The sequence below is a fragment of the Thunnus albacares genome, chromosome 3 (genome assembly GCF_914725855.1).
Source record: "Thunnus albacares chromosome 3, fThuAlb1.1, whole genome shotgun sequence".
Classification (NCBI taxonomy): domain Eukaryota; kingdom Metazoa; phylum Chordata; class Actinopteri; order Scombriformes; family Scombridae; genus Thunnus; species Thunnus albacares.
Window position 1 is genome coordinate 6,927,315 of NC_058108.1, and position 61,341 is coordinate 6,988,655.

Consider the following 61,341-nt stretch of genomic DNA (forward strand, 5'->3'; position numbering starts at 1 on the left):
GCAGGATTTGCCAAAAACAGATATATCTCTCAGGTATTTTATCCATGAATTTCATATATTACAACTCTTTCATCTCTATTGATTGCAACAAAACATATTTTGTCAGAAAATTGGACTTGAGACATTTTTTTTTATTAACATGTCTTTTTTGAAGAACACATATGAACACAAGTGGTACATAGGAGCAAAAAGTGCCAACTAGACCCCTCCATCCACTATATATATATCAACCCATATTAATTCTTTAAATGTAATTCTCTCCACAGTATATAATGTAAATTGTAAACTAGGTCAATCCATTCATTCTGGTTTGGATTTATGGATCTTATGTCCTTAAGCCATTTTCTGGTCAAAGCATTTTTGCATGCCACTAACAGCACTCTCAACAAGTGTTTATCTCACTTTGCACGGGAAAACTCTTCTAGATCACCATGATACATTATTTTAAAATCAAAATTAACTTTCATCTTAAAAACTGCCTCCAGAACGTTGTGAACAGTTCCAGAAAATGTGAAGGTGACTTGCCACAGCGCCTCTGCAGGACCTCCAGCACACAGTCTAATTAGTGTAGTTAGTATTTTAAGCTGGAGTACAGAAGACTCAAATCAAATTTTCATTAATATGGCTTATCTTAAAGGATTTGTTTGATATTTGGGAAATACGAGATTCGACTTTCTTGCAGAGAGTAAGATGAGAAGATCAATAACGGTGTTATGCCTGTACCCTAAATATTGCAGCCACAAGACAGTTAGCTTAGCTTAGCATAAAGACTGGGTAACCTAGCTCTGTCTGCCAACATTACAGTGATGTCAAGACTCCAGGAAGTGACTGTGCACGGCCAAGAAACATATACACATTCAACCCCCCATAAAACCATGTGGGGTTTTTGCATTTTGGTTTTTGTTGGGATCAAACAAACCAGATGTAACATTTATCAGTGAGCTTCAGAGGTTCTAATAGACAGATCTGGTTACCTCTGGACAGAACCAGCTGTTTTCCCATTTCCTGTCTTTATGTTAAGCTAAGTGAAGTGGTATTGATCTTTTCATCTGAATCTCAACAAGAAAGAGCTCACAGTATTGTTGTAAACATTACTATACATTTGTCATTGTTTTTTAATTCAGTATTTAACTTTTACTCCAGTTCATTGTTCCTCAAAAAATCATATAGAGTGCCTATTTTGTGGACTATCCATAAGAAAATGAAAGTGGCAAAGTTCAGGACAGTCGTCTGGCTTATGCATTTTGTTTTGCACTTTAGAGGGGTTAAATGGACTGTATTCGATCTCTGATATCTTACACATTTGCTTTAAACTATTACATCTAACAGTACATTAATACTCTTTCTATCACTGACATGAAGAATCTACTAAAAAAAGAGACTCCTCTGTTTAACTCACAGATAAAAATGGACATTAAGTCTCTGCTCTTTACTCTTTGTTGTGACTTTCTTTTTCACTTCTGATAAGACTTGAGTCAGCATAGAGCGGTCATAGTATGTCTTTGTCTGATAAGTAATAATAAAAGTAGGCCAGGCCAGAAAGCAGACTGTCCTCAGCTGACACACAGCACAAGGCCTTTTCTCTCTAATTATTAAACCTAAGCCACTGTGATCTCAGAGTGACTGATATTTGTGTTTGACAAGGCAAACAGTAGCAATCCACATACTCTCTGTAGTGAGCTCTGTGGCTTAGTGTTAATACAAAAGTCACAAAAATATATAGAACATATATATAATAGAAAATAAAATATTTGAATCTGAACTAATAGATGCAGTGCAGTTTTGTGTGTGTGTGTGTGTGTGTGTGTGTGTGTGTGAGAGAGAGAGAGAGTTAGACCAAACCAAATTATGATGAAAGAAAAAGAACAATACAGAGATTAACTAACAAAATGGAAACATATGTAGCTCTAAACAGACAGTACACTGTGGCAATTTACCTGACCACAGTGTCTGATACAAAACTGAGGAGAACACTGACTAAGTACAGACTGAGTGAGCACAACTCGGCAGTGGACGTAGGCTGGCACAGACAGACCTGGCTGCCCAGAGAGGAGAGGTTCTGTGTTCTGAAAAGGATTCTTTCATGAAGACACGAATAACTTCTCTGCCCCATTGTTCTTCAGCTAAGTCGACTCCACTGTTTTCTCCACCATGCTGCCAAGGATCAGCTTACTGTGAGACCTGCCGACAGAGCGTGAGGACAGCATCTGAGCCGAGGAACCGAGCCGGTCCCAAAGACGGACTGAAACACACCCTCATCTACTTGCTTCCTTAAGCAACACAAGTAATAGGCTTAAGTCTGGGCAGAGACAGGTTATGAAAGTGTATTCATTTCAGCTTCAGTTATTGTTGTTTGTTGTGAATTGATGGACCACAGAGTTTGTTTGTCTGCTATACTTCGAGGACTATTTGAAGTTTGCTGTCTGTTTAGTTGTGCTCACCACGCTAGAGTGTCCCACTTGGAACTGCTGTGTTTGTGCCACCGTGAGTAAGAAAGTAAGTTGTTTGACGATCGAAAATCAGACAACGTGCAGTACAGACTGTCGTCCATATGCACACTCTCTGTGGATAATCAACCGCCCTCCCCCCACACCACCACCACCACCACCACACACACACACACACACATCTGGCGATCAGATAACATGGGACACAGCGCCACTCTGCCCTTCGTTATTTACCATCAGATACGTGTGTTTGATAAATTGAATTGGGTGAGTGCAGAGATGCCAGTTGGCGCCATCTTGCTATTGTTTAACCGAAATGCTGTGGTCACATCCGCCATTTGGTTCTCATGTGACGTGACTTCCTCACAAGATCACGTCTGCCATCTTGAATCTCGCAGGGACTTGAGATGATGTCACCTAATAGTGTGAGATTCTATTTTTACCAACAATAAAAATTGTTTCCACTGTTAAGAAATACAACACCACAGGAGCACTTTAAATGATCTAATAAAAGACTAATAAAATACCAAGGTAAAATACTAGATAAAAAGATATAGAAGTAAAAACACAGTTAATATCTGTCCTTTAAAATGGAATGCAAGAGTCCAATACCACTACTGGGAATATAGTTCAGAAAGGGGAAATGTCAACTTAAGTTCCTAGGGTCAGCACAGGAGAAGGGGGTTCCTACAGCAGTTGTCATGATGGCTGCTCTGTTTCTGGTCCTGCTGCCCTTTCTCCTCGTCGAAATTGCTGCGGCCACTGCGGAGAGGAAACAGGCACCTTCATTTGTGGGTTCACACCAACAACAGCTCACACACACATACAGGCTTAGCTTGCTTGTCTCCCCAAGTCTCCCCACCTCTACGTTCCATCTGGCTTGTCCACGGCGGTCTGTGCAGTACCTCGTCACAGGGTGCTTTTCTTTACTCTAATACTATGCTTTCTCATGTCCTCTCTCCTCCGTGACCTGGAAACTGATCGCCCCCCGCCATCATGGAAGATTTTCCAATCCCTTAAATGCACCTGGAGGAGACGAGGAATGAGGAGGCTCCTGGAGGAGCTTAGAGCGAGGAAACACAAGTGTATCCTATGCGGACGATTTTTAACGGACGGCAGTACCCCTTTGATCCAAAGTGTGTATTGATTGGTCAGCTGATCTGATGGGACAGTAAACAGTCGGGCTGTTATTGTAATACAGCTGATCAGGAAAACTACCTGTGGAGAAGGAATGAAAGCACAACAAAAGCTTCTCATAGCCTATTTGTTTATAAAATAAAGATTAATGAATCATGAATCAATCATAAAAACACTCTACTATTTTTCTTTATGAGTCAAAAGGCTTCTCCTTTCTTCTTCTCCGTTTCAGTGCGTCTCAGCTCTTTCAGGAAAATATGCCTATAAAATCATCCTGAGCCTGAAAAGCATGTCAGACTTTTGCAAACTAAATAAGCGACATTTTATTTAAACATATTCTGCAGGCTACAGCTTGTTGTAGATATTTTGAGCAATGATCAGCACCTCAGTGGAAAAAAGCACACACGAGCCTTTGATGTCTTAAAGCTGAAAACGTTTATTGAAGTACTTGGCCAAAGAGAACTGAAATAGCGAACATAGAAGTCATCTGCAACTCGGATGCTGTCTCTTTCCATTCTGCCCCCTGAAGGTCTGAGTCTTAGTCTTTAACCCAAGCAGATCAGCCTACAATATGAAAAATTAGTCTAATTGGTTCACTAGTTTCTAAACAGGGAACTGCATTTTACCCGTGTCAGTTCAGGTCACGTTGGATGGAACTTCAGGTCACTGTCAGCACATTCTGGTTTCACACTCCAGATTTACAATCTGTGTTGTCTAGGAAAGCCTCCCCGACCTTGGTGACCATGGCAATGCTGATTTACCCTCTATCAGAGAGGTTTCTGCTTTCCCCAAAACATCACAGACAGCAGGAGCCTCAAGGAGAGGAGAAAATGTCCCCTTCCTGCTTATGTAGAGGATGGAGAAAATAGCCTCTATGAGAAGTAGTTAAAAAACTGACACCCCCCTTATTTTTTTTAAATATAACGTAAGTAGCAAGTGACTTCATACATTAATCCCCCAGATAATACATTTGGGTTAAATGTTGTTGTTACATCTTGTGACAGTAGGTGTCACTATAATACCAGGTCCGGTAAAAAACATCCCACTCAAGCCCGTGTTGGTTATGTCAGGGACAGAATAAAATGGCGCTTGAGTTGGTCACACATCGATAAACTTGTGTCTGTTCCTTACTGCTCCGCAGGTATGTAAAATGTGGTGTAAAACAACTTAAAATGGGTCGACATACTCCCTAAACATTAGATAAGCATTCGACTAGATTTGTGAGTTAAATAAGTGCTCAAAGACTGAGTTTGGACGTAGTTTTGTGTCAAGTGTATTTATCAAGCTAGCATCTATTGTTTACACTGCCTACCTCAAAGTGACTGAGATGCAAGTGTGGAAAGAATAATTTCATTATTAATTTTAATATTTTGGTTTCACCCACATTCTGAAAATAAGTAGGCACAGTTGATTTTCAGTTTCTTTAATGAGGGGAAAGTATTTAGTTTTGATCCCATGAGCTAGAAGTGAAATCACTGAGAATTTGTGGTACTTTAATTTTGATAATGGCGGCCACCAGGTGATGTAGTTCATGTAAACAGACTAACTTGGTGTTAGAGAGAGGAGAAATATGTACATAGGGATGTTTTATTGTGAGTTGTTTCATCATCTGTGCATTTGACATTGCAGTTATGAAATTTAATTGTTTGTTTCATCGTTTTCATGCATTTGACCGTGCATCTATGCAATAGTATTCCATTTATATAAAAGTATTATTAGGGCTAAAAATGCTGGTAGTTGAAACAACTTATTTTAAGTCAGTATAACATTAAACCACACTGTCAGGAGGAGTGGAAACCAGTTGAATGTGAAGTGATGTGTACATGATGTGACTGAAACATGATTGAAATGATAGTAATAACTTAAGATACAAAGGGCAGTATCAGTTAAGCGTGGATATATGTTTATTTTGGATACAGAAATACTTTATTGGTTCATGAGGATGATATTGAAGTTGAACATCCTTGAAGGATTGTGGTTTTTAAGAGACAGAATAAAATGGCGCTGGAGTTGGTCACACACCAATAAACTTGTGTCTGTTCCTTACTGCTCCGCAGCCATCCAGGACTGTGTAGCAACATTGCTACTGGCAAAGAATTACAGTGTGACCTCAAGGCCCAGGCTTGACCGAGTGTAACCCAATTTGTAACTCCTAAAGATGGAAAATTCCATAACACAGCTGTTTCTATTGTCCCTTTATGTTGGCTCTGTTCTTGTCTGTTTGTGTCTTATTCTGTGACAGCCAGACGCTGCTGTAGATCTATAATCAAATGTTAAAACATCAGAGCAGTTATCAAGTGTTTTCCTTCCAGCTATCAATATGTAGAAATTATTAAGTAACAGTATAAAGTGTTCATTAATTGTAAACTTTAGAGTTTAAACTGTTACTTAGTAATTTCTATTGCTGACTTATTCATATTTGACATTTAGGGTGAAGTGCATCATGACTACTTGTCGTCTCCTCAAAATGACGCTGGAGTGACAGAGGATGTCCCGTTGGATGAATTAAATTCCTCCGTCCTCATGTCTCTCTCTCTCATCCTCACTGGGAGGAGCTGAGGCGTGAGGAAGAGATGCGAGTGAGGGGAACGAGGAGACACGTTAGCGTAATGAAAAGCACCCAATGGGCTCTTCTCATTTCTCTATTTTGTGCCTCCTCGTCTCCTCTCTCCTCCTGCCCCTGACCTAGAAATCGATCTCAGCACGTCATGTTTAAGGATGTCTCAATTCCTAAAATGCATCTGGAGGAGAGAGGAGGCACAGGTGTATCCTTTGTGGAAGTCTTTTTGGCACCCGTGACGTATAAAAGAGGCATGACACACAGCTGTTTAAATATATAATATTCAATTAAATATATAAAGGATATATATATATATATATATATATATTTGTGTGTGTGTTTGTGCACACATGCATGTTAAATAAAATATAACAATGTATGACATCCGTACATTCTTGTTATATCATATATATTATCACGTTGTGATTTGAATTAAAAGTAAATATATAAGTTTCCCTGAAAACTGTTATGCTCATCTGTCAGATCATAAAATACAGCAGTAGACTGTAACAAAACAATGGACAGATGATGCAGTTCTGCCGCATGTTATATTTAATTGACATGACGGCTCTGAAGCAAGGATGTCTTATTTTGTTAAATACCTGTTGCCTCGACTCCTCTCTCCTCCTGTCTCTTCCTTGCCTCGTCCGCTCGCATCTCAGGTGGGAGGGACTAAGACACGAGGAGAGGAGGTGAGGAAAGGAATCGAGGATGTATAAACTGAGAAATGAGAAGAGGGGAATGCTTCCTTTCTAATCTCCTTTAGCATAGGGTACACTTGACCATCCTTTACGAAAGGAAAGGAGATAATTCTGTCTCACAATTCCTTGTGGCAGCAAGCGATCGCTGCAGGTATTTAATAATCCTTCCACTGTAACTCAACTAGGAAATACTGTCAATAAACATTAGTTAATATTAGATCCTAACCGATCCTGTCGGCATGTCTGGAGATTTTAATAATCAATGAAGTTACACTGCTTTCCACTTTTTCTTTCCCTGTACAGTGTTTCCCTGTTGAGCTGCAGTGGAAAGATCATAACAAAATCAGGGAATTTGGCATTAAAACAACTGTAATGTTGAAAGACATCTGCTTGAGTTTATTAAATACTTGCAGGTATCACCCACATTAAGAAAGACGCTGTGTGCATTTACACACCAGGCACAGCAATGTAACTTCATAATTAAAATCACTAGACATGCCGTTTCTTCACACGAAAAACGGCAACAAAGTAATGCTTTGAATTTGTTTATCCTGTTATCAAACAAGTTGAATACAGCTTTGGACGGAGGGAACACCAACTCACAGCCTGTGTCAAACATAACAATTTTAAAATGCAAACAAGTCATAGTGTTTACCGAGTTGTGTGGTGGTTCTTAAGCTGTTGTATGCACAGAATAATAACAGATCATAATCAGCATATTAATCATAACACAGAAGTCTGTCTTTCAAGAAAAAGTCAGATGATGTTTTTAATTCATCATGTTCGAAATTTAAGAATGATGATATGTACAGTAGTAACATGTTATGTCTATCTTTCATACATTTAAGTTTTATTTTTATACAATAATTGGGATTCAGGAGGGTGAGCGTGAGGGTCCATGCATGAGGTATAATTCATTTGCAGTTGTTCACGTTGTATAATGAAAAATCTAATTTTTCAGGGTATCTCCTACAAAGACGTACCATGCAATTCAGCGTGCTTAAGTGTCTGCTTGTTCTATTATCCAACTTGTACAAAGAAAAATGAAACAGGAAAACGACAGCCAGAAACAGAGACAACTCGCCTTCGAAGTAAAAGTTGCGCGTTTTGAAGCATGTTGGCTGCATCTCAATTTAAGGTGAGCTACACTAAATAAATAAACAGTCTAAATAATGAACATAATTCTGTGCATAAGAAAATAATATTCTTCAGGGTCACCTGTATGCAGTAAATGTATTGTTTAAATCTATCCTAAAAATAGGCAAATCTGTCACCTTAAGCCTCTTTAAAGGGGACATATTATACACATTTCCAAGTCTGTATTTTCAATCTGGGACTGGTACTGCAATATCTTTGCATGATTTACAGTTCAAAAAACTCCTTATTTATCTTAAACTGACCCTTTATGCAGCCCCTCAGTTCAGCTTCTGGGTGTTTTTCATTATGCTAGCTCTATACCTCCTCACGTCCTCTCTCCTCTGTGACCCAGAAACCGATCTCCCTCCCCCATCATGGAGGACCTTCCAATCCATTAAATGCACCTTGAGAAGATGAGGAGTGAGGAGCGAAGAGGCACCTGGAGGAGCTTTGAGTGAGGAACCACAGGTGTATCCTACGTGGAGGTTTTTTACAGGACGGCAACGCTCATATTTATTCTTATATTAAAGAATACTGAATCATGAATCAATCACAAAAAAACACTCTTGTAACTTTATTACTTTTCTTCATAAGCCAAAAAGCTTCTCCTTTCTTTTTTTCCATTTCAGGTACATCTCAGTTCCTTCAGGAAATATGATGTCACACAGCTGCGTGTGATGTCAGGATGATTTTGTAGGAGACAAATATTTCATTTAAATATATTCTGCAGGCTACAGCTGTTTTTATTGCTCATTTATGTCGGTTTTGTTCTTTCAGTAATTAACAGGTTTAAATTGTCTATTTGTGTCTTATTCTTTGACAGCCAGACGCTGCTATAGATCTATAATCAAATGACAAAACATTGGAGCCAGCTATCACAATTTGTAGAAATTATTATGTAACAGTGTAAAGTGTTAATTAATTGTATTAATGAATTTTAAGTTTAAACTTTAAAGTTTGAACTTACTTAATAACTACTACATATTGATAGTTGACCTCGGCATATTTGACAGTTGAGGTGCTGTGGGTCAGGAGTAGCTAGTTGTCGTCTCCTCATGTGGGAGGACGTCCTTTTTGATGAATTAAATTTCTCTGTCCTCACGTCTCTCTCTCACATCCTCGCAAGGAGGAGCTCAGATGCAAGAAAGAGACGCAAATGAGGGAAGTGAGGAGACACGTTAGCATAATGAAAAGTTCCCTCTGTCTGAAACAAGTCGTTGTAGCTCCTGTCTCTTTAAGGCTCCCCTCCCGATGAGCCTACTCTGTTCTGATTGGATAGCATCTGGAAGTCTGCCGAAGAGACTACGTAAACAAACAATAGTTTTACCTTCTATACTCAAAGTGTAAACATCTCAAATACATCTATACATATTCAAGCCCGAATCCGATCCAAAATATGCAAGCGGACAATGTGAACAGCCTGTGGAACAACAACAACCTCAACACAGAACAGACGGCCATTTGTGACCATGTGTGAACAATGTGATATCAGTTTGATGGGTAAGTAGCGGTCACTTTGCAAACAGGCTGAAATCTGTTTTTGACTTTCAGGGATCATTCTTATATATGTTCACCTCCTGTTTTGGAACTTTGATCATGTTTAACTTAGACATCCGACATCATAACAGTATAAAAATAACAGAAAATCACAAAAAGCATGAATTGTCCCCTTTAACGCATGTGATGCATTTAGAGTTTTTGTTTTGCCAGTGGTCTTACAATAGCTTAAAACGCCCTCTTTATTACTACTACAGCTATCATTAATTGATCTATACGAGCTGTCAAATATTCTGAATCAGAACAGATTTGAAATTTGCTTCATTCTACATTGTTTAACATCCTACACATCACTCCACTGAGCTCATCATGATCAAATATAGGTATCTTTTACATTGTTTTCTGTGTAAAACATGTTTTTTCCCAAACTACATACACAAAAAAGGGCAGGGAGCTGTGAAATGCAAAAAAGTAAGAATTTAGTATGCTCAATATGTGCACTGATTTTAAGAACACAGAAAAGGCTCAGATCAGCAAACACTCTGGATCGCTCTTCTACTGGGCTCATCCTAAAAGTCTCAAAGACAATCTACCAGTGGGACAATTCTTAAGCCTGAGGTGATCATGTTCCAGCCAAACTGAGTTTATCTCCAAAGACATGATTAAGAGGTTTAAGAAACATGGGTATAGCAACTTCAAGGTTTTTGGGATGTTCCATCCCCTACATATATTGTCTTCTCTGTATCAATAATGTAAACATCCCATTATTGTTTTGTATGATATACAGTATTTTCCTGCTTTTTCTCTATTTCTAGAGACATATAAGCATAAACCCCTCGATGCTGCCTGAGGAAGAACACCAAGCTTGAAACGCGTTGCAATCCAGAATATCTGCTGATTCATGCCTTTTCTGTTCTTTATGCCATTTAGTGCCTGTATTCATGCACATACCGAGCATATCCAGTTCTCTCACTTTTTTTCTCCTGTACTGTTTTCTGAGTATTTTCACTGACCTGTTTGGGAAGCTTTTTCCACTCTTTTCTGTGGTTTGTCAGACTATATACAGTATGTTGTTTGCAGCGATGATTTGTTTTTCTTTGGAACATGAATGTCAAATGCAGAAAGTTATTTATATGTTGTATTATTGTGTGTCATGTGATCCTATGTGGGATGGACCATTTTTTACGTTATTACATGGAAAAAAAGTCAGAATTAATTAAACTTCCAGTTGAACTTACCAAAGGTTATTATACAGTAACCTGACAGTAATCATTACTGTAATTTTCTACATCTATATAAAACACAGACGATGGGAATAAGACAATTACATTTTAATCAACACAGTGTAACAGTTTAACTTTTACATCACATATCTTGTAGCAGTTTAAGTTTTACGCAAATAACAGCTAATTTTAAAAGAACATTTTATTTCCTTGAGTTTCACTTCTGCTGACATCCATAGTCTTCGAAAATACCAATCATCTCCTCAATGCCCAAACAGGTCTGTCTGTATCCCGCAGTTTGACACTCTGCGCTCGTAGGCCAGTACTCGATCCAGGTTCTCTCACCAAGTACATACTGATAACTGAGGAGAGCAAAGTAAAAATCATTGTATGTTCATGTGGTCAGCTACCTGTAGTGCTCTAGATTTAACTTTTTGGATTGAAATATAAACAGATGAAAAAGCACGACTCCCTCCCTTCCATAAAAGGTAATATAGCAACAAACTAAGCTGCACATGACAGGCAAACCTGATTTTGTGTATGTTTTGGTAATAGAAAGCGGTGAAACAGTTTATTGGAGATGATGTTATGAGGGGGGTGCACACACACAAAGAACACACTTACGATTTCTCCTGGTCATCATAGAAAATATCTTTGGATGTGCCCATGATAAGGAAGGTTTTGTTAGGCTCCAGATCTAAAGCCTCTCTGCAATGTGGATAACTCAGGAACGCGCGCAGCTTACCCTCAGGACCCACATCAGAACTTCCTGTAATTACAATGCAGGAGAAGAGCAAGAAAATGCTTATGGATTAAATGCATAACTAAAGGTGCAGTATGAAACATAACTATTGTATTCTCACATCTTCCAAGTGGAATTATGCTTAAAGCAACAGTTTGACATTTTTGAGAAATGTGCTCATTCGCTTCCTGGTGACTCAGATAAGAAGAATGATAACACAATTATATACAGTATGTACGGTGAATATGAAGCTACAGCAGCAGCCAGCCAAGTAAGCTTGGTTAGCCTGGCTGTGTCCAAAGGTAACAAAATCTGCCTACTAGCACCTCTAAATTTCTAATTAACATGCATCTCATTTGTTTAATCTGTTCCAAAATTGAAGTGTTAAAGCAATGATTCATCATTTTATGGGGGGGTTGTGTACCAGACTATTTCTTGACCAGGACCAGTAACTTCCTGCAGTCTCCGCTAGTTACCTGCCAATGCAAGCTAAACTATCCAGCTGCTGGCTGTAGCTTCCTGAGAGTGGTATCAATCATCTAATCTCACTCTTGGCAAGAAAGTAATTTCCCAAATATTCCCCAAAATGTCAAACTAAAATATCTAAGGTAGTGGAATTTTTTTCCACTACCTTAGATATTTTAGTAATGTCACCTATTTTCAGGCACTTTTGTTTGGTTTTGAAGGTTCAAAGCAGATAAATACCCACCTTCCTTGATGACTTCCAGTATCCGCATTGTATAAATGTCGGTGGACCCAACGTATTCAGAGTTTTCCACTCTCACTTTGTACCCTGAGGACAGACAAGATGCAGATGTTAGCTCATGTGGTCCCTTACTTATTTCCTCGATCTTTCACTAATACAAATGCAGTCCATCTACATTCTCTTACCAAAATCAATTGTGCTGGTCGGTGTAGTCTCACATAACTTAGCTGTGCGCTGATGGTTGGTGATTCCTTCTTTCTTCTGCATACTGCAGTTCTCTGGAAACAGACAATGGGCACAAAATAAATACACAACTGATGACCTGATGACCTAAATAAGCACATGTGCATATGTGTGGACAATAGTTGGGAACTTCTTTATCAGAAACATCAGTTTCTTCTACACAGTCATACACTGCTTTCCTGGACCCACAGTCCATGACATCCTGGATAGGCTCCCGGAGCTGCTGCACTCAGTCCCGTCCTTGACCAAACAAGTAATAGTTCATGTGGGGACAAATGATACTGCTCATCAGCAGTCTGATTTTAATGACCTCTTCAAGTTAGTTTCAAATTCCTAAGTAGCTGTGGAATGACTTTCTTTATCTCTAGTCCAATCACCACACTTGCCTGTGGATCAGGGCGTTTCAACAGACTCCTCAGTCACAATATTGGCTTTATTGACAATTTTAATCTGTTCTGGAATCCACACTCTATATTTAAAGGCGATGTGTGCACTGGGAACCTCCACTGGCAGCCCTGCGCCTCTCCTTGCCATGATGGTCCTGATCAATGCACGGTCTATTGGAAATAAGTCATTTATCCTGAATGACTTATTTTGTAGTGAAAGTGTAGACTTTATATTCTTGACTGAAACATGGCAGCAGAATATGGTAGGGCTGCTTGATTATGGCAAAAATCATAATCATGATTATTTTGGTCAATATTGAGGTCATGATTATTTAACACAATTACTCATTGGAAAGAGTTAGACCTCCTTCTGATCAATAACACATTATTTAACCATGGAGCTCCGGGCTGATCTGTTTGTTTCACTGTGCCAATCAGTGGTGGCTGGTGACTCAAAAAATTGGGGAGCGCAGGAGGAAAACCAACATGGAATCTTACAACAAACTGCATCATAATATATCATTGTCCCTCACCTGACAAGATCGGAGGGGTGGGGGGCAATTTTATATGCCGATAAAACAATTTGCTTTCAAAAACAAAAATCCCTGAGTGGTGACATTTAGCATATACATGTTTCTAAACAAAGAATTACTCATTTTAGCCGTGGAATGGTTTAGAATGTGTCTAACAAATTTTACTAACAAAGTGAAATTCAAATTTATAGTATTTAAAGTCATACAAGAACCACCAGTCAAATGTAAAATTGCACACAAACCCCCAAACTTAGCTAACAAAAAGTCCAAAGCTTGCTGATGTTTCAATAAGGTCAATCTATGAGACTTTAAAGTATCCTTAATGAGTGAAAACTCTTTCATAGTCCATGTTAGTGTAGTAGAATGGAAATGTATTCCTGTCTGGTTTAAGCAGGCCTGTAGTGTTTTAGTCTCTTGATTACTCGGCGATCGATAGTCAATCATTGTCTGTGGGTAGCCTATAAAGGCAGGTAGTATGCCCTACATACTATTCTCTTGCCACATTAGCATCATTATACTAAGCATGATAGCAAGCTGACATTAGAGTCGCTAGTGTGGCTGTTGTTTAATCTTCTGTCAGCGTCAAGTCCTCCATCTTTACTCAGGTGCAATACTAAATCGCTGCAGTTTACAGACAAAGCAGAATGATCACCCCCAAACCACTGATCAAGATATGCTTTACCTCTTTGAAGCACATTGTTCGTGTTGTGTTTATGTGTTTCTTTTAGAAGAATTTTAGGTGTATGGTTTGCTTAGGTATGCTTGCTGTAGACAGATTTGATCATCCGTGAGACTTCATCCTGCTTACCTTCAGCACATGTGCATTCAGTATTTTTGCAGAGCCTCAAAAGCTTGCCAGCTGTCCTCTGTGGATGGTAGAATTTCATACAACGTTTCCCTGCTATGAGAAAGAAAGATATTCAAAAATTAAAGATGCAAGCAGCGATGAATGGGCCCTCGCGCTGAGCCCCTTTGGGGCTCAGGCCCTAATAAGAAAGAAACAAACACATGAAATACAATAGGGTCTTCGCCCTTTGGGGCTGAGGCCCTAAATATTTTGTGCTGATTGCAGCACATCACAAAATGAACATAAAATACTTTGGGAATCTAATAATGTCTGCTTATTCATCCTGTTAATTACTCTGAACATTTATCAGCAGCAAAGAAAAATCATGAAGCTCACAGAGGCAGCATACAGTATAAGTGTCTTTGAGACTCACGTCCATAGTATTCATAGACAGACACAGCAGCTGGTTGTAAGACGCCCACTTTCAGCTTCTGATGAATCCTAAAAGCAATCTCCTCTACACGTTCATGAGAAACCTATGGAGAGATGTAAGACAGAGGTGAGACAGAGATAAATAGAACAAGGCAGAGAGAAAAGGGGTAGAGGGAGGTAATACTGATGCCTTGCCTTGTCTAGGTAGATGATGAGTGAGCCTCTTTCTGACAGGACCGTGTTCATCTCATATTTTGCAATAGTGCGGGCATGTCCTTTGGACAACTACACACACAAACATACACACAAACATGATTAGACAACTTTCTAGACCATAAAACACATCTCTATATGGGTATGTGCATATCTGTAAAGACTCTTACTGAATCGAGGTCTTTTGTGTTAACGGTGAAGCCAGTTAGCAAGCCAATATCCAAGATTGACATTTTTGCATCACGCTCCTTGTCCTTAAAGCTGAACACAGAAAATGGACAGAATATTTTAAAAAACAGAATAAAAAAGATGGAGAGAAAGAAAGTGAAGGGAAGCTTTTTTAATCAAATATCAAATCAAATACAGACATGGCTGAAAATATTGGTATCTTCCATCTTAAAAAAAAAACCAACTTATTTTTCTCTGTATTAAGGTGAAACTGACAGGAGTATATAGTATCCATCATTCGTTATTTCACATTGAATATAACTGAAACTTTGCTTTTGATTTACAACTTAACATATTTAATACAATAAAACAAATGAAAATGACATGGCCAAAAATATTGGTACCCTTAAGTTAATATTTTGTAACACAGCCTTTGGAGGCAAAAACTGCAGTCAAGCGCTTTCTGTAACTCTGTATAAGGTTTCTGCATTTCTCCACCAGTAGTTCAGCCCACTCTTCTTGAGCAAACTGCTCCAGTTCTCTTAGGTTTGATGGGTGCCGTCTCCCAACTACAAGTATTTTGCTCTTTCCACAGATGTTCAATGGGATTAAGATCAGGACTCATAGCAGGCCACTTCAGAATGGTCCAACATTTTCCTCTCATCCACTCTTGGGTGCTTTTGGATGTATGTTTGGAGTCATTATCCTGCTGGAAGACCCATGACCTGCGACTAAGATACAGCTTTCCGACACTGGGCTGTGTGTTTCACCCCAAAATGCTGTGATAGTAGGGATGTGCAGAGAGCCCAGTATTTGTATTTGTATTTGTATTTATATTTGTTGAGTTCTCAATCTCAATCTCAGTCAAAACACTGTTCAAGGTGAGTGGTGCATTATTTTAATAAAATGAAAGGGTACCAATAATTTTGGCCACGTCTGTATCTTTAAAGATTTCAGAGGTTTCAAAAAACATTTTAAATTAGGAGAAAGAAGCAAGAAAAGTGTGAGGTGAGAGTCGATAATGAAGAAATAAATCAGGGACTCGAGGGGCAGGGCGATTGAAAATCAATGCTGATTTTGCCCTTCTTCTGCATCCTGCAGGCTATGGTATGTGTTAGGAGTAAAGGGGGCAGGGTTTATAGTTCCTCTTTCTTCCTTTCCCTTTCCTAAACACTGGACTGGTTTTCATTGAGAAGATAACAACGGGGTGTGGTTAAGCTGCGGGTTGATAAAAAGGACGGTGAGGTGCGCGCGCAGCCACTGGAGTAACGTGATGAGGCTCAGCTGGGAAAGCGCGACAATTGCATAAGAGATACGAGTTGAGTTAAAGACCCGAGACGTCCTTTTAGAAGCGTTTTCGAGACATTACAGACCCTTGTGTAAAACCAGCTTCTTCGGGAACCCATCCCCCAACCACCAAAAACTGAACTGAACCGCTAGAAGGAGCTCGCATTGAACTCACCTATGTCCACAGAGCGGCATAAACTGTTTGTAAAAAACAGCAGCCAAGCCTCCTCCTCAACCAGACATCCTGGGTGCACTAACAAAATCACAGTCTGTGGGACACAGTTCAGTCAAGGCCATGTTGTCACTACATTTCATCCAGGTCTCAGTAATAAACAAAAAAGTCCCTTAGGATAAAAGTTTTATTACACACCGACCTAGCGTTGATTAACGCTATCTTAATCAGAGTGGATTGCAGTAAGGATTTATGATTGCAGGTGATCTGGATCAGGTTGCTACCGTTTACTGTAAATTTACGAATGGCTATACATTTCTTTGGCCTGAAGTTTGTGATAACTAGAATCAGTGAGCCAGGATCTGAAGAGGGGAGATGGACAGATGATAGAGTTACTGCCGGCGGAGGACAATAGGGGGTGCTGGCGCACAAGATGGTGTCCTGGGATGAAACAGGAAGAGGGGGGTTTTGGAGTGGGTGTGTGCTGTGTACACAGTCATGCACATGGAGCACACTGGATCGCGTGCTGAAAATTTGCCAACAGCATTTGACGACCCTGCCTGTTGGGATGAATCCCATCTCTTTTGAAGATTCTCTCCATCTATTTTTCAATAAAAGCCAAGTTTTGAGTGCTACATGCGGAGTGGAGTCAGGTGTTCAGGCTGAGAATGTGGCTAAAGCACTTAGCTCTGCGTCCAAAGGAGGGAATAGGCCTGCTGATAAAAATGGACTTTCCAGTGTCCTTTAAAACGTTAAAAAGGAGACTGAAGTCATTTTTGGTGTGCTCAGACTCCCGACGGGAAGTGTCGTTCGTCCCTACATGCAGCACTATTTGTGGGATGGAGGTTGGGAGTGAAGGCAGTAAGTTCAGGAAGGGGGGGGTGAGAGGATAAGGAGGTGAAGTGTGCGAGCTACCAGAACTGGACAGCGAGTGCTCCGTCTGCAAGGAGTACAGCTGCTCAGGTAGAATAATCTGTGCAGGTGGGTAGGAGCGAGGAGGCACAGCCCAAGGAAGATCTCCTGAGCGTCTGATGACAGCCTCTTGCAGCATCCTACGGCGCCTCGTCCCAATCGTGGGGTAGCGAGCCACCCAATCTGCGCTGGCCACAGATGGAGGAGACGCAGTGGTGACGGGAGGGGCCAGAGCTGGAGTGGGGTCTGCTGGCTCGGACGCCGACAGGTCTGCAGAGGCATCACCAGGATGGACCGGAGCCTCATCCATCAGGGAAATAAAGAGGTTAGAGAGAGTGAAAGGAGGTGGTGGAGAGACTCTCCCTTTAACCAAATCCCTACTTTGGCCGCGATGAACCACCTCAGCTCACCGGATCAGCTGGTGGCTCCAGTGCTCTTGTTCGAAGGAATGGCCACCCGCTTCGGCTGCAGGACTCTCTGGGTGGGCAGTGCCAGTGTGCATTTAAGGCAGCCAAGGAAGGGTGGTAGTAGAGGCCGAGATCAGTTGTGACATCAGTGAGGAGAGCGATCGGGCCGCCTGGGCGATAAGGCTGGAGGACTGCATATGGGAGATATGCTTTGCCTGGGCGGTGATGATTGAGATAAAGCTGTCAACCAGCTGATCCTTTTTTCAAAGTTCTGTCTTCAGGGGGTAGATATGCTACAATAACTAAAAGTATATTAAAATATATATGGCATAAAACTGGTTCAGAACTAGATAAAAAGGCAATTTCTGACACAGCTTCTGGCGGGTGAGCGACAAAGGAGAGCAACAGAAAGAGCAGGGAAGAAGTGAAATAATGAAGGACCATAGCTTGTTAGAAAATGTTCTGTATAAAGCCATGTTGCTGAAACACAAGTCAGTGTTACGTCTTGATTGTACTCACAAAACTTTTATTATCAGCTTGTATATCTTCTCATCATCTTCCATTTTCTCTGGAGGAGCAAACAGTAGATGTAGTATTTAGTTTGTTAGTATTTTACATAGTTTTTCTCATTAAAGAAAAAAACTTAAGGAACACAAAAAGCAACAAATAAAGACTAATATATAAAGTGGAAGAGACAGAATTACCTGGGAGGAGCTGCACAGACAGGTTAAACTGTTGACAGTCACTCTCCTTTTCTTTAGGCAGAGCGTAATACAGTGACACCATCTGTCACATAGACAAAAGTGCATTTTAATATTGCATTCATTGTGATAAATGAAATTAAATAATCTGGAATTCCAAAGGGACACATCAATACACAACAGATGATCCTTACTTTCAGCGTTGCTTCTCCGGTGCCCTTGGCAGTCACTTCCACATTTTGGTTTATACCATTGAACTGTTGTGATTTAAATAAAGACACAAACACACACACGGGTCAGCGGGGGACACACACGCAGAGAACAGAATGCACGATGGTATGATATGTGTGTTTGTGCATGATGTGTGTGTGTCTCACTTTAGATGTTCTGGTGGCATAGTGGTTCTCCCTGTTGAAGTTGAACTTGTCAGGCTTTGACTTGCCTGGCACTAGGATGTTGACTTGCAGATTATACTGTGGTTCTTGTGCATTTGCCCAGTACTCAGTTATGGCCTGATACACTATTATGGTAGCCTGGAGGGAAAAAGAGTGGGGGGGGGGGGGTATATGAGTATATGAATGTACAGTATCAAGGTTGACAGAGATGTCTGTGTTACCTGAGTTGATCCATAGCCTCCACCCACTCTCTGCTGTTTGTTGAACCATCTCACAACAGGTCTGGCATCCTCAAAGGCCTTTATTAACAGAAGGCAAGAAAAGGGTTGAAATCTGTTTGATTGACTGTGTATTTGATTTTTTAAATCTTAATTCTGTTATGGTTATACTTTAAATTATTTCCTGTCAGTTTCTAAAGCCTACCATAGATTGTTAGATTACCAAATCAATTTTTCCTATTATTATGACACAGTCATCTTGCTGAGACTCGAAACTTGTCTGATAGAATCAATCAATCACAATAAAGTGTCTGCTTCATTTTTACATTTGACATTACTGAGAGACATATTTCACTGACTTTGGTTTCCAGTCATGGAAATGCCTCTCTTCACCAACTATCTGCCCTTTAAGTGAGCTAATAAGAATAATGACTCTCTTGTATGTTTTCTGTAACATGACGTGCTGGTGAAACACACATAACTGGGACTTACTCACCTCGGCCTTGACCAAAGCCAGAAGGGCATAAGCTGTGGCTTCTAGGGTGTACTCACGTCCCTTGGATACAGGCCAGTGGGATAAATCTGAAGGAGACACAGACAAATATTTTTTATTGTTATGCTGTACCTGTGAAAAGCTTACTTGACTATCTAACCTAAAAAATGAATAAATATTGAACCTAATCCGTGAAAAATTAAATAAAAAGTCTGACTGATGAGGCCGATACTGACATTGATATTTAAGAGTTAAAAATATCAGATATTTGTCTTTTAATATTAACACTTAACATAACCAAACATTTCTGATAAAGATCGATTAAAATTTCAAAATTCTCATATTCGTACTGAGCAGCACACTTTTGAACAGTGGCAGATTGTAACTAAGCACATTTACTCAAGTACTGTCTATAAATACACACTTGAGGTACTTGTACTTTACTTGAATATATTTTATGCTACTTTGTATTTTCTACTTAATATTGTTGTTGTTATTATTGAATTATTATTATTATTGAATTATTAGGGCCCGAGCACCAAGCGGTTCAAGGCCCTATTGGATCTGAAGGAATTCTTCTTCTTCTTCCAAAACAAATGCATTTTTGAGGGACTAAACGTACACGAAAAGTCGCTAAACTTTGCACATACATCAGAAGTGGTGAAAATTTTTTATATTTTATAGGTCTCGACGAAAATGGCTCAACAGCGCCCCCTAAACTGTATCCCCTGCTGCATGTTTCACCAACATGCACAGAAACAGATTTCATCAGATTGACTTCAAAATTAGTGTGTCTTCTAGACTAGTTTGTGATCAAAAGTTATTCAAATCATGAGTTTTCACTGAACGCCTTTGCTGTTGCGATGCGGAGAATTTCGATGTTTTCGATGTTTCGCCATAAAACTGGAAGTCCTTAGTTTTCATCACAAGCCGTTACCATAGCAACATATTGTTCGCCACAAAATAAAGCTGTTTTTCAGGGGCTAGACATGTTTGAAAACTCACAAAACTTTGCACACACGATAGGTCTTAAAGTCTGTAATACTGTATAGGTGGCGGGCATGGTTGTGGCAGAATGGCTCGACAGCACCCCCTACAATATTTCAACAAAGCTAACCTGCGCCACATTAAACCTACATGTACGAAAATCGGTACACACATGTATCATGCCAGGGCGCACAAAAGTCTCTTGGACCCATAGCTTAAACCCAACAGGAAGTCGGACATTTTGAATTTAGTGCTCAATTTTGGTGATTTTGCATGCCTTGTATTTTAACAAACTCCTCCTACAAAATTCAACACAACAACTTCAAAATCAGTGTGTGTCATTTAAACTAGTTTGTGATCAAAAGTTATCAAAAGATTTAGTTATCGTTGACGCACGTTACCGTGGTGCAGAGTTGAGTTTTGATGTTTCGACATGACAGAGACTGTTATAACTTTAGTGTAAATGCTCCAGTCTGCACCAAACTTTACATGTTTGATAAGAGTCCCGGCCTGAACATGTCTACATGACAGTTTTCCATCAGTGATACAAACTGGCGTAATAGCGTCCCCTACGAAATTTCAGCAAAGTAGCCCCAGCAGCAGGCAAAATAATGGACAAAGGAAGTGATGTTTATGTCTTTCTTGCACTGTCTGAAAACAGCTCGGGTCTGAAGACATCTACATGTCTGTGACAGAAGCCCTTCGATTGCACCGCAGCACGACGTGCGTGGAGGCATGAGGGCCCGTTCATCGCTGCTTGCAATTTCAATTATTATTATTTTTACTTCACTACAATTCTTTGCCTCTAATAGTTACTGGTTGCCTTTAGAATAAGATTTTACATAAATAATATATTTTAATATTTTAACTGTTTAAATTATCTGCTCTTTTCTGTTTAAAATTTGTTACGCATTTTGTATGAAAGGTGCTATGTAAATAAGGTATATTACTAATATTGTTATGAAACATATGATTTTATGATGACACTTATATAATATGACGCAGTACTATTACTATTAATCTATGACAAGATAAACTACAACATTAAAATGTTCTTATATGTATTTGTTAGTGATAAAAACAGACAATGTAATATGGGATACTATTAAAATATAACACTCTAAAAGAAGCCAGTCTGCATTATGGATACTTTTACTTTTGATAGTTGGAGTGTATTTAGCTGATAATACTTCTGTACTTTTACTTAAATAACATTTTTAACTCAGGACTATTACATGTAATGGAATATTTTTAGACAACAGTATTTCTAGGATCTGAATACTTCTTCCACCACTGCTTTTGAATGTCTTGAACAATGTTGAAAAATAACATTTGTTCTGGTGGACAATCCATGTAAATGAGATACTGTTTCTTAATTAGCTCAGATATATTGTTGGTATTTCTCTACTGCAGTTTTTATTGTCTAATGTATTCACTGATACTGATATTCCTGTGTCTTTGATAAAGTAAAATCATCAGATTATTTTGGCCATGTCAATGTCCATCTATAGATGCTGTTTCTGAATATGATTAACAATATTGTTGTGTGACGACACCTGGAGAAACAAAGGAGTGGAGGATCTGCCGGTTCAGTTTGCGTTCATTGGCCAGGGCATATGATGTCATGGCAACAGCATATGGGTTGGTGAGGCTAGGCAGACGCTTTTCCAGGTAGGCAACAGCTTTGTCTATACTGCCTGGCAGACTCTGGACAGTAGGAGAAGATGAAGGAAGGAGGAAGAAGAGAATGGGAGAACAGGCAGACAGTAAAAATGAACACAAAAGGCTTTAAAATGGGGGAGAAGACAGCAACTCATTCATTTTCAATAACCACTCTGTATGTTAGAGCAGTATTTGAACCTGAGACAAATCTGGATTGTTCCCTCTCTCACCATCTTCTTTGCCTTATGAGCCATACTGAGCCTAGTTACTGAGTTGGTTACTGTTGGGGTGTGGGGTAATGATGTTATGCATAAACACAAGAGAAAAAGAATGAGGAGTGTGTGTTTATCTGCTCTATTGTAAGTTGCAATTGTTTGCATGTCTGTCTACAGTACTATCTACAGTGGCAACAGATACTTACTTTTATGGCCAAAGAGCACATAATTAACTAATTCAAACCTGGAAACATGATGTTAGGCTAACGCTAGTCACATTCCAGCAACCCCAGAATATTTTACACAACAAACACAAGTTATTCCGTATCCACAAAGGAATTTCTCTAGTCCTGTTAAAAGTGAAACACTGTTACACAGTTATGTTGCAACAAAATAAGTCTGATTTTACTATTTTTTTAAAGGTGCCTTCAGACAGCAAGTAGTTGTTGCTGCCGCCTCCTTTGATTTCAGTGTAAAAGTGATGTGTTGCCAAGGCTGGAGCGACAAGGAGAGGAAGGGCAGCTGCCGCCCCTTTTGAATGTGCACAGATCTTTGGTAACTTTGGTGACACTTTAGATTACAGCCCACAACGTACAGCTTAATTACTCCGTAGTTACAGTGTAATCTTTTTTACTAATGGTGTACCAGTACAGTGCATACCCATACATATACGTAGGTACAGGGGAACAAGATGTGACACTATGGAATAAGGGGGCAACAACTTAGGTACTTATAAAGAACTTAAACTGTAGTTACTTGTTAACTGCTGGGTACTTATTCTATTAGAGTACCTATTCTTCTACAGAGTTAGAGTTCATTATGGTTCAGCTTTTCCAACTTGCTGCCGTGGCTTGCCGTGTGACCATAGCAACCACAGAAACCACAGTTAAGGAAGAGCATTGGGAAACAATACAGGAGTTGATTTTACTGGCATCAGAGTTTCCTGAATGGTACACCTTTACTCTTGGTTGATATTAGCAGCCTGTGGTGTAGCCTACAGGTTGGAAGGATTGGAGGCAGCTGGGAGCCATTGTGGCTGCATTATGCCCTGCCGACTCAAAACACAGAATATCAATGTTGTTCTTTGAAAACAACTTTATGAAACTATGACTAACTAGGTCTACAGCAAACGTTAGATTAATTATCTACTTTGCCACAGCTGATAAATTTGCTAGCTTGCAAAACTGATGGTCACTGGCTAGAAATGCTTTTGCCTGCTTTTATCTACTTCTGTCTCATATTTAAAACTTTCTGCAAATTTTCAATCTGTCACTGTTACCATTAAGTGCATTATCCACCTGTTGTACATTTTCAATTTGTGCATAAAGAACCCTGAAATTTTGAAAAAGAGTTTTTACATTTGGCTGAGGTGGAAAAGATGGTATATTGATAAAATCAAAATGCAACAAAGTACAATAGAAACCTGAAGCATGTGACTTAAATGTCATTTAAGCTTCTGCTTCATTGAAGAAACAACAAATACCATGTAGACAGATGAGGAGACTATACCGTTCCCCAGATTAATACATGAGACAAATATAAATGCCATATTTCCATCACATTTCCACATGGTTTTCCATTGTTTGAGGTTTGACTAGCGTTCTTTCAGTTACGTCAGCTTGTTGCACCGTCATCTTCTGCAATGGTGTCATAGCACCAAACTGGAGAATTAGCACCAGTAACTTTGTATCTTGATGTGCCCGATTCCTAACATTTGAAGTCAACAGTAGTTGATGAAAACATGCATTAAGGCATGCATTCTCATCTTCTTTAGCCAATTTTCTGGAAACATGATTAAAATTTGTGCTACACTGAGTATTGTAAACCACATATGTGCCATGCAAGAATGGAAAGTGTGACAGGCTTAGCAACAGTAACTAGGGGAGCAGGGATTGGCTAGCGGTCAATTGCTTAATGGTGGTTCGGTGACTGCAGAAAGCTTGCTTTTGCTTATCATTAATTTGGAGTCAGTGAATGAAAAAATAAAACTGGTGAGGGAAAAAGATGTTTGCAGGTGAGGTACTCACATTAACCATGTCAGAACATAGTGTGCGTGACTCCTGCATAGCAATGAGGCAGAAGGCCGTCATGGAGGCATCTGAATCTGTGCCACGCACATCACCCTACACACACAGACACACAGTTGTCAGAACCATCATCAATATCAACAGCATAAACATCTCTTTGTTCATATACTGTAAGATCATAGTGATGTGATTGTGTAGCTATTTTATAGCATCAATTGAAGACTGATGTAACTGAAATCATTGCACGCACAATCATCTTTGCATCGTACACTTTTCCAACTTCTGTAAACAGGCCATCAGGTTGTTGTGCATTGAGAATTAGAAACTTGACAGCGCCACAGACATCATCTTTTTCCACTGCCACCAGACTGCTGGCCATGGCAAAAACTTTGGCAACATATGCTGTCAGCCTTAGAGAGGAGAGGAGAGGGTGTAAAAGTTTAGCTACATTTATTTTCACATGAAATACACCCATCCTCACAAAGTTGGAATCTCAGTTAAGTAGGATGAGCAAACATTTACATATGTGATTATGAATGTTTTGATGCCTCACCACGTGCTACTTTTACTATGGGGGAAAATAGCAAAAGAACCATCCTCCTTACGGTAATTCAGCTCGTTCTGGTAGCCTGGACACAAACAAAACCCACAATCTTTTCACTGACTTCCATTCAATTAATCTTATCCAATGTATGACAATTTGAGAAATCTTGTTAAAGTGTGATCCCCGTTTAAAGTGTATAAGGTCATGTTTTTTTCTGCAATTTATAGCATCTTTCAAATAATTTTGATGGCATTGTTGTTTTTGTAAAAAAAAAAGTAAGACAATCCTAGTGAAAATTGCTGTAGTCTATGTGTTGCATTCATTCAACCCATTCAAATTTAAAAATCTGACACATAGGGGGTTTTGTGCTAATTGTTGTATCTATGTGTGCCTACCGGCTTTGATGTGTTGCAGAGCTTCGCCACGTTTCTGAAGGCCAATGGTTTCCCACTGGTTGGTTTTATCCAAATATGTGGTTGCAATGACAGGCAGGGTCATGTGGGCCATGTTCTGCTCTCCACAGCCTGCGGGCTGGTAGATCAGACTACCCATTGACGTCCCACTAATGGCGCTCTCCACCAGTTCACTTACTTGCTCTCTCCCTGCATGCACACACACACACACAGAAACCATAACATTATAGATCAACTGGAAGAAACAACCAAACAAACATGTAAAGGTCCCACACAACCAGTGAAGTCATTGCCAATGAGAAGCAACAACAGTAACAGTTTACACCAGTGCAGTTTTTTGTTTGCCCATACAACATTATATCTCACCTGTCACAGAGATCTGTGTGCTAGTAGGTGTGTCTGGAACCATATCCTTCTGAGGTATATAGCTCTTGATAGTTTCTTTTTGTTCACCACCTAAAGGGACGCACCATGGTCAAGTTGGAGGATTAATTACCATGTGAAGAAAACATGATATTACTAAATTACTTTGTTGCTCCTATACTGCAGCCATTTAATGAGTAAACTCATCACACAAACCTTTAGGGTCCAGAGTTATGCTTTCTTTAGATTTAACCAGTACGCCTTCAGGCTGGAGAAACAACAGGACAAACATCAGAGAAAATATTTTTGAGTAAACTTTATAGGCTGGTGTGTAGGAAAATACAATCTGGCTCCCTTGTTCAATTATTGTTCTATCTTTCTTCTGTTTTTCTTATTTTCAATTGCATTTAAAAAGACTGATATACAGAAAACAAGAGTCTTCTAAACATGCATCAAAGTTAAGCCCCAAAAGATGAGTGTTTCCCTTTAATGACAATAAGTAACATGACTTTGATCTCAATCAAGTGGCTAAATAGGGCAACTGTACAAACTGATTGTAACTGGTTGAAAGCCTCTTACCACCACCCGCAGTGGTTTCATGATTCCATCACTGACATATACGTCTTTAACAGCTGCTTTGACTTCAATTGGGTATTCTCCTGCTTTCATGGGAATAATGATAAAAGGTACAGATCGTGTTGTTTTGGGCCAAACTTCAACCTCCTGACGATACTTTCCACGCTTAGAGGCTGAACTGCACACATGCTCTGCTTCAATCAGATCCACACGCACCTTGAAAACAAGACAAAGATGGAGAAAGAAACTGAGGTATGTGCAGTTGATTTAAGATGACGATCCCCTCCCTGAGTAGCAGATTCTGATGAAATACTGTATGTTGATTCTTCTGAGCATCTACACATAATTTCTTATCACTTTCAACAATTTCTGCCACTGTGTTTCATTATCTATAGAATAACAACAACATTATTTCAGTTTTAAAGGACCAGTGTGTAGGATTTAGTCATCTAGTGGTGAGGTTGCAGATTGCAACCAACTGAATACTCCTCCCCCTCCAAGCGTGTAGGAGAACTTATGGTGGCCACAAAATTTGTGCAAAACACCCTCTCTAGAGCCAGTGTTTGGTTTGTCCATTCCAGGCTACTGTGGAAGGAGACCCACTCCCTATGTAGCTATAAAGGGCTCATTCTAAGGTAATAAAAACACAACGATCCTTATTTTCAGGTGATTATACACTAATTAAAACATACTTATGAATATTATATTCTGTTTGTGCCAAATTCATGCTGCTAGATGCCACTAAATTCTGCACACTGTACCTTTAAATAGGGATTTGCTCATATATTAAAAATAATAATGATCAGTATTAGTTTAAGTCTGTCCATTTAAGTTGATGATTCCGTCCCCATTTGAAGAAAATGTCATTTTTTAAACTGTTTCCTAAAAGAGCAATTTGATCTTAAGAATGGAAAGGCACACAGTAAATATTGCAGTGAGACATCACAACTATCAAAGACTGGAGAAAGGATTGCTTCTTGCTTTACTTTCATTTATTATTTCTCTTTTTGCCACATAATTTATATCAGTCCAATATTTACTATTGTTTTTGCTCTTTTGTTTGCAAACTCTCCAGAAAAATATCATGGTCTCATCGGCTTGCTGAATGTCCTGAAACACCAGAGCAGAGTAACATAGACTTACTCTGAGACGGTCTCGGCTGTAGTTGTGGAGAATTGCCTTAACTTCTATCTGCTCTCCACGGACAGCAGAGTAAGGCAGCCTGAGATCAATGAAGAAATCCTTCCGGACAATTACCTCTAACGGATCGCCAACACAGATTCCTTAAGATGGGAGGGATTAAAAGAAACACAACCAAACAAGGGATGAGAGAAGAAGAAAATAAGTGTGAGGGAAGGAGAGACAGTACAATGGTGGGCTTTTGGCTTTTAGGTTGAAGAGGCACAATTAAAGCACAAGACAGATTTTAGTCACTGAATCCTCACCGTGAGTTCTTGACAGACTAATGCCAGTGAATTCCCAGGTTGTGATTGAGTCTTTCAAAGGGATATTTCTCTCATAGACTGTTGTGCCGCTGAAACATAGAAAAGTGTAATCAGGTTGACAGGTAAAAGGTCATTTTAAATTCAAGTGGTGTCATGAAATTAGTTATCAGTATATTTGTATGTGTTTATAGATGTCAGTTGACTCACCAATCAGGTGTATGTGAAGGGCAAGCAGGCAGATCGATTTCTATAAACAGCCAACTTTCAGGGAAATTGGTGCGTGTAACAATCTCATTACTGTCCATGTAACTGTCATCTTCCTCACCTGATGAATAGATTTAAAACGGTTATTATTTCCACTGGGAGACACTGATTGTTTTCTAACTTTCTCTATAACCATGGAAAGTAACCACCCAGGGCTTTTCTCCCATCCCTCATCCCTGTCTCTTACTGCGAGCCAATATGAGGCTGTCATGCTTCATCTCAGCTCGCTGTCTTTCCAGCTCCTTGCAGCAGTGTATGAAGGCCTCGACACAGGCTGTACCGTCAGTGATGTACTCGCTGCGCACCTCACAGGTGTATGAGAGGGGGGTGTCCCTCATGCCATCCAAACAACAGTCACGTTGCAGTTCTTCTTTATATAGCTTCACTGGAAAGAAGGAGGAGAAGCAGAGGTGAGAAGGTATAGAGAGCAAGAAGAGGGGTGACGTACAACTGGACAGTTATTTAAAATGTAAATACATTTGAAAGTAGGGAAAATAGAAATATGAATTGTGTTTCTATCTTTCCATTGATAGACAGAATTGCAAAGACAAATATTGTTTGTAACTACAAACATTTTGGAGAGTCCAAGCTGTGTGGCACAGGGGACTGGATATGTGTTTATTGGGTAGTTTCAGCTGTGGTTCTTACCTAAGCTGGTCGTGACATCCGTTATAGTAGTGGCTCGTCTCCTCCTGCTGGGGGCCGGACATTTCAATTCTGGAAATGCAACACAAACTAAATCTTTAAAGGATCCCAATAAGGTTAAATGTAGACTTGAGTTCTGCATGGTGTCTGTGACGTGATGCTATTAAAATCAGAGTGAGGTCATTTAGCTGGTTGGACAAAGGGACAGGGTGTGGGTGTGAGAACAATGAATCTACAATTGCATATATCATTTGTTGGACTGTTATATAATAAAACGGAATATAAATGCTTTATTAGCAAATACTGGTAAAGCAATTTTTTTGACACCCCTAACAAAACAGAGGACCATGATCAGTGGCTGACTGTTGAAGTCAACATGGAAATATCCCAAAAACTGCGGTTCACCAGAATTACATAAAACATATTTTCTCACTTACCCTAGTGGTATTTTGCAGCTAGTTTTGGAGCTTAAGATATCTGTTGCCTATTGTTTTGCAAACGTTGTTAGTTGTGCTGAGAGCATTAAAAAATGACAATTAAAAAAAAAAAAAACTTACTTCAGAGTCCCTGAAACCATCTATCTTGGCTGACCTCCAGTAGTTTATCTTCTTGATTTCAACAATAAATTGAAATCAATCACATACAGCATCAGGGAAATAAAATGTAATTTGGGTGAACCAACCATGTAAAGAGCAACTTAATACCACCTGAAAATCATGTCTTTGCTGACCTCTAGTGGTTTAACTTTTTCTCTTGCTGCAGTGATCCATAGGTATACTCAATGACCCAGTGACATCACTCTTGGGTGTGGCTAAAGGTACGCATTTCTGACCACACCCAAGCTGGGTTTGGTTGGGAATGGATGAATGAGATAAGTAGGAGGAGGGAAAACAATGAGACTACATATTAAGTAGTATCACCTTGTCTGTAGGGGGTCCCAGAAGCGGAGCTGGACTCAAATAACAGCCCAGCATCGTAGAACACACTCATGCTGTCCTTCCCTCCACCTGGTGTGCAGCCTGTGTCGTACTTCTCTACTTGGTCCCACACCTGTGCAGCAAAATACAAACACACAAGGGTTAAATTAAACAGACATATCAGTATACCTTACCTTACAGTGTACCTTAGAAATACTGAAAAGGGAACGTGTGTACAAGTTATTTATGTCTTAAACCTAGATTTTGCGATGAATCCCCCTTCAAATAGTTTGGAAAATACAGATAGAATAAAGAAATTGCCTTTTTCTGGGTGAGGCGGTGCTTGTTGTTTAGGACGTAGACGCCTTTGTCAACTGCCACCAGTCCCACTACGGCCCCTGGGTCTCCTGTGACCTTAAGACCAAACGTCCTGCGAGGCTCAAAGAAGGTTGAATCTGATTCCAGCTTCAGCTAGATGTGAAGAGAAGGACAATGAAGGAAACCTGCAGATTTGTATTTGTTAGAGCGGTTACATAAAAATATATCCTAGAACTTAAATCAGCTTGACTGTGGGTGGATTTTTTTGTCCACTTCATCAGTTTAACTACTTCAGTGTTGTGTGCCTCACCGAGCCCATGCAGGTGTCCTTGACATCCACCCAAACAGAGTCTGATACCACTTCATTGTCATCTGTATGGTAGAAGGCTATGATGCGGAATGATGGCAGCATCTCTTTGGTGATGGGAAATGACCAGGAAAACACTGTGTGTCCTTTTGACCTGTGATGGCCATGTCTCACCAGCTGACCTCTGCTCAGGATCTGAGGGCACAGATTTGAACATCAGCACTCAGCCAACATGTGTGTACATATTGGCACAAGACACAAACACTCAAGCATGTGCACAAACACACACACATGCACAGGTGCTAAACATTTCTCACCAGGTATGTGATGTCCTTATCATGGTTTTGGTGCTTGCTGAGGATGAAGTTGATTTTTATGTTTTCCCCTAATTCCACCTCAGCTGTATCCACCCCTACAAAAATTACATTTTGTGATTATTGCTAGACACGGAAGAAATCTTGGCACTTAGGCAGCACCGCCACTGCCATCCGCATCTTCTTTTAAAACCTCATGTTGTTTCAGGATGTTTCTTACCTATGTGGATGTAGTTATTGTTTGTGGTACTATATGGGAGAGCTACCATGGTGGCTGATGCTTGCCTTTCAGATAAAATACGAGGATTGTTGGTCTTTATCTGCAATCAAACACAGACATAAGTAAGTGTACACGCACAGTTAAATAAATATATGCACATGAAAAGTCTCAGGTCTATCCTATCCAATATTGTCCTTGACTAGCGTACCTCAGCCTAGAAAAAGTAAAATCAATTAAAGAAATAACAAAAAGATTTGTATCCTTAGATAAATATCAGTTGACAGAACAGAAAAGGACCTACAGATAATAGAGTGACACAGTATAATAAAGGCCGGTCATCGTTGCCAAATTCGTTTTTGAGCTTGCAAACGATACGGCTTTGTCCTATTTGAGGGCTGTTTTAAATCTTGCCATTTAATTGTGTTAAAATAAAACTGTTCCTTTTTCTCACTTGAGTTAAGGCACTTTTAACTGACATCCAGCATCAACTGACGCTACAACTCAACTAGTATTAAGAACACCACTAACTTCACAAATAAACCTGTGCCTGGCTTTTTGTCTGTCATCTCCCCAATGACTTTTGCCACCAAAGGGCAGAAAAACATCAACATACACAGCCTCCACATGCTGTATTACTGGCTTATAAATTTACAATGATGATGATAATGATGATAATAGTGGTCAACTTTCATGTCCAGCAGAAACAGAACCACATTTGCCTTCATTTGGAGTTACGTTTCTGGCCACCTGACGAATGTGAACCTAATATTTGTTCTCCTTTTAGCTCAAAAGTTGTGGGTTTAAGCTTCCATTTGCCAAACCTGGCTGTAATGCAAAAGGGTAAAGACTTTCAAAACATTTTGGAGACTTACTGTGATCTGCAGATTCTCATCCCCTTCCGCTGTATTGACAAAAAGCTTAGCCATGCCATTGGGTGCAGTGAGGCCTTTGGATGCAGTGTTGCCTTGCACCTGGCCTTGGTCGACCATCACATCAACACCTCGTGCTGGAGTCTCATCAGGATTCAGAACTTCAACCTGCCATCCAAGACACAAACAGCTGAACAATCAGAAAAGATCTAACTATTATTGTTATTTAATGACATATTATTAATGGTAACCTCATGCTATTAGATTACTCTGGCTGCAAACTGCACAAGCTGGGCACTAAGTATTATGACTTAATATATAGTGACCCTGTGTGTTTATGTGTGAATTTCTACTGTGTAATGATGTGCTTTGTATCATAATGATCCATGACAGATTGAAGTATTGCACCAATCAGTTGTATGGATATTAAGGAAGCATTAAACAGCATGCGGCTTGTGAAAAAAAAAAGAAAGAAAAAATGACTTATGGCATGAAAGTTGGGTTCAAACTGTGACTGTATTTCAGCAGTGAAATGTTTTCTGGAAAGGGTTTATTTAAAGTAGAATTATCTACCATAACATCAAAGGGCATTCCTGGTTTGAAATATTTGGGTGTTTTCTTGAAGTGGATGGTGTAAGGTGATGTGACAATCTGGATGCCTCTCAACTCTGCCTCTACCATTTCACTACCTGTGAGATGATGCAGAAACACAAACACATGCACACAAAAAGTATTTTTACACATTTTTGCTTCATTTGTGATTAATTGATACAGAAACAATGTAAATCCATTCAATTTCTGACATACTTATCCTGATATGGTATTTTTATTTTCTTTCTTTCTCTTTCTTGTGTTGGAAATTTTAGACGTTACTGATGGTTAATTTGAACCCTGTTGTGCTGCTAAATCATATGATTCCCACATGATCATACGTACTGAACAGGCAGAAACACAGTCTCTCTTTCTTACCACTCTCTGTCAGCACGCTGACAGCTACATATATGGACTTCCCCACCAGTGCATTGATGTCTGGGAACGTCTGTGTGATGTGCTCTTTCTTCAATGTGACCTTTGCATGACCTTCCTTGACCTAATGTGACATAATACAGAAATGCATCTTGAAATACAGTCAGTGGACAGTTGATAGGAATTTTGTTTAGTGCATAGATTCTTATGTTAATCTGGCTTAATTCTGAACTTGAATACCTCTCTCTGAATATAACAATTATAACTGACATATGGACAACAGTAAAATCCCAGACATTTTTCATGTTCTGCAGTCTTGCAGATTTTGTAGCACTGGTAAAGGCCAGATTTGAGTTTATATGCTTGTGCATATGAGAAATTAGACACAAAGAAATTGACAGACAGATATGGCAAAAATGTTAGTATGCACTCACCGGCACTCTCTGAAGAGAGCTGGGAAAGCTGTTCTTTTGATCACCCTGCACAACCCCAAACACCACGTAGGCTGTCCCATCCACCTTTTCACCAAACAGATACCTAAAACCACAAGGGAAGGACACATTTTAAGCCCACAATCAAATAAAACAGGAGAGAGGTAGAATAGGAACTATTACAAAAAGAATAGTCAAAACACCTTTTACTTTCTCCTCCAATCCAATCTACCAATCAAACTCAATCTCCAAATGAAGGATGTATGAGGATTCTGGAGGAGTGGCTGCACTGGGAGTGAGCTCCTGATCCTTGAACCCAAAAAAGTGGAACATTTTGCAAAATAATCTTCAGAAAGGACTCTCATCATCAACATCATCTTTGGATATATTTTTCAAATCAAAACAACTAGCTAGCCGTCAACTGCTATCTGCTACCTGCTGTTACCAATATTCCAAAAGAGATACAGCACCAAAGAAGCTGACCATCTATCCATCCTGAGGGTCACTCAGGATGGATAGATGGTCAACTTACCCCCCTGCTGACTCTGCTACCAGGCCAGTCCAGGTTTTCAAATGTTAACATCAGATTAAACGTCAAGGAAGACCATTTGTACATCAATCTCAACATCGAAGGAAACGGCCCTGGCCACATGGATCTTCTGGGGTTTCTAACCGCCCGGATGGCGGCCTTTTCTCCCCGCTGAAGTCAAGAGGAGGTTCCGGGTGCACCGGGCTGGTACTGAGGGGCTTAAGAGGAGCTTCTATCCTTGGCCACCGGGATCCTGGATGGGATTGCTACATAGGACTGTTCCCCAAGGCCATTAATCGTACCACAGAGCATGCCTGTCAAAAACTGCGTCAAGTTCAAAGCAGTGTTTCATCAGCAAAAACACCTGGGCTGTGTTTCATGGTGTGCTTTTTGGACTACTGTTGGTACTCATTGCTATATTGCCTGTACGTGTCTGTCTGGCAAGAGCAATCAACACTGATGGAAAACAGCTGGGACACCGAGTGATTGACCTTGGGACAAATGCTGGCTCATGGCCAGTTGATGCTCCTACAGTGAGTTTTCATCATAACGTACTGAGATATTTTACAATCTATTCTTTTGTCCTGCGGCACGGACGAGCCAAGGTACCAGAGCGAATCACCGATCCAGTGGACCAGTCATCTGCCACCCCATTTTGGAGAATAGCAGGTCTCCTCTTCATGCTGCTCCTGCTGTCCGGAGATGTTCTACTAAATCCTGGACCAGTGACACTTGGAGAGCTGCAGAACTTTGATGCTGATTTGTGCCTGAGTGTGTCTGGGACTCCTCTGGTGCTGGTGATGAGTGAGCATCAACTTTCTTCTTCTTCTCCCTTAACAGACTAATCTTTGTTAACACAAGGCATGATGTCTCAATGAATAACTTTTCACTACAGGGCTGTGGAGAGGTCCAGTGTCTCTCTCACAAAACCTGCTGCTGATGAAGCCCTGCAGTGAGAAGGCAGAGGTTATTCAAAACCTTCTAAACTGTCAATCATGTAAAAGTCTAATGGGACCCGAAACTGAAACCGAGAGGGCTATTAGGTGGAGATTTTAACATCAGAAGCATTACTGCAAAGAGCAATCAGCTAACTCATCTTGTGTTGGACTCAAATCTGGACTTTCTCTGTCTAACTGAAACATGGTTGAAACAAAGAACTCCTGCGAGTGTGTTCACGGTGCACGGATACCGATGTTTCAAAAGAGACAGACCTGATGGAAGAGGAGTAGGGGTGCTTTTTATGTGAGAGACAACATCAAATGTGAACGTGTGGTTTACAATGTGGGTAACATGTTAGAATATGTTGGGATAAAAATAATGTTATCCCAACAAATTTTAACATTATAGGTGTCTATAGGCCCCCATCTGCGGATGACACTTTATATGATCAACTTACAGAAGTCTTGAAACAGTGCAATCTCAACAAAGAAATTTTACTTATGGGTGATTTTAATGTGAACTGGGAGGATAAATCTAAGAGGAAAAAACTAAAAATGAGAAATTCCAACTAGAACAACTAGTAAAAGGCCCAACTAGGATTGCAAAATGCTCCAGTACACAAATTGATCTGATATTTACTAACAAACCAGAAAGAATAACTAAAAGTTATAATTTAATCATGGCTTATCAGATCATAACCTAACGTATCACAGATTTGAGTCACTGATCAGATCATTTGGGGGGGGAAGGGAGAGTCTGAGGGGGGGCAAATAAAACTTTGCTTTCATTCTGTAAAGCACTTACAGCATGGAACTTTTGTTCACAACATTCAGGATGTCCAACATTTAACGTTAAATAAAATCTTAAAAGATATAAAATATTCAAGGCTCAATTGTTAAATTAAATTGCAATATGAGGCATGATACCTTCCTCCTTTAAACATGGTAGTGAATGAAATTTCATCAAAACTTGATGATAACTTACAAACATGAACACACGTCTTGTCCTGCAGCTCAGCTTGTTGAACAAGCCACCAAACAAACATTCATCGGGGAAAAGTGCACCACCAATGGCAGTTAGCAGTTAGATAGCTAATCAGCTATGATTAGCTGCTCAGCTGCAGCACATCAAACAGCAGGTAAACATACCTGCAGATGTCACTATGGACCCATTAGCCTCCTAACATCCTCCAGGTCGCCGACGAACCTCTTAAACTATGTGTAAGTGGCTTAGCATCACGCAGTTATGAGTAAAAGCAATTGGCACAATTTGGCCACTTGAAGACATTTTGGAGAGGTTTGTGGTGACACCAGTGACACCACAAACTAAAAACTCCCTAGTTCCCATAAGGTTATGTCTAGAGGTCTGTAATTTTATACAGGTGTGCTTGACAAGATGTAGAAGGTATGTGGAGATTTACATAGTTCTGGCATAAAGCATGTCCTAGTTATTGTTATTCAAATGTGACTCATCATAGACAAGGACCAAAAACACTTTCTTGAGGCATATTTGAACTGATGTAGTTTTGGTTGTGTTTTAGCCACATGCTAAACAAGTACATTTCCAAAAATGAGAAGATGTTACCTTTCAAATTGAGCCTAATACATGCATTTTGGCATCACAGTTCTTCTGTTATAAGCTTTTCCATTTGGGTACACCAAATAGGTGAAAATTCCCAAAAAATGGTGGATGTTAAGAGGCTATGTAGCCCAGGCTCTAAAATGACACCCTATAATATTAGAATTATCCCTTTAAAACAATTCGTTTTATTTAGAAACAAACAAATAATTAATTTAGGTTGATTATATACATTAAGAAAATAATAATATGAAGAACTATTTAAAAAGTGTTGGTATAAAAATAACATTTGGAGTAAATATCATTCAAATAACTCATATAAATGACTACATCTGTTAAAAGTTGTTTAAAATCATGAAAGTATGTGCATAAAAGGAGAAACACAGCCAACATTGTATTTTCCAAGCAGCAGTGAAGGGCTCAGTATGACAAGATCCCCAAATAACAAATCAATGAACCCCACTAGTCCCAGGTGATCGGCTGCAGTTCAGCTTCCTGTTATAACTTCCTGTTTTAAAAAACAACCTATGCTGGCTACCTCGAGTGCTGATGGGACATAGAGAAAATAAAATCTTTTGTCATCCGTTGAGTAAGAACTAAAAATGATCTTCTGAATGAAGTAATATTAATTCTAGATGATGTTAAACAGCTGCTGACCGCCATACTGTTGCATTTAAGATTGTAAAGCAGCGTGAGAGGCCGGATGATTTTCGCAGGTCTGCCGAGGTGAAATGCTGTAAACCTCGTTCATACTTTGACTCAGCGGTGAGTGAAAACACTATAAAACCTGTTAAGATGACTGTAAGGCAGCTGATATTTATGTTAATTGGCGCTGATAGCCATTAAAAGGTGCTAATAGTGCTCTATCTGAAACTGTGTTTTGTGATGCTAATAGCGTGTTAACTTGAGCCTAGCCACTTAGCTGGCATGATTATTTGGTGTTACGTGCAATTTATGTTTATTTTATGTTTATAGTAATTAAAGAGGTTAATATTTAGTGCAATCTCTCACTGTTACCGGTGCAAGGAGAGACAATTAAGCACGTTAAGCCTTAATGCCTCACGTTACTATTAATGTTTACTGCATTTGATGCAATTTTGGCCAAATTAAAGGGGTACTCCACAGTATTTTATTTTATTTTTGTGAAATGTACTTTTGTCAGTTACTTGTGTAACCACATAATTTTGAGTATTTGTAGATGGTTATTAATGTGTAATTGAACATGATTATAAGAAGCACTTTGAATGTATTTATAGTTACACAACTACAAATGAACACTTGAAAGATATATTTTTGTTGTACAACTAAACCTTTTTGAGAACATGATTTGAACTAATTAATACAAAATATTATTATTAATTGGTAATAATTCATGGGAGATTAGAAATTGAACATGATTTGTGCAGACAGCATGAATGTAATGAGATATTTGGATCTCATCTGGCCTGTCTCTAGGTCAGGTTTTTGGTGATACCATAAAGAAAAAGGGGACGCAGCCAGTACTTCCTGCCGGACTCCTGCAAGGCTTCAGATCCCTAGACCCAGAGATTCCCAGTGTGAACTGGGTGGCGAGCCGAACCGAACCACTGGTATTGAACCTGAGATGCGTGCACGGTTCCTTGGTTTCTCCTTTCTCACGGACTGTGCGATAGGACTAAAATAGACAGTGATACACTGACATTTGGTCGGAAAAAGGGCCCCAACGCAATAAGGACTAACTTTGGGAACAAAGGGTATCTTTTGTTTTATTTTGCCGGCTTTATTATTTTAGTTTGTTATTTTTCATACATTGTTCTTTCCAAAAAAAGCTGTTGTATTACATGTTGACTTTCAGCTTGAAATAACAAGTGGCCACAAACATACAAACCATTGTAGTCTGTGTCATTATTGATGTTCAAGATATTGGCTCTTAAAAGCTTAGTGTCTTCTGTTACTGGTCCAGTTATTACTATTGACTACTACTTACCTGTGCTCTGTTATTACATCGTAACAAGGGTTACAGAATTGGCGAGCCAGCCAGTAGCCAATTAATTTGAATATCAATACTGAAATCATGTCCAATATGGACTTTGTACAAAGGTATGATGTTAAAATCCCAAATGCAGTTATTGTTAATGGTCTGACACAGATAGCTGATCAAGATGAACAGGTAATTGACTATCTAAAGAAGTATGGCAAAATTGAGAGATCCCTTGTTGTTGATGATCTATCAGACGAACTCTACCAAAACCTGATCGTTGAGTACTCGAGTGGTTCAGCCTTGGAAGGCTTAGAACCTCACTTGCCGCATACGTACACAGTACATAGCAATCCCCCCATTGCCTATGAAGTAAAGACACTAAGCAGTGTGTACACTACTAAGATCGGCAGCAATGTTACCAAGACATATCTGGCTGAGCTCAAGGAGCTGGCTAAGCAGAGTGGTAAAGATTATGTGAAGATGTTGAAGCTATGCAACCCCGAGCTGAAGGCTCTCCCCCCATACCTGCTGAGCCCACTTTCTTCATACCTTCACCACTGGACCCTGAGCAACAGCCTCTCATCTCATTCTCAGATATGTCACCAAGCAATAATGGCTTAGGTGCCACTGACTCTGCCCTACTCACTAATGAAAAGAGATTACCATCCCTTTCGTTAAGTGATATGAATCCACCTGAAGTCCAGAAGGTCGTGGTTGAGCACATCGTACGGAGACAGGATGCTGTCCCACAAGTGCAATCCCCAGTGAGACTCCGCTCCTTCTCTGGAAAGGCCCCCAGACCTAATAATGAAACCGACTATGATACTTGGCGCTCACATATTGAGCTGCTCCAAACTGATTCCAGCATGTCCCCCCTGCAAATATCCAGAAAGATCTTTGAGAGCTTGCTCCCGCCCGCAGCTGATATTGTCAAAGGGCTACGGCCTGAGTCACCCCCTTCAGCCTATCTACAGCTACTAGACTCAGCTTTTGGCACTGTGGAAGATGGGGAGGAACTTTTCGCTTGATTCCTGAACACCCTCCAAGATCTGGGTGAGAAGCCCTCTGCTTACCTCCATCGGCTGCAGCTAGTTTTAAACCTTGTGATAAAAAGGGGTGTTGTTGCACACGAGGAAGTAGACAGACACCTTCTTAAGCAGTTCTGCAGGGGGTGTTGGGATAATGCCTTGCTCAACACCCTGCAACTCGAACAAAAGAAAAGTAGTCCACCCTCATTTTCAGATCTCTTGCTAATGATACGCTCTGAAGAAGACAAACAGCAAGCGAAAGCCAGTCATATGAAAAAACATATGGGTGCTACAAAGCAGAAAGCCCAGTTGCAGTTCCATGGTGCATATGCCTGTGTGCCAGAGGAGAGTCATGAGATCAGCCTCAGTGCTATTGAGGACTTGAGGAAACAGGTGATTAGTCTACAGAGTCAACTAACCTCATTCATGCAATCGAAAAGAACAAAGGGGGGTGGCGACAAGGGAGCAGCTGGGAAGTTTCAGAGTAGAGTATCAGGGCCAGATGATGCCAAGACAGACATGCGAGAACCGATCAAAAAGAACCCGGCAAACAAACCCAAACCCGGGTACTGCTTCAACTGCGGGGAAGATGGACACATTGCTCCATCTTGCACCAGCACAGCAAACCCAGCTTTAGTAGCTGAAAAGAGGAAGCAGTTTGAGGAAAAGCAGCACAGGTGGGAAACACAAAATGGTCCCAGCCCGCCTTTAAACGAGTAACAGGCCCTGTTGCGGGACAAACAGGGGCTGAGGAGAGTCAACAACGTCCCCCAGATGTAAACAAACCCCCAGCTGCAAGAGTCAAAGCCCAATCCTGTTCCAGCCTGGAACATGTGTATCGAAACCCACCTTTCCGGCTTCCCAAGCGGTTGGTTGGCACCAAGAGTACGGCTCGAGTGACCATAAAAGACGAAGCAGTCAACTGCCTGCTTGACACAGGTTCACAAGTAACAACCATTCCTCAGTTGTTCTACACACAACATCTTTCAGAGCAAGAGATTAAGCCATTATTCAACCTCCTAGAGGTAGAGGGAGCAGCGGGGCAGTCCGTCCCCTATTTGGGCTATGTTGAGTTGGCTGTAACTTTCCCAAAAGAACTTGTGGGGGCATCAGTTGATGTAAACACACTTGCCCTAGTCATACCTGACTTTGAAGCCGCCACAGAGCCCCTTGTGCTTATAGGCACTAATACCCTTGATGTGCTCTATGACATCTATTCCAAAACTGGAATGACACATCAGCCTACCCCGCATGGTTACAGAGCAGTCCTTAAAATACTTGAGGTGAGACACAAGCGGGCAAACAACATCGAGCCCTGCGGTGTAGTGAGGCTACATGGGAAGAGCTCCCAAATCATTCCAGCTGGTGAAACTGTTGTACTGGAAGGAGTTGCTCCAATGAACGGGTTCCAGAGCGAGAAGTCCGTTCTTATCGAACATCCATCTTCATCCTCCTTGCCAGGTGGTTTGCTTGTTAAAGCTGCCCTGATTGATCTTCCCCAGCGGCGGCCCAATAAGCTACCAGTTGTGATCTGTAATGAGTCTGATCATGATATTGCCATTCCTGCAAAGTGCACAATAGCACAGATCTGTACTTACCAGACCATATTGTTAAAGGAGCACAGTGTGGCCAAGGCACCTGAGCCACTCCAAGGGTCACCAGAGACAAAGCTTTCCCAAAAGCCTGCTCTAAGCTTTAACTTTGGCGAGTCCCCAGTCCCACCTGAGTGGAAAGAACGCATCACTCGGCAACTCAACAACATGCCTGACGTGTTTGCGCAACACGACTCAGATTTTGGCCAAACAGATAAGGTAACGCACCACATAAAGCTCTCGGATGAAACTCCCTTCAAACTGCGCCCTCGACCAATCCACCCACAAGACCTTGAGGCAGTTCGGAAACACATCCAAGAGCTTCTTGATGCAGGAGTCATCAGAGAGTCGGAGTCACTATTCTCGTCACCAATTGTGGTGGTCAGGAAAAAAAATGGCCAGGTCCGCTTGTGCATAGATTACAGGCGTCTCAATCTCCAGACCATTAAGGATGCATATTCTCTCCCCAAACTTGAGGACACGTTCTGTGCTCTCAATGGCTCCCAGTGGTTCTCTGTCCTCGATTTAAAATCAGGGTTCTATCAGATAGAGGTTGAGGAGGCAGACAAACCAAAAACTGCTTTTGTGTGCCCTCTCGGGTTTTGGGAGTTCAATCGCATGCCTCAGGGAGTGACGAATGCTCCGAGCACATTTCAAAGATTAATGGAAAAGTGCATGGGAGACATGCATTTAAAGGATGTGTTGGTCTTCCTCGACGACTTGATTGTGTTCTCCAGAACCCTAGAGGAACATGAGGAGAAGTTGATAAAAGCGCTCTCTCGTCTCAAAGAGTTTGGTCTGAAACTGTCCCCGGAAAAGTGTGTCTTCTTTCAGACGTCAGTCCGTTACCTTGGCCATGTGGTGTCCAGGAATGGAGTACAAACCGATCCAGAGAAGATCTCTGCCCTTAAGACTTGGCCAATTCCCTAGAACTTACAAGAGTTAAGATCCTTCCTTGGGTTTGCTGGGTACTATAGGAGGTTTGTTAAAGGTTATTCCAGTATCGTGAAGCCCCTCCATGATCTAACTTCGGGTTACCCACCTTCTCAAAAGAAGGCGAAGATGAAACAGAAATCAGAACAGTACCATCATCCAAAGGAGCTCTTTGGGGAACGATGGTCCCCTGCTTGCCAGCAAGCATTCGAGACCGTCATCAGCAAACTTACCACCGCACCTGTGCTGGGTTTTGCGGATCCCCAGAAGCCTTATGTGCTCCACACCGACGCCAGTACCACCGGGCTTGGTGCTGTCTTGTATCAGGAGCAAGAGGGTCAGCTCCGAGTTATTGGCTACGCGAGCAGAGGGCTGTCCTGTAGTGAAAGCCACTACCCAGCGCATAAATTAGAATTCTTAGCGCTAAAGTGGTCAGTCACCGAAAAGTTCAGCGATTACCTATATGGTAACCATTTCACCGTTGTTACTGATAACAACCCACTGACTTATATACTGACCTCAGCAAAACTGGATGCGACAAGCTATAGATGGCTGGCAGCACTGTCCACATTCTCATTCAAACTTCTTTACCGGCCTGGAAAGCAGAACGGTGATGCGGACGGCTTGTCCCGTAGGCTGCATGGAAAGTTGGAGAATGACCTCAAATCCCAGAAGGAGAGAGAACGCATTCTCCAGTTCACCCGAGATCACCTCTCTGATCCTGAAAACATTGACGCAGTCGATCAAGCAGTCGTGCAAGCCATCTGTGAAAGGCAGCTTATCTACAGTGTCAATGATGATGAAAGTAGCGCTGATAATGTTGCCCTAGTTGAATGTCTTGCCATCTCTGCTAATGCTGCTATGAGCAAGCTATGAGCAAGAGGGTCAATTCGGAGGATTGCCAGTCATCCCCCATCTATCTGAAGCAGAGCTGATAGATAAACAACGGACAGACCAATGTATAAGGCATGTCATTTCCCAAATCGAGTATGGGGACACACCACCCCCCACCTTGTGGAATCAACTCCCTGACCTCCCACTCCTGCTCCGAGAGCTAAATCGCCTTGAGCTCTTGAATAATGTCTTGTACAGACGTCGTCAAGAGGGTCCCAAAACAACCTACCAACTTGTGCTCCCAGCTGAGCTCCGTGACACAGTTCTGACCAGCCTGCATGACCATATGGGTCACATGGGAGTGGACCGTACAATGGATCTCGTAAGGTCCCGATTCTACTGGCCGAGGATGGCTGTGGATGTGGAGAGGAAGGTGAGGACATGTGGCAGATGCGTGTGGAGGAAGGCACCACCTGAGAGAGTGGCGCCCTTGGTCAATATTAACACCACTAGACCCCTTGAACTCCTTTGTATGGACTTTCTCTCTCTTGAACCTGATAAAAGTGGGACCAAAGACATCCTTGTGATCACGGATCACTTTACCAAATTTGCGGTTGCCATTCCTACACCTAACCAAAAGGCACGCACAGTGGCAAAGTGTCTGTGGGAGAACTTAATGGTGCACTACAGCATGCCGGAAAAGCTACATAGCGACCAGGGGCCAGATTTCGAATCTCGCATGATAAAAGAGCTCTGTCAAGTGGCTGGCATACAGAAAGTAAGGACAACCCCATACCACCCTAGGGGCAACCCTGTTGAGCGATTTAATCGCACCTTACTAGACATGCTAGGCACCCTTCAGAACCAAGAGAAGTCTCGTTGGCGTGATTTTGTAAAACCCCTGGTCCACGCTTATAATTGCACCAGGAATGACGTGACAGGTTACACACCATACGAATTAATGTTCGGGCGCCAGCCTCGCCTGCCGGTTGATCTGGCATTTGGATTATCAGTACGTGGCAGCCAACACACATCACATTCCGAGTATGTGCAAAACCTTAAGTCACGGCTCGAGGAAAGCTACAAAATAGCCATGGATAACGCTGCAAAGACAGCACACAAAAACAAAACACGGTTTGACAGGCGTGTGACTGCTTCAGACTTGGAAGCTGGAGACCGAGTACTGATCAGGAATGCCCGCATCCGGGGGAAGCATAAGATCTCAGACAAATGGGAGTCGATTGTCCATGTAGTGGTGAGCAGAGCAGGCACCCTTCCTGTCTATACGGTTAAACCCGAAAACAAGGATGGTCCTTTAAGGACACTGCATAGAGACTTACTCCTCCCATGTGGATACTTACCTACAGAGGAAAGTATTGAACCTGTTCAGCAGCCTGCAAAGCGCAGACCAGCAACTCGTGCAAATCCTGCTGTAGATGCCGATCGTTCCTCGGAGGAGGAGGACGATGAGCTCATTCCAGTCTACTGTTTCAACCAACCCCCAAAAGCTCAGGTCCCTGCAGTGCATGAGAGCCCAATACCGCCTGATCCACCTATATCTAACAAGCAAGATACACAGCATACTGAACCTCCAGATGTATGTTCTGTCGAGAGCCCAGTGAATGCTCAGACTGCTGATTGCACTTCCGAAATTGACAAACCACCTGATATGTCCGATTGTACGCCAGACAGTCCCCTGACACTTGACAAACCTACCAGCCGTCAGGGTGACACTGAGTACCTATCTACTGAAAGAGTAATTCTAACCGAACAAATACATGAAACAGACCAACCCGAAAGTGTATGCCTTGGGGAAAAAGAAAACTTACCTGATAATGTTGATGACATCTGGAATGAACAGATTCCAGTGCTCTCTGACATGTCAGAGAGTGAAGAGGAGAAAGGAGAGGATGGGTCGGATGAAATAGAGACAGAGACTAAAGAGGAGACGGAGAGACGAACAGGAACAGATACCTCTGTCAGAAGATCAGAGAGGAATCGTCAACCGTCAAGGCGACTTGATTATGCTGAACTTGGAAACCCCTTTGTCACAGTGGTTAAATCGTTCTTTCATGGACTGACCACAGCACTAGTAGATGCTTTGAGTGAAGCTGAAAACTCCCTACATTCCCCTGTCCTGCCCTCTCAGATAAAACATATTTGATCACTGCCATGTACAGGGACGTACATGAGTTCAGGAGGGGAGAGTGTAGCCCAGGCTCTAAAATGACACCCTATAATATTAGAATTATCCCTTTAAAACAATTCGTTTTATTTAGAAACAAACAAATAATTAATTTAGGTTGATTATATACATTAAGAAAATAATAATACGAAGAACTATTTAAAAAGTGTTGGTATAAAAATAACATTTGGAGTAAATATCATTCAAATAACTCATATAAATGACTACATCTGTTAAAAGTTGTTTAAAATCATGAAAGTATGTGCATAAAAGGAGAAACACAGCCAACATTGTATTTTCCAAGCAGCAGTGAAGGGCTCAGTATGACAAGATCCCCAAATAACAAATCAATGAACCCCACTAGTCCCAGGTGATCGGCTGCAGTTCAGCTTCCTGTTATAACTTCCTGTTTTAAAAAACAACCTATGCTGGCTACCTCGAGTGCTGATGGGACATAGAGAAAATAAAATCTTTTGTCATCCGTTGAGTAAGAACTAAAAATGATCTTCTGAATGAAGTAATATTAATTCTAGATGATGTTAAACAGCTGCTGACCGCCATACTGTTGCATTTAAGATTGTAAAGCAGCGTGAGAGGCCGGATGATTTTCGCAGGTCTGCCGAGGTGAAATGCTGTAAACCTCGTTCATACTTTGACTCAGCGGTGAGTGAAAACACTATAAAACCTGTTAAGATGACTGTAAGGCAGCTGATATTTATGTTAATTGGCGCTGATAGCCATTAAAAGGTGCTAATAGTGCTCTATCTGAGACTGTGTTTTGTGATGCTAATAGCGTGTTAACTTGAGCCTAGCCACTTAGCTGGCATGATTATTTGGTGTTACGTGCAATTTATGTTTATTTTATGTTTATAGTAATTAAAGAGGTTAATATTTAGTGCAATCTCTCACTGTTACCGGTGCAAGGAGAGACAATTAAGCACGTTAAGCCTTAATGCCTCACGTTACTATTAATGTTTACTGCATTTGATGCAATTTTGGCCAAATTAAAGGGGTACTCCACAGTATTTTATTTTATTTTTGTGAAATGTACTTTTGTCAGTTACTTGTGTAACCACATAATTTTGAGTATTTGTAGATGGTTATTAATGTGTAATTGAACATGATTATAAGAAGCACTTTGAATGTATTTATAGTTACACAACTACAAATGAACACTTGAAAGATATATTTTTGTTGTACAACTAAACCTTTTTGAGAACATGATTTGAACTAATTAATACAAAATATTATTATTAATTGGTAATAATTCATGGGAGATTAGAAATTGAACATGATTTGTGCAGACAGCATGAATGTAATGAGATATTTGGATCTCATCTGGCCTGTCTCTAGGTCAGGTTTTTGGTGATACCATAAAGAAAAAGGGGACGCAGCCAGTACTTCCTGCCGGACTCCTGCAAGGCTTCAGATCCCTAGACCCAGAGATTCCCAGTGTGAACTGGGTGGCGAGCCGAACCGAACCACTGGTATTGAACCTGAGATGCGTGCACGGTTCCTTGGTTTCTCCTTTCTCACGGACTGTGCGATAGGACTAAAATAGACAGTGATACACTGACATTTGGTCGGAAAAAGGGCCCCAACGCAATAAGGACTAACTTTGGGAACAAAGGGTATCTTTTGTTTTATTTTGCCGGCTTTATTATTTTAGTTTGTTATTTTTCATACATTGTTCTTTCCAAAAAAAGCTGTTGTATTACATGTTGACTTTCAGCTTGAAATAACAAGTGGCCACAAACATACAAACCATTGTAGTCTGTGTCATTATTGATGTTCAAGATATTGGCTCTTAAAAGCTTAGTGTCTTCTGTTACTGGTCCAGTTATTACTATTGACTACTACTTACCTGTGCTCTGTTATTACATCGTAACAAGGGTTACAGCTACATGCTGGTTTGGTCGTTGTGCTTCAAAATTCCTGTTAGCGACATGCTGTCTGTCCATGACTTGTACTTACAGCAGTTTGTTTAGGTGGTCTCCAATAAGACATTAAATTTGACAGTTAATCCACAGTTCACATGCGTGCCTAACCTTGGGGGGGCGATCCGTACAGATCACGGATCAACTACGTTCTGTTACACCAGCACTAAAAATACATTTAGGACCACGGCAACTAAGACAATGATCCTTCCATGCATACCCAGAGCTAAGCGAGAAGAATTTATCAGTGAAGTCAATAGCTTGAACTGGGATGATGTACTGTCCTCTGATGATCTGGACTATGGCTGTGACACTTTTACTCACAGAATCAACACTGTGAGGGAAAGATTTAATATGAGGATACAGATAAAATCTAAAAATAAATACTATTTACCGTGGTTTAATGAAAATTTGTGGAAACTAATGAAATCTAGAGATGCTGCACTAAGGAATGCAATTAAAACTAGAAGAGACACTGACATGCTGATTTATGAAGGTTTAAGGAACAAAGTTATCCAAGAGCTAAGAGAAGCTAAATCTCGTTTTTATCTCAATATTTTGAATGAGGCAAAAGACAACAGTACATCAATCTGGAAAAACATTGATAATCTCACAAGGAGAGACACAAAATTTTTAGATTTTAAACTCAAAGTACAGGAAAAGTTAATTGAAGACCATCTTGTTGTTGCTTCTGTCCTCTCTTTTCTTGAATTTGTATATGAGTTAGGGAAAAAAATGTACGAAAAGGAAACTTGATATTGCTCCTATAGATGCTACAGGCCAAGTTTTCGAGCTGGTAGAGTCTAATGAGTTACAAGTTAAGAAAATCATCAGCTCTTAAAAAGCTCCAAAAGTAGAGATGCTTTCCAATTTGACACAATGTTTGTTAAATCACACAAAGACATTTTAATTCCCCCTATTGCTCATTTAATTAACTTGTCTTTTAAACACAGCTTCTTTCCTGATGACTGGAAATGTGCCACTGTCACACCTATTTTTAAATCTCTGACACTGCCTTGAAGCCAGTAACTATAGACCAATAAGTATACTACCAGTACTCTCAAAGGTTGCTGAGAAAGTTGTCATTAAACAACTGACAACATTTCTTAATACAAGCAATTTTGGTCCACATTGCATGCAATTTGGCTTTAGAGCAAATCATTCCACCGAAACTTTGCACAAACCTTGCACTTAATTGGGCAAATTAAATCAAGACATAGAAGGAGTAGGTGGTGCGTAAAGCATTTGACACAGTCAATCATGACGTTTTAATATCGAAACTCTCTAAATTTAACTTCTCATCTAGAGCACTGACACGGATGTCTTCATATTTATCTAATACAATACAATGTGTTAAAGTTTAGAACGCACTGTCCAGTAACATGAAGTGCACAATGGGTGTTTCACAAAGGTCCGTGTTAGGTCCCTTATTATTTAGCCTATATATTAATGATCTCCCTCAGCAGTGTCATGATGTAGAACTACAAATGTGTGCAGATGACACCATTGTGTACACACATGCAAAAGCAGCTGCATTGGCTGCTGCTAAGCTAACATTTGCATTGGAAAGTCTAAATGAGTCTAAATGTAAACAAGACAAAAGGCATGTTTTTCTCTAAAACCATGGTACAACCTCCTAACGCTGATATTCTCATCAAAGGTGAAAAGATTGACATAGTTACTGATTTTAAATATCTTGGCGTGACACTGGATCCAAATTTGAACTTCGAGAAACATGTTAAAAAAAACAGTTAAGACCATAAAGTACAACTTAGCAAATTTTAGACATATTAGAAACTGTCTCTCTTTGGATGCAGCCAAGATATTTATGCATGCAATGATTCTTTCCCATATGTCTTATTGCGTCACATGTTGGGGGCAAGCTGGAGAAACAACCATAAAACCTCTTGAGTCCTTATACAAACAAACTCTAAAAACTCTGTACAAAAAGCCAATGCATTTCCATCACTGTAGGTTACTGAGCTTTGAGAATTTTAGATTATTCTCAAATTTGTGCCTAGTATTCAAAATTTTAAATGGTTTGGCCCCTCCTCCACTATGTGACTTTCTGTACACTTACTCAGTAAATTCTGTGAGATCCTCCAGAATATCCTCTATACAAGATTGTACCAAACCATTTCGTCACACTGCATTTGGACAGTCAGCTTTCTCTGTGAAAGCCACAACTCAGTGGAATGCCCTACCTGACGATCTAGTGAGCTGCAGTTCAATCAGTGCATTCAGAACCAGGTTGAAGAGTCTGCTGAAGGCTGCTCAGCTCTGTGGCCACTGAGTCTAGATTTGATCTCATGGTCTTCTCAAATAATCTTGCTTTTGGTTTGACATGCTTGCATTATTGATTTCTGATTGATATTGTGGGTGTATGTGATGTGCTATTGTGAATAGCTTTGTATTTTGAATAATGTGTTCTGTGTGTTTTCTGCTTTGTACTGTTTGTTGTTGTGCTGTTGTATGTTTTGATTGTGGGGGACTACAGATGTAAAATGAGTTAACTCTGGTGCAGTGCATCATTTATGTTAAAAACTGTACACTGTCCCGATAAATAAATACAATATAATACAAATCCACAAAACAAAAACTTGCACCTACGTAGCTTTAATGTCGACAGTGAAGGCTTCGCTGTCCACATAGAAGAAGGGGTCAAAGGATTCCGGAACCGTCAGTTTAACCTCAAAACTGGGCAGCACTGAAAAATTGAAAACATTTTATTGGATGTGTAATCAGGTAAAGAGTAAGTTGTATAGGTTTTTAAATGACAGTCCAAGTAAAGAAGGACTCACCGTATTCTTTGACTTCAAACTTTGTAGAGAAGCTCTGTTGTGGATTGCCGTGGAACCTGGTAACCACTTTCCACAGTCCAGGACTACACACACACACACACACACACACACACAAGGACACAAGGACACAAGGACAAATACTTCAATAATCAAGCAAAAGACTAAAATATTCATAACATTAGAGTCCAGACTTCAGACTCAAGTTATTTATGAGCTGGTGCAACACACTTTTAGTGTCCTCCATTCACGTTGGCTGACAAACTACACAATAGTTAGAAAGGTACCTTCATTTTACCCCGGTTTAGACTGATTATCTAATATGATTAACTGTACTATGATTCATTTAAAATTAATATTCAGATTGAAATTGGCTGGATATGATAAATTACCATACAATTACAAAGGAATAGTTTTGGGAAACAAACATAATTGCCTTCTGATGGAGAGTTAGGCTACATGAGAAGATTGATACTTTACCACTCTCATATCTGTACACTAAATATAAAGTTAAAGCCAGCAGCTGGTTAGCTTTGCTTAAAAGACTGGAAACAAGGGGAAACAACTAGCCTGGCTCAGTCCGCAGGTAACAAAATTCATCTGCTCACTAGCTCACTAATTAACATGTTATATCTCATGTGTCTAGTTCGTACAATTACCTATGTGTGAAAACAGTGATTTGCCAGGGGGTTGACCATTGGGCCAGAGCATTTCTTGGTTCCACCTGCTAACTTCCTGGAGTCTGCGCTGGTTGCCTGGCAACTGATAACTTGTTACTTAGACTTAATACTGTTTTATGGTAGGTTGCTCAATACTTCTGATAAGTGTTGGTTGACAGAAATTATGTATTTTGTCGCCCAATGCTTTCCTTTCATGTCATACACCTAGAGAATTTTGTTATGTCAAGGACATCGTCATATTTTGTTGCAAAATGTTATTGGGTAGTGGTGCTAACGTCGCCATGGAGATTGTAGTTTTCACTGAACTTCATTATTGATATTTTGGTTTGTAACTTAAGATAACTTGTAACATCCTTGTTTAATTAGTTCTGGTCGGGATGATATACCAAGCTGGCTGGAGGACAGTGTCTGGTTACCATGGAGACAACTGAAACCTTTCGCCAAAGCATAAATTGAAAACATCACACAGCGTTTTAATTCATAGCGACTATTTAATTTCTGTTGAGTGACACTTATCCAAAGTGTCAAGCAACCTAACATAGATCAGCATTTAACGCAAGCCAGGTTAGCTGTTTCACCCTGTTTCCAGTCCGAATTATTACATGTTAAAAATGTTAAATTCCCCACTAACACCAAACAACCACAACAGAATGTACAGTAATGCAATTAAAGTAAAATAAAATACACACCTGACAATTTCACCCAGTTTGTAATGTCCAGAGTGGATGCCTGATTTCAGAGAGAATGAATGAAGTGGCATAATGACGCCGTCAGGGGTCTAAAAATATGCAAAATTGAACAATCATTAAAAATGAGCCTTGTCAGTTTACACATTTATTGAAATCATTCTATATTTTCAACAAGTCCTTTGTTTACTGTCCATAAGCCTGATCAGTCTTTAGACACTGTCTTAAACATTTCTTAATTTTTTTTTTGTCTACCTCTCAGGGAGAGGCTGCAACACAACCACTAGAGGGAGACATTTATTTTTATGGGTGGGACGTGTGTCAGAAGAGATGAAACAAAGGAATACAAAGGTCATTCAGGTGTTTAAGAAGCATACAGAGACAAAGTGGAAGGTAAAATGATCTCACCTACAGTTGAACAGTGACAGCTCATTACAATATTTCATTGAATTCTGTGCTAATCAAAGATAAAATACATTACCACAATCTCAATATCAATAGAGGGAGGAGATTGAGTTGCGTCATCTCTCTCTACTGGCTCCATACGGGGTGTCACTGCAAACATCCTGTAATGAACTGAGAGACAGAGAAGAGGTCATGGTGTATCTATTTTGAGTTTTCATTTTATTATTCCACTTATGTGAAAAGAAGAGTTCATTTTATTGTAGTTTATCATGCAGTCACTCTTGAAAAATGAGAGATGTGCTCGTCAAACTGTGATGCTCTCAGATATGATGAGGATTTTTAGGAAGGGAGTATGAGGGGGAGCGTTTGCTTTCTGGCAGGTGTTTGTATTCTCTATTTATTAAATATTTTTCATGTGTTTTTTTCTTTTTTCATTGTTTGTTAATGTGTATTTATCTCTTGCTTTAAAGACCTCCTTAAAAATGATAGTTCATCTTTAAAAGTCTATCCTTGATTTTTGATATCGATATTGTACATTATCAACACCAGTAAAGAATAAATGCTTTCAAAATGTCCTTTATGAACACTAAAGAAGTAGTTAATAATGCTAATTGTTCAATTTTGCAGCAGCTTAATACATTTTACCTTCTGACATAGATTGGGTGATATATTTTCTAGGGAGATACCTTAGCATACCAACAGATATTTTCACAAGGGTAGACGTTGTATTTCTCAGCAGTGATGCAAACTTACCTTCGCTGTTGGGGGTGTAGAGGGTCTTGTCGGTCTGGATGAAGATGTAGCCAGACTGGAAGGAGACTAAGACGATTTTCTCCAGCAGATGGTCAGGGAATTGAGCTTGCAGGTACACATACTGCTTCATGTTAGGATCCTTACTGAAGGTCCCAACAGGGATCTGAAACCAGAGACATAAACATTATATGAGGAGCAGAATCGATATGTCATGAGCATTTATAGATGCTAAATCTATTGTTTATGGTCTTGATAGAAAAAAATATTTCTACAAATTAGGTGATGAATGCAGGCCAAATACAAAAAGTCAAGTATTGTGTAAGAGTAACATACAGTATACAGTACATTCAGTATTTATTTTACCGTAATTTGTCCGAAACTCTGGAAGCCATTTGTTTCATTAAGGGTCACAGATGTGGTTGTCAGATCGCTTTTGGTTGGAAAGGTCATCACTTTGATTTCGACCCTGATGTCATCTCCGGTGCAATCTTGACACCCCACAAAGATGTTTTCTGCTGTTCCTACCCGCAACAAGTTGGGGGCAGCCATCACTTGTCTGCAGAGCAGTGGGGACAGAGAGAGAGACAGTATCACTGCACTGAATCACACTGCTGCTCAGGATGCACTGACTTACTGACAAACATGGTCTTTTTAATTGTAAGGCACTATAACCCCCACACACATGCTAATGACAATGAGGTTTGTCACTATTTAAACACAAGATTTACTGCTGTAACCCTGTGCCACATGTTAATGCCTTAGTGTGGACATTTTCTTACAATATTTATTTCATTTAAAGGACTTTTACAGACCTAAAGAGGTATAAATGTCCAGTTCACAATGTTTTCACATTTTCCATTTCTTATTTCTGTCTTATGACCACCCCTCAGGTTTAATTTGGAACCACTGCTTTGCAGCCTGAGGATCATCTGATCTAGCATGGACTTCACACACAATGAGTAATCTATTTATTATCTTAACTAAAATCTAGCACTGGATCAATAAAGCTGTTTGCTGTGTCTGGTGTAATGCGTTGACTTATGAAACTGTAAACTGGTCCACTGTTTTTTGTAAGACACAAGTGAAATTAGAACTGTGTTAAACCAATACTCATGCAATATGTCCTTCGTATCCATACACTTTTTAAATAAATTATAAATGTAGAGAACCACTGATCTTGTTGTTGTGCTCCTTACAGTTTCACCACAACAATTTGAATATCAGGAAGCTGAGTAAACAAACTGTATATTTTGTATTTTTATGTATTCTCTGTGTTAATCAAATCTCAGGAAGAGTGTATGAAGGTAAGCCAGGTCTACTTACAATGGAGCTCCATCAGCCAGAGAAGACAGGGAGGCAAAGGCCAGAGAGGCCAGCAGCCACAGTGGAGTTCTACACATCCTCCTACCCGATCCTGATCTGCTGTCAATGAAGACTCTAGCTGCAGCACTCTTCTTTTATCCCCCCACAACTCTTCCTGTCTTCACTACTGTCTCATCCGTCCCCTTCTCAAAGGTTTCTGTACACATGTGTAAACACAAACACACATGATTTCCCAGCAACAGTTGAGAAACGGTTCAGTTCTGATAAACATTGAAGGGTAAACAGAAAAAATCAATGAGAGTTTACATGCTTGACTAACTTCTGAACACTGTTGAGTAAACAGTCCTTTGCAGAATTAAATAAAAACAGCAATTTCACATTTCTGATGTACATTTTCTGACATGATTCCCTTGTTTTTTTCTTGCTTGTAAAATGTAGTCACCTATGGTTATTCTCAACCTGCTGAATAAGTATATTTCCACATAAACATATTGAACATGCACAAACACACAGACAACTGTTGAGGTAAAAGTCTATCTGGCAGGGCTTTTTGAGTTGCAGCACCAAGGAATTTTCTCCAATGACAATCTGATTCAAATAATTGTGATCTATCATTTTAATGTTTATTTCTTTCTTGAATTATATGATAATATATTTTTAAATAATTTAGATAATACTATCACTCAGTGGACTTAATGATTTGCATGTTGTATATACAAATATGTCAACCATCAGAGATTTTGCCTGTTTATACAAAGGCATCTACCCCTTTAATTTGGTTGGTTGTATAAAGTCAATGAGGGCAATGTGGTAAATTAATGAGCGGGACTGCTTCATGTAAATTCTGGGTTTTTCTTTCATGTTGACTTGTCAGGTATTTAATTTGCTGGATTTGCCAAAAACAGATATATCTCTCAGGTATTTTATCCATGAATTTCATATATTACAACTCTTTCATCTCTATTGATTGCAACAAAACATATTTTGTCAGAAAATTGGACTTGAGACATTTTTTTTTTATTAACATGTCTTTTTTGAAGAACACATATGAACACATAGTACATACGTACATAGGAGCAAAAAGTGCCAACTAGACCCCTCCATCCACTATATATATATCAACCCATATTAATTCTTTAAATGTGATTCTCTCCACAGTATATAATGTAAATTGTAAACTAGGTCAATCCATTCATTCTGGTTTGGATTTATGGATCTTATGTCCTTAAGCCATTTTCTGGTCAAAGCATTTTTGCATGCCACTAACAGCACTCTCAACAAGTGTTTATCTCACTTTGCACGGGAAAACTCTTCTAGATCACCATGATACATTATTTTAAAATCAAAATTAACTTTCATCTTAAAAACTGCCTCCAGAACGTTGTGAACAGTTCCAGAAAATGTGAAGGTGACTTGCCACAGCGCCTCTGCAGGACCTCCAGCACACAGTCTGATTAGTGTAGTTAGTATTTTGAGCTGGAGTACAGAAGACTCAAATCAAAATTTCATTAACATGACTTATCTTAAAGGATTTGTTTGATATTTGGGAAATACGAGATTCCACTTTCTTGCAGAGAGTAAGATGAGAAGATCAATAACAGTGTTATGCCTGTACCCTAAATATTGCAGCCACAAGACAGTTAGCTTAGCTTAGCATAAAGACTGGGTAACCTAGCTCTGTCTGCCAACATTACAGTGATGTCAAGACTCCAGGAAGTGACTGTGCATGGCCAAGAAACATATACACATTCAACCCCCCATAAAACCATGTGGGGTTTTTGCATTTTGGTTTTTGTTGGGATCAAACAAACCAGATGTAACATTTATCAGTGAGCTTCAGAGGTTCTAATTGACAGATCTGGTTACCTCTGGACAGAACCAGCTGTTTTCCCATTTCCTGTCTTTATGTTAAGCTAAGTGAAGTGGTATTGATCTTTTCATCTGAATCTCAACAAGAAAGAGCTCACAGTATTGTTGTAAACATTACTATACATTTGTCATTGTTTTTTAATTCAGTATTTAACTTTTACTGCAGTTCATTGTTCCTCAAGAAATCATATAGAGTGCCTATTTTGTGGACTATCCATAAGAAAATGAAAGTGGCAAAGTTCAGGACAGTCGTCTGCCTTATGCATTTTGTTTTGCACTTTAAAGGGGTGATTTCCAGTTAAATGGACTGTATTTGATCTCTGATACATTTGCTTTAAACTATTACATCTAACAGTACATTAATACTCTTTCTATCACTGACATGAAGAATCTACTAAAAAAAGAGACTCCTCTGTTTAACTCACAGATAAAAATGGACATTAAGTCTCTGCTCTTTACTCTTTGTTGTGACTTTCTTTTTCACTTCTGATAAGACTTGAGTCAGCATAGAGCGGTCATAGTATGTCTTTGTCTGATAAGTAATAATAAAAGTAGGCCAGGCCAGAAAGCAGACTGTCCTCAGCTGACACACAGCACAAGGCCTTTTCTCTCTAATTATTAAACCTAAGTCACTGTGATCTCAGAGTGACTGATATTTGTGTTTGTCAAGGCAAACAGTAGCAATCCACATACTCTCTGTAGTGAGCTCTGTGGCTTAGTGTTAATACAAAAGTCACAAAAATATATAGAACATATATATAATAGAAAATAAAATATTTGAATCTGAACTAATAGATGCAGTGCAGTTTTGTGTGTGTGTGTGTGTGTGTGTGTGTGTGTGTGTGTGTGTGTGTGTGTGAGAGAGAGAGAGAGAGAGAGAGAGTTAGACCAAACCAAATTATGATGAAAGAAAAAATACAGAGATTAACTAACAAAATGGAAACATATGTAGCTCTAAACAGACAGTACACTGTGGCAATTTACCTGACCACAGTGTCTGATACAAAACTGAGGAGAACACTGATTAAGTACAGACTGAGTGTGCACAACCCGGCAGTGGACGTAGGCTGGCACAGACAGACCTGGCTGCCCAGAGAGGAGAGGTTCTGTGTTCTGAAAAGGATTTTTTCATGAAGACGCGAATAACTTCTCTGCCTCATTCTTCTTCAGCTAAGTCGACTCCACTGTTTTCTCCACCATGCTGCCAAGGATCAGCTTACTGTGAGACCTGCCGACAGAGCGTGAGGACAGCATCTGAGCCGAGGAACCGAGCCGGTCCCAAAGACGGACTGAAACACACCCTCATCTACTTGCTTCCTTAAGCAACACAAGTAAGAGGCTTAAGTCTGGGCAGAGACAGGTTATGAAAGTGTGTTAATTTCAGCTTCAGTTATTATTGTTTGTTGTGAATTGATGGACTACAGAGTTTGTTTGTGTGCTATACTTCGAGGACTATTTGAAGTTTGCTGTCTGTTTAGTTGTGCTCACCACGCTAGAGTGTCCCACTTGGAACTGCTGTGTTTGTGCCACCATGAGTAAGAAAGTAAGTTGTTTGACGATCGAAAATCAGACAATGTGCAGTACAGACTGTCGTCCGTATGCACGCTCTCTGTGGATAATCAACCGCCCTCCCCCCACACCACCAGTTTCTGGGTTGCACCATCAGTCAGATTAATAACCCTGCTCTGGGTGTTGCCAGCTTTCTCTGCTCCTCTCCAGTTATTTCTGTGAGAAATGTGGAGAGGGACTGGATGCACCAACACAAAACACGGAAGCTGTGTCAGGACAGCCGATGGTGATGCGTTCATGGACTGCTCCATCAGCTCAGCCCCTTTGCTGCTGGCCCCCCTTGGGCCAATCTTCCATTTATGGAAGGTTTGGCGGCGGAGAGGGCCAAAGCAGAGTATCACAGTTCCTGCCTGCCGCCCCCCAACCGACCACCTGTCCTCTGATGCAGTTTTATGAGGAATGGCATCACAGCAGCGTGTTGTCGGAGTGGACGGACAAAACACTGAGACTGGGTTATTCTCTCCAGTTCTGCCATGTTCCTCCTCCATTCTCGGGCATCAAGGAGATAAATCTATCCTCCCAAGAGGAAATAGATTTTCTCTTCAAAGAGATCCTGGACCTATTATTGAAACAGGCTGTCTCAGTCGTTCCCACTCACGACAGACAGAAGGGGTTTTACTCTGCGTACTTCCTGGTTCCCAAGAAGACAGGAGGTGACTGGTTCACTACCATTGACCTGAAAGATGCGTATCACGTCGAGGTGGTGCCAAAACACAGGAAGTTCCTGTTTGTTGCCTTCCAAGGGATAGCCTACGAGTACAACAGGCTATCATTTGGCTACTCCCTGGCTCCCTGCACGTTCAGCAAGTGTGTGGACGCGGCACTGCAACCACTGTGTGACTGTGGCATGAGGGTCCCTTTCTACTTGGATGACCTCTTTGTCATGGCCCAAACTCAGTTAGGCTTTGCCATCAAATGAAAGAAGAGTGCCCCCCAGCCATGCCAGCAGGTGGAATATCTGGGGGTTGTGCTCGATTCAGCCAGGCTGTGGGCTGTTCTGTCGGAGCCCAGACAGATGGCCCTGTAGCAGGCAGTCCTAAGACTGCAGCAGGGACCGGCAGTGACAGCTTTGACTGTCATGCAGGCATTGGCACATGGCAGTGGGCCATCCAGTCGTTTCACTGGGGCTCCTGCACATGCGCCGCCTGCAACGGTGGTCCGCCAGCCTGCTGCACCCTGGGTTGGTGCAGCAGATTTGGAACGGTTTGGGAGAGTGTAAGTGGACCTGTTTGCCAGTCGAAACAACACCCACTGCCTGCTCTGGTCCTCCCTGACGTCACACGACAATCCACCCTTGGGGATGGACGCATTTGGACATGTGTCATGGCCAAGGAGGCAAAACTACACCTTTTGTGCCTGGTACATGTGTTGGTATGTTATGTTGAACACATGGCCCCCTTTCAGCGTACTGAACAGCTATTTGTGTACAAGCTAGTTGGCATTGTGAGTGCATCTCCCAAGCCTACAGGCAGGCAGGTAAGGAGCCCCCAATGTGGTCCGAGCACATTCCATGCATGGCGCAGCAGCATTTACAGTCTTGTTTGGTGGAGTGAGGACATCTGTCAAGGGCGTCCTGGTCTACGCCTTGTCCATTCATAAGGTTCCATCTCTTGGACATGATGGGCTCCTTTTCAAGGTCCATGCTCACAGGTGCCACTCAAGACTTGTGAAAAGAGTGGTGTATGTGTGTCAGCTGTGATTCACCTGACCCCCCCGGGTAATTATACACCAGCATTCTCCCATGATCCAAGATGACTCGGGAGATGGGGTGTGCAGGGTGTTTGGTAAATGACCCCGGAGAGGTTAGGCCATTTTTTTCACCCAGCTCTGGTCTATGTTAACTGGACTGGTTTTGGCCCCCTACTGCCCCGCTACGTGGCTGGGATTATAAAGTAGTAGGTGGGTTGCAGCGACTAACCTGTGGCAGTGAGGCAGTCTGATGAATGAAACAAGTCGTCTTGGTTCCTGTCTCTTTAAGACACTCATTCCCACACTGTCTCAAAATGTGAGAATCCCCCTTAACTGCAGTATGATTGCAGTAACCACCAGTTTTGGGAAACCCCTCCTAAGGGACCCCATCTCATTGGTGTTTCTAAGACCAGCGTTGCATCCAGGTAACTACTGTTTGCATTGACTAATGTTACTCAAATTAAAGCTGCAAGCAGCTTTAATTTACCCTTTGGACTCAGGCCCTATTGTATTTCGTGTGTTTGTTTGTTTGTTTCTTTATTATTACGGGGCATCAGACCTAAATTTGACCCCCTAAACATGCTCAAAAACTCACTAAATTTGGCACACACATCAGGTCTAGTGAAAAATTTGATAAAATGTAAAAATTAACCCCCAGAGTGCCAAAATGTGCTCTCTAGCGCCACCTATGTAACTAAAATTGCCACTACGGCCCGTAGGAATGTCGTAGAGAGATCAAACCAAAACCGACTTATTCGTCTCATCAAGACCTACAAATCATATGCTGACACCCCTGACCTAAATCCAACAGGAAGTCCGCAATATGAGACTTTGCCTCAATTTTGGCCCCCGAACAAACGCTATCTCCTCTGAGAGTGTTAATGATATCGACTTCAAACTTTGATGATGACTTATGACACTATGCTGAAAAAAAGATTTTAAAAACTTTGTAATAACTTGAACGGTTTGGATTTTATAAGCCCCGAAAGTTGCAGTGCCACATCACCCTGGAGCACAGTGGAGGGTGGTCCATAGAGGCAGAGGAGGTTGATCCTTTATTTTTTGAGAGGCAAGAGGGAGCTCAAAATATAAAAAAGAATATTTGGTTGAAATAAACCATTATCAAATCTCAGTATTATTTACAACATATTTTTTCTCTCTTCTTTGGAAGAGACACGTAAAATGATGCTCCAAGGGAGGATGGCCTCCCTAACCAATCAACAACCAGAATGCAATATTGACATCGAGTTGGTCCAATGATTTGTTGATGTTGTTGTTTCCAGAATTCATCTTCAATTCTCTCTACTGTAAGGCAGAGTAGCAGCAGTAGATAGCTCCTTGCATTAGCCAATGCAGCAGCTGGCTTGTTGTAGCAGCCTGAAGGACTCTTTATACATCCATGGAAGGACTGTTAAGGACTGTTGTTAAGCTAATGGGAGAAATTATCTGGACTGTGCAGCACAGCAGTAGGACAGCACCAGGGAGCGGCTGGAGGGAGAAGCAACCGGAGAAACAACCAGGAGAGCAAGCTTGTTTGTCATTGTTGCTAATGATATCAGACTGGTTAAGCAGCAGCCATAAAATTCTGTTAACTAACAAACAAGATGACCAACAGCCACAAATGGATGTTATGACATGAATACTTCATCTCCATGATAGAAAGAAGAAGACATCAGATAACGTGAGTCAGATACAGCTTCTCTCTCTCTGTCTCTTTGGTCGCTAATTTCATCTCTGATGTTAAATGTCTCTCTGTGTGGCTGTTGTGTGAATTTATCTCCTTAACAAGAATGCAGCAGAGATATACATATAATGCGTTGTGGGTAGTTTGCTTGTTGAAGTTACAGTGAGATGTCTGGACTCACTCATTCATATGGAATTGATCCCATTTTTAATTGAGTGGTTGTTCAGTCACCTGTTGACGTTGTATGATTAGTGTGCAGGAGGTCTGGCTGCTTGCTTCTGACAGTTTCTTTACTTCGTTTTTAAGCTGAGCCGTATATTGAGTAATAAGCTTAAAGTAGAATAACAAGTGTTAATTAAAGCTGCAAGTAGCGTTGAACGGGCCCTTGCGCCTCCACGCACATCAGGCCACGACGCAATTGAAGGTCTTCTGTCACAGGTATGTAGATGTAGATGTCCCGGGCTGTTTTCAGACAATTCAAGAAGGAGATAAACATCACTTCCTTTGTCCACTGTTTTGCCCGCTGTTGAGGCTGCTTTGCTGAAATTTCGTAGGGGGCGCTATTCAGCCAGTTTGCATCACTGATGGAATATTATCATGTAGACGTGTTCAGGCCGGGACTCTTATCAAACATGGAAAGTTTGGTGCAGACTAGAGCATTTACAATAAAGTTATAGCAACTTCCTCTGTCATGGCGAAGCATCAAGTCTCAATGGAGCGAGGATGAGAATTTTCTGCAGGGTGAGACATATCTGTCTTGCTCACATCTGTGTCATCAAAATTATGCAAGTTTTGGGCCCATTCACTTGAATTTCAATTAGTAAACAGAAAACTCTTGATAAGTTTGTGTGTAAAACAAATTAATTTCCTAATTTTCATCAAGACTTTTAACCCACATGACCTGGTCAAAGTTTGATTGAAATGTGTATTGTCAGGTGTGTAGAGACAATAAGTAACTGCAGCTGGACACAGAAAAATACTATATTATATATATACTACTATATATTTGAATGGAGAGTGTGAGCGAACCACTAGGTGCTTGGGCCCTAATAAAGGAAAAACTGCAGTACAGAGCTACAAATTTTAGTTTTGATTTTATTTTTCTGCATCACTAAACTGTCACTCTCACTCAATGAGCTCCATTCAACCCCCACACCCATCCTCCCCCTCCTATTCTCTCTCTCTCCCTCTCCCTCTCAAATCTTACATTAAAAATCCCATTTTTTGTAGGAAATTTCGTCGCGAATCCATTGATACAGGTTTCAAAGTGGTCAGACTTATAGTATAGACATCAGAACCATTTGTTTGACACAAAGTCCATGCCTAGAGATTGCCTCCCCATTGGTTAACATTGTAAGGTGTGATGTGGCACTACAACTTTCAGGGCTTA

At 40.5% G+C, this 61,341-nt stretch overlaps 1 protein-coding gene across 1 annotated transcript; it reads right to left on the reverse strand.

Annotated features, from left to right (window-relative positions):
- Window positions 1–10,795: 10,795 nt before the first annotated feature.
- LOC122978937 (complement C3-like) lies at window positions 10,796–53,667 on the reverse strand. Its single transcript, XM_044346032.1, has 43 exons — window positions 53,141–53,667; window positions 52,181–52,373; window positions 51,818–51,980; window positions 51,141–51,235; window positions 50,663–50,751; window positions 49,297–49,379; window positions 49,106–49,202; window positions 32,984–33,086; window positions 32,553–32,673; window positions 32,157–32,272; window positions 31,587–31,751; window positions 30,715–30,814; window positions 30,498–30,592; window positions 30,184–30,375; window positions 29,877–30,026; window positions 29,559–29,688; window positions 28,642–28,710; window positions 28,181–28,378; window positions 27,937–28,054; window positions 27,730–27,818; window positions 27,428–27,567; window positions 26,288–26,500; window positions 25,925–25,976; window positions 25,712–25,801; window positions 25,328–25,534; window positions 24,942–25,017; window positions 24,639–24,798; window positions 24,389–24,484; window positions 22,041–22,191; window positions 19,501–19,586; window positions 19,008–19,085; window positions 18,769–18,924; window positions 18,586–18,648; window positions 18,395–18,476; window positions 18,210–18,258; window positions 14,915–15,005; window positions 14,727–14,816; window positions 14,533–14,635; window positions 14,121–14,213; window positions 12,336–12,428; window positions 12,154–12,237; window positions 11,327–11,471; window positions 10,796–11,064 (listed from the first exon to the last, which is right to left on the reverse strand). The coding sequence occupies exons 1-43, from the start codon at window positions 53,215–53,217 to the stop codon at window positions 10,920–10,922; spliced, it is 4,986 nt and encodes a 1,661-aa protein (XP_044201967.1). The 5' UTR covers window positions 53,218–53,667; the 3' UTR covers window positions 10,796–10,919.
- Window positions 53,668–61,341: the final 7,674 nt, after the last annotated feature.

Excerpts from the sequence above, each read along its gene's own strand:
- LOC122978937 (XM_044346032.1), bottom strand. The coding sequence starts at position 53,217 with ATGTGTAGAACTCCACTGTGGCTGCTGGCCTCTCTGGCCTTTGCCTCC. Across the intron at positions 51,981-52,180 it reads AGAGTTTCGGACAAATTACG|ATCCCTGTTGGGACCTTCAG; the intron begins GTAAAATAAATA and ends CTCTGGTTTCAG. Across the intron at positions 14,636-14,726 it reads TCATCATCTACCTAGACAAG|GTTTCTCATGAACGTGTAGA; the intron begins GCAAGGCATCAG and ends ATCTCTCCATAG.